This window comes from Maylandia zebra, linkage group LG23 (assembly GCF_041146795.1).
Source record: "Maylandia zebra isolate NMK-2024a linkage group LG23, Mzebra_GT3a, whole genome shotgun sequence".
Taxonomy (NCBI): Eukaryota; Metazoa; Chordata; class Actinopteri; order Cichliformes; family Cichlidae; genus Maylandia; species Maylandia zebra.
Genome location: NC_135188.1, coordinates 4,675,258 through 4,744,993, shown reverse-complemented (window position 1 = coordinate 4,744,993; position 69,736 = coordinate 4,675,258). Strand labels below are relative to the sequence as shown.

The following is a 69,736-nucleotide window of genomic DNA, read 5'->3' as shown; positions in this document are numbered from 1 at the left end:
ATGCAGACAGCTGGAGCTCATCAGCAGACTCCCAAACAGCTGGAATATGCTGCTCCGAAAACATGACAAGTAATGACATCAGCTGGACCGACTTTAAAGGTATCCAATATCGGTCCAGTTTAAGGTGAACTGAATGCTTTGTTTATATAAAGAAAAGTCAACCTATTAACCTATGAACACAAAGATATTTGTGACATTTGCTGCATCAGTTGTTTTGAATTGAACGAGTGAGACAGGTTCATTAGTGTTGTGAGACTTTGAAAGACAAACTGTGACTGGTTTAACAGGATTTGTAGCTGCTGAAAAATGTCTTTAATAACCTTAGCTTTGACACCTCGCTCATATCAGTCAGATATCACAAATGGCAAAAGGCTCACAACTTATTTAAGGTGGTCACATGATTGCAAAGTTGGCCACACATGAACACACATGTAGTAATTTGTCCTACAGAAGTAAATTACATAACTGAACACTGCCCATAGTTTGTGCAAGGCAAGGGCTGCAAAAGACTGTGTCGAAAAAATTACTTCCTAAAGCTCGATTTTGCTCCCTATAGCATTTTGTGAGAAGTTAGCCACATGTGTCGTGTTCCAAAACAGATTTTCAGTAATGACCTTAAAAGCCTACCCTGTGATAACTCATTTTTTCCCCTGTTGTGGCAGTAAAAGTTGTCTTTGATTGCAGATCTTATATAGAGAGAGCCACCAAACCACCTTAAACACAATTCTGACTACAGAAGACAAACGCAGGATCACACTTCATGAAGAAACACACATACAGGACGGAGAAAGTCTTATTACACTATTCAACATGCACTGCTCTGCACACCATTTGCAAAAAAACAACAACAACAACCTGTCCACTATGCTATGGCTGATAAAAAAAGACTACAAGTGCCACTTTAGGGTAAGTTACACCCAAAATGTAGCCAAGAAAACTGCAAGCCATGTCTTTATTTTTGAGGATTTAATGAATGAATGCTGTGCTGAATCAGGAACAAGTCGAAACCAAACCCTCCCAGCAGTCCTGCCTTTATATAACACTGTAAACAATTCAGTTCACCAACTATTCAACTTTCAACTACTAAATCAAAATGCTGACAAAGGATTTTATTAAACGAAATGTTTAAACAGTTAAAGCTTCAACAAAAGTGAAGATTAGTAGTTTATGTTTAGACAGTTATGTAACTATTAGGCTCTGGAGCTCTGACATGTTCTGTTCATTGTTTAGCCGTGAATGACTCATAAACCAATCAACCGCTGTATCAATATGTTTATTACTGACACATGAGCATTTTATGAGAGTAGAGCACACTGTAAGTGCTGGTTTTGTTGTCACATTTCAGGCTGTCAGTTAATCATATCACCTGCGGGTAATACACCTGTTTGAAGCTCTCGGGTCTGTATTTACAGTGGTTTTCACAGCCTCGTGTCTGTAAACTTTTACCTTAGGCCGGATCGTAAAGTTGGTTACACTACGAACCTTTAACACACTAGTAAAATTAAAGTGAAACTGATGAGCTACACCACTTTAGCCCACATATGCGTCTAAATATGGACGGATGGGATATGAAATGCATATTTTCGAATGTATTTCAGTCATATTTCTCTTCATATAAGCTCTATGTGTAACCTTACCCAGGCCTATCAGTTACCACTCGTCGGTATCAATATCAGGTTGAATAATTAGCTAGGCGCTAAGCTAACGGGCTACATGCCACTGCCGTTTCCAACCGTCTTGTTATGTTTTACCTCCTCGCTGGGAGAGCCCGGACACTTCTTTTTCAGGCGACTTCGGTTGACCAGATTCCCGGTGTGGAGCCTGAAGGTCTTCGCGTGACTCAGCAGCATCTTCGCCTCAGTGTTGGTGTTGGTAGTGTTTTGAGAATCCATGTGCTCTCGGACGCTAGGCTAACAAGCTGCTAAACTGTTTAGTTGGCTGCGGTGAAATGTGACATCAGTAGTGTTGTCACTCCGTCACTGACTGCTGGACAAGCACACTGCAACACAGACCCCCACCGGCACTGTCAAAATGATGTGGTCAGGATGACTTGCACTCCGCGCTGACTAGCTGGTTTGGTTGTTACTCGTAAGCCGGTGTGTCACGCCCACATAGCGGCGGCGGTGGAATGAGAGAGCTGGTCCGGATAACAACATGGAGTGACATCCAGCACTGGATTCATGGAGCGGATTCTTGCACCGAACAAGTCCCACCACTGGATGGCGGTGTCTAAACATTACTAACAAGGCATTTACTCATTTGCCTTCAGTGCCCGGCTTAATTCTTTGTGGCGTGAATTCAGCAAGGTCCTGAAAATAGTTCTAAGACATTCTGGTGCATATTCACATGATAACATCACACAGTTGCTGCAGATTTGTTGGCTGAACATCCACAGTGAAAATCTCCTGTTCCACCAAATCCCAAACGTGCTCTATTGGATTGAGATGTAATGACTGTGGAGTTCATGTGAGTCATTGCCATGTTAAAGAAACCAGTTTGAGGTGACCTAAACTTTGTAACATGGACTGTTATCATTCTGGAGGCAGCCATCAGATGATGGGTTCACTGCAGTCATGAAGGGATGGACATTCTCAGCAACAACACTCAGGTAGGCTGTGGTGTATAAACAATGCACCAACAAAAGAGTGCCAATATGCACAGGTGAGCCTGTGCAAACTGTAGCCTCAGTTTCTTGTTCTTAGGTGACAGTGGTGGAACCTGTTGTGATCTTCTGCTCATGTTGCCTATCTGCTTCCAGGTTTGACATGCCGTGCATTCAGAGATGCTCTTCTGCATACCTTCGTTTTAATGAGTGGTTATCTGAGTTGCTTTCCCATCAGCCCAAAGCGGTCTAGTCATTCTCCTTTGACCTCTTGCATCAAGAAAGCATCTTCCCCCAGAGAACTTTACTTGATATTTTCTATTTTGGGGATCATTCTCTGTAAAACCCTAGAGATGGTTGTGTGGAAAAATCCCATTAGTTTAATAAATACTCATAAAACAACGATGCCAAAGTCACTTAAATCATCTTGGTTCCCAATTCTCATGCTCAGTTTAGCAGGTCATCTCATCAACATTCTTAAATGTACTGGTTTGCTGTCATCTGATTGACTGATTATATATGTGCATTAAAGAGATGTACCTAATTAACTGACACTACTGTGTATAATGTCGCTAATGCTTTATTTAAACTTGCATGCATTTTCAAATTTTCAAATTCAAATTTAATTCCAATTTATTTTCTAATACTTTTGACTTTTTATAGGTAACAGCTTTAGTTAATAGTTTCTATGATTTTGTATTTTCTAATTAGTTTTTAATTAAGTTTAGTTTAGATTTGTTGTTTTCACTTGTTTTTTGTTTTATTTATCCTTTATTTAACCAGGAAACTATGATTCTTTAAAGATTTAAAAGTCTCTTTCTCAAGAACGCCCTGACCAAGAAAGACAGAAGTACAGCCAACAGAGTTGCACAACCTAGAACATACAGACCCACACACACACAGGCAACAAAAAAATATGCAAAGTAACAACACTAAAATACAGCCGATAAGCAAATACAACACAAAAACAACCAAAGTTTGTGAACCTCAGTGGCTATGAACTCTGAAACATCAATAAACATCATCGCATTGGGCCAAAGAAATAAGTGAATCACGTTCAGACAAAACCTCTACAGTCAAATCATTCACAATCACCTTGAATTCATTTAGTGAGATCAGTCCCTTAAGTGTTTTGTTAACTTTGGAGCTGTTTCCAGAGGGAAACAGTTGCGATTGCATTCGAATTCTCCTAATGTTTTTTCTAAATTCATTGTGAATCTTTGGAACAGACAGAAGGTATAGGTCTGGGGACCTAAGACAATAACTTCCCACATTTTTCTGTAATTAGGATGCGATCTAGCAAGAATAGCTTTATAAATAAGAACACAGCAGTGGTTGAGAGAGTCTATGAAATGACAAAGCAAACCATCGACCTAAGCATACAACATACAGTGGTGCGTCAGAGTTTTAAGGTTTGTAATAAATCTCCGTGCTCCATGATAGACAGAATGTAAACATTCTGAAGATGCATGCAAATACATGTAAATAACATGACCATAATCCAGGACTGACACAACGGTGGAAGCAACGGTCTGGTTCTTGCCTCAAAAGACTGTTCGTGCATCAACTATAGTGATGGACGAACAGTTCAGCGGCTCGGTTTTGTCAGCATTTGAAGCAAATATTAAATCACCCAGGCTTTGTTTCCAGCTAGCAGTTTTCTCATTTTGTGTTTATTTTTCTTTAGCTTAACTGTCAGTCTGTTTAGCATGTTTTAATATAAAGGGTTTTTGTCAGGGAAGAGTTCTCAAGAGTGCAGAAATAGGTGTTACACAACACTTTGTGAAAACAGTCAACTTACTGTCATGTAGACAGTTCAAGCCTCAGTAAACATTTGCCTCAACAAGCAGTTTGTGCTGTCACTTTTAACCGAACTGCCAAAGACTGTTTTCATTTTGGTAGCTTTGAAAGTACACTTTATCTCTTCAGTTATTTTTTTTCACAAGTCTTTTTTCCCCCAGTTAACGAAAGTAACAACTATAATAACATTGTTCCCAATTGGCTGTATCATTTCTTGTACTTCTTGGCACGGGAGAGCATTATTACACAAGAAGGTTGTCCTGTCTTTATCATACATGAAGATTGGCACTATATGAGTCTGAACTGCTTTTGCTTTGCGTGTTAAGATTTAAGTTAGAAACCGTATAAACAAAATGTAAAAACAAATTAGCTCCACTTTATTCGCTGCTGAATAACGTCCATGCATTTGTTCCATCTAGTCCAGACTCTTGTCATCGATTATCAGGTTGTTCTAAAAGCTTAGCTTAGTTATGCTGCTTTAGGTTCGGGCTGCTGGAGGGAATTCCCATGATGCACTGAGCATTTCTTCTCCTCTCAACTCTTTTCACCTGTGATACGTTTGTGCCAAATCTGCACATCGTTGCTTTCTGTATGCTTTCTCCTGTAGTTTGCATTATCCAATCCTCGATGAGGTTCTGCTGGACACCTCTTCCTGCTGAAATGCAGTTCTTCTTCCCCACACTTGAAAAGTGTGCTACATTTGCTACATTTGGCACATTTGGTAGGTTTCCTGTTAATACTTTTTTTACTTCGGTCTTTTACTATGACAGCCAGCGATAAAATCCTAAGAATGGGAAATGCAATACTGTGAGACATGGTATAAATATGCAACAGTTAGAATAAAACTTAATTAAATAAGAATCTGCACCATAGTCCTACACTGTCAAACTCCTAAAATCCCAGCAATGAGAAGGGCCACTGTGCAGTTTGTGCTTTTAGTTATGATATTCTGTCACATTGCAGATCATTTATCTGCACTTTACTCAAGAAGTACTTTGAATGCAGCACCCAGAGTAAAAAAACGAAGTTCTGTAAATCCTCGCTTCTGCCCCCGTGTTTTCACTCCGAGGCTGTTTTTCGTGGCATGGTTTGTTCTGGTAAGCCTTTTCTTCGTTACAGACATGCCGACATGTCACAGAAGGAAAAGCCTAAGGCTAAAAAATAACATTGAGTTCCACTTTGGCCCTTGAGATTCGTAGTCCTTGAAAAGAACACAGCAATTTTTAGAAATGTGAGTGTTGGCCTCTCGAGTAAAGTACAAGCATTTACTTTACTGTGATATACAGGAAATTAGAAAGTGTGTGTTTGCTTATTTTTAAGAAGTCAAGAGAAAGCCCTGTTTCCTGTTGGAAATGACACAGCCCTCAAGCACAAAGCGAGGTCAATGAAGCTAAATCCTTTTTCCAGTTTTGGTGTAGAAGTCTGGCCAGAGTGTAGACACTAATATCATCTAACTCTGACTGCGAGCCAAGCGTTTTCAGACCTTTTTAACCTGGTATCCACGCCTGACCTCATAAATGTTCTTGATGAAAGCCAGGAAATTCCCATGAGCAGGGTTCCAGGGCCCACGAAACGCGAGGGCTTTTATAGCTGCATATTTGGAGGTGACTGATTCACAATCAGATATTTGCTGAATACAGATATATGGTATCTAAGAAAGCAGCCCCCGGGTTTCTCCCACTGTCCAAAGGCATGTTTGTTAGGTTTAGGTTAGGTGTGAATAACTGTCTGGCTCTCTGGACTGAGGACCTGTCCAGGCTTCAGCGCCCCTGCAATCCTGACTTGGATATGCAGCTAAGAAAGTGGATAGACTCAGAAGTAAAATTTATAAAGTAGCCACATGTTGCAGCCACAGACCTGCAGGACGTTCGCCATCTGATAGATGCATATTGAGAATCTTGTTTGTATCAGCGTGTTTCAGAGGATGCAAGAGGGACTCATTCTTCAACAGTGTGTACTAAAAAATGGACAGTGTGTTCGTATCTTCTTTGTTTGTGCTGGGAACTCCCATGTTTTAGCCACTCGGTGGTATTTACATGATTGCTTCTTGGCTCCAACACCAAGAGCACAAATATTTACCACTAGAATATTATCCCTGGCAGTGTGATCTAGGCCTTCCTGGAAAGTAATATAAAGATTGACAAAAAGCAGAAAAGTTCAATGTATCAAAGGGAACCTGCCATGCTCTTCGTCTTTTGTTTTGTTTTTGCATGTATATACTAGTTTAGTAGCGGATGCTTATGTTATACTTGGCCAAAGTTTCATATAATCAAGTCAACTTGTGTACAAGTAATCACTGTGAGCCTGGAGCTCCAGTTAGAAGGGTTTTCTGATCTTGGCTCTCTGTGTTGTTGTTTAGAATAGATTTCTGTAGTATGGTCATGTATGAAACAGTGAGAGCACAGGAGCCCCAACACCTGCTGTTCAAATCGTCTGTTTGCAAGGAGCAGCCAATCAGAAGTACGGTGGCTTAAAGGGACACAGGTGGTAAAATGGCTTTAGACAGAAAAGCCCAGCATGAGATAAAGGATCTGGACTGGATGGGTAAAATTTATGACAACTTCTCATGTAGCACCAAAAAGAATCTCTTCTCAGGAGTGGTATAAACAGTAAATGGTTGCAGCTGGTATTAGAAAACACACAGTAAACCAACTTTGGCCGCTGTCATACATCTGGAAAGCTTTAGTGCTGTGAGACTGGATCAGTGTTTGTGTGAAGAACTGTAAATCCCAAAGCCAAACCTCTCTCCTTGGTCTTGTTCTCTAAACATATAATTTTGAAGGCGATCATTTTCATGCAAGACCCCCTGCATGACTCCGTCCTAAACATGCGGTGCAGCCAGTGTGAGACTGAAATAGATAAACTCCAATTTTATCTTCATTTTTGTCAGGCACACCTTGTCTGCGAGGAAGTTTGGCGATTCGCGAGATGCATTATCATGAAAGGCATTGTTGTACATGGGGTGTGAGTCAGTTGCTTAACACCAACTGTCATTGGGTGGTACTGACATGTGTGTTGACGAGCGTGAGATTCCCTTTGCCCACTCCAAAACAAGTGGCATTCAGGGATGAAGTTGGAGCGCTGACAATTCTGAGTGGGTGTGGCACAAGATAATTTGGGGGAGGGCACAGCATGATGTGCAATATAAGAGTGCTGCTCTTATATGGACCAACATTTTTCCTTCTAGGACATCTTTTGAAAGACTGGATGTGATCAGGTACGTTTCTCTGAAGGCTGATAAAACAAGCAGCTTGTGCTGATCTTTCACAATCTGGATTTTATAGAAATGTTTTTATGTGTTCCACATGTATTGAGGTTAAGCCAGTCTGAGCGATAACAAAAGAGTAGGGGTTCTAGCTGTAACTCCCGCTTTTTTGCAAAACATCACTCAGAGTGCTTGAAGAGGAACAGCTGTCAGCAGCTGGAAGCCTGACAGGGGTCAAAGACACGACTGTATTCTTTCACAAGAGCTTGAGGGGAGGGATATGCTTTGGAAAACAACTGAATGTTTGCCCAACATTTTCAAAGCAGTGGGAGTGATAGAGTCTAGCTCCAACTTTCAGTTTGACTTTGCTCTTTGTCTCCTTGTGTTTGTGCAGTGAACAACACATCAAGAACAGCAGCAACAGCAGGAAGAACAACGGCAGCCATGAAGTTTCACGCTCTTGTCTTGATTTTGCTCTTCGCCTGCATGTACCTGAGTCTCGCACAAGGTAAGTGCAACAAAAATGGTCTGGTTTCACGTCACAAACTGCAACATTTTCGTTTAAATTTGGAATGTTTACAGAATGCACCGAAACGCAACCATGCAGATTTTTACAGTAGCTGATAAGCACTATCTGTGATAAGTGGATCAGTAAAAATATGCACCCATAGTTGGTTTGAAGTGAGCATTACTATGTGCTGTCTTGTTTTAATCATTTCCCCATGCCACATTCCTTTAAAACGTTTTAGTGAACGAGATAAATGCTTCCACTCCGAGCCCTTTATCACAACGCTTTAAGCGCAATCTGTCATCTTGACTTCATGTGGCGACTTTGCTTCAGATTTAAGCAGCAACAGAATAAGTAAAGTTAAAGATAAAACAAATTCATAAAATAATGGATGTTTATGTCTAAGAAACTGTCGTTTTTGGACGCAGCTGTAACATTAGAGGAATACAGACATTAAATAATCAATACTTTTGATCCACTTATATGTGTAGATCTTTTTAGTAGTTGTGTACTGTAAGAATCTAAAAGGATCCTAATACTTTTTTAGCCAAAATATAAAAGCAGTCATTGAATTTCCAGTATTTTTAGACTTTAGCGCAGCTCTGTTTTTCATGTAAGACCACCGCTGTCAGGTTTTAGGGCATTTGCAGTCTTTTCTCAACCAATTTTCAATGCTGTGTTTTTTCTGAAATCACTGAATGCCCGTTTTTCCCCCTTGATGGGTTCTTGGACCCCAATGTGCCACTGCATTTAACAAATCCTGGAAGGACTCCTCGTCTTAACAAAAGCTGGCTTTTTCTTTCTTTTTTTTCTTAGTGCATGCTGTGAAATCAGTTGCAGCCTCTGCCAAATATGACAGTTCGTTTTACATCAAAAAAGTAGCTTTACTGAAATGTAATAAAAATTAAATATATAAATTACAGTATAAGCATTTTGGCTTGGCGTTTACACAAGGCTGCTTCATCCAGCGGAAAATACATTCAGCGATGGTAAAGATAAGGTGATAAGACCGTGAAAGGCAGTTAGATGGCATGCACTCGCTGATGCCAAAAACTCTGTTTCTGTTCCCGAAATAGATCTGTGCTACTTTTATTGGGCAACATGGAAATTCTCCCGGACACTGCTGGCCGAGGTCCAGATCTGTTAAAATCCTCAAAAGGCCCAGTTATATAAATTCTTTATCGTGGATGTATGGATTCTTAGACATTATATTTTCCTTTTTTGTTCTAGTAAATAGTCCAAAAAAATAACACAGGACTAAATCGGAACTAAAAAGAGAAAGTTACGTTTGTTTTCATAGGCTTTGGGCAACGAAAGCTACACACACACACACACACACACACACACACACACACACACACACACACACACACACACACACACACAGTGATTGCTCAACTTCCCCAAGAGCGACATTTTCAAGTGCGATAGTTTATAAATCTCTAACTTACTTTACAGGCTCGTACGGGAACTGCTGCCTCGGCTACGTCAAAGAAATTAGAAAGAAGGCAAACATCATCAGTTACACCAAGCAGGAATCAGATGGTGATTGCAACATCAAAGCAATTTTGTGAGTATCAATTTTTAAGTGCTTAACCTTTGACGCTTGCTGACCATTTGCTGTTCGCACATCGTTAAATTCCACCATAATAAATTAGCAAAAGTCCTGTTTACTGAGGAAGTGACTGATCCACATGTGTGTCCACGACTTGACATCTCTAAATAATGACGTCCATGTGTATGTTTAGGTTTACGATGAAGAGAAGGCCAAAACCTGTGTGCGCCAACCCAAATGACGAATGGGTCAAGAAGGAGATGGGGAGGCTAAATCCGCAATAGGTAAAAAGATACAAAACATACTCTCACAATGACATACACTCTCAGTGACAATGCACATTAATCATCATAAACCCTGTGTCTTTGTAGGCCACCAAAAGGAACAAAAACAGAAGGAGAGAGAGAACAGCGGTCTCTTCAGGCCTCTGTCAGGCATCGTATATCATCTTTAACGAGATGGATTGTGTTTCAGTAGATTAGGCATTTCCTGTTGCTGATGGTGAATCATGTACACGGTTCTCTGATACAGAAACAAACTGTATTCTTAAAGTTATATCCAGTATAACGAAAAGTCTTTTATATGAACAGTCTATGATAGTGTTCCCTTCTCTGTGATGTGTAGCGCCTGCTAGGAATGAGCCACTCTTTGGCAGCTTTGAAATGTGAATAAATGTATTCTGTATGTGAGAAAAGAACGTGTGCAAAAAAACACTTTAAGACTAAGCTGAGTTTGTTTTGTTTTTATATATACGTATATATCTACGACAGAGTTCCTAATTTTTGTATCAGCACTCTAATTGTACTCTGTGTTTTTCTATTGCAAATAAAGTCCAAATGCAAACAAAAACTCTGGTTTCCATAAAAGTGAATAATTAATTAGAAATGCATCCAGCTGCTTTAAATCATTTTGCTTTGTTCTAGTGTTTTCCGGAAGATTCCAGTAAAAGGAGGCCAACTCGCCTTTGGTCCAGTAATCTCGAACATATTTTTTTACCCTCAGCTTCAGCTGATAATTGACTACATGAGCCATCTGTCAAAGCTATAAAAGAAGCTATTTGTTCTACTGTACACTAAATCCAGTATTCACTAGCTTGATGAGAACATCATTAAGATAAAAGTGAATGCGTTATCTCAACCGTTCAATCCAGATGGGATTAAAGCACAAACTTAACATACTTCACGTCTGTCTTAAAACAGCAGTACATGCTGCCAATGAAAAGCTCGAGTGTGTTTCCATTCTTAGTGAGATGTCCGTATTACTCACAGTCATCCCATGAGGATGTATTTAATTACCAGTCACAACTCAAGGAAACCTGCTGAAATTCACTTGGGAAAAATAGCGATAGTTTTTGGTTTTAACTACAAGTCCTTAAGTGAAAAACTCAAAACTAGACTTGATTAAAAGCGATTTAGTAAATACAAAACTATAAAAATCAAATGAAGCATAGCTTTTATATATGTATTAAACGTCAAATGTAATAGAAATAAAAGTATCAGAAAATGCAGAAAAGTGCATTATTATATATGATAGCAGGTCACCTTATTAGGTACAGCTCCTAATGCATATAATAATCATGTATTTAGAATCAGAATCAGAATCAGAATGGGTTTATTGCCAGATGTTGAGGTTTACAACATTAGGAATTTGCTGCGGTGCTTCAGTGCAAACAATAAGAATTAAAGTGCTATGTAGAAAGAAAGATATGTGCATGAGATATACATTAGATATATACATGAGAATAAGAATAAGAATTAAGAGTGCTACGTAGAAGGATATATACATGAGTGCAGGTGGTGATCAGTGCCAGACATGAAATGATGCAGTGACACAGCGTAGGGTCATGTGTGAGTGGCGGGGACAGTCATGTGGTTATTGTTCATGTGTCCAACAGCAGAGGGGAAGAAACTGTTCTTGTGGCGAGAGGTTCTGGTGCGAATGGACCGGAGCCTCCTGCCTGAGGGGAGCAGGTCAAACAGACTGTGTCCAGGGTGGGAAGGGTCAGCTGAGATCCGGGCTGCACGCCGCAGTGTCCTGGAGGTGTACAGGTCCTGCAGAGATGGGAGTCTGCAGCCAATCACCTTCTCAGCAGAGCGCACAACACGCTGCAGTCTCTGTTTGTCCCTGACAGTGGCTCCAGCGTACCACACGGTGATGGAGGAGGTGAGGATGGACTCGATGATTGCGGTGTAGAATTGCATCATCGTCCGTGTTGGCAGGTTGAATTTCTTCAGCTGCCTCAGGAAGTACATCCTCTGCTGGGCTTTCTTGATGACGGAGGTGATGGTGGGCTCCCACTTCAGGTCCTGGGTGATGGTGGTACCCAGGAAGCGGAATGAGTCCACAGAGGTGATGGGGGTGTCAGTCAGGATGATGGGGGGGAGTGGGGCTGTGTGCTTCCTGAAGTCCACAATAATCTCCACTGTCTTCTGGGCATTCAGCACCAGGTTGTTGTGGCTGCACCAGGACACCAGACGTTCAACCTCTCTCCTGTAGGCAGACTCGTCCCCGTCCGAGATGAGTCCAATAACGGTGGTGTCATCTGCAAACTTGATTAGCTTGACAGACTGGTGGGTGGAGGTGCAGCAGTTGGTGTACAGGGAGAAGAGCAGAGGAGAAAGAACACAGCCCTGAGGGGAGCCGGTGCTGATGGTCCGGGAGTCCGAGACATTCTTCCCCAGCCTCACGTGCTGCTTCCTGTCCGACAGGAAGTCAGTGATCCACCGGCAGATGGGATCAGGCACATTCATCTGGGAAAGCTTGTCTCGGAGATGGTCTGGAAGGATGGTGTTGAAGGCAGAGCTGAAGTCCACAAACAGGATCCTGGCGTAGGTTCCTGGGGAGTCCAGATGCTGCAGGATGAAGTGTAGGGCCATGTTGATGGCGTCGTCTACAGACCTGTTGGCTCTATATGCAAACTGCAGGGGGTCCAGGAGGGGGGCCGTGAGGGTCTTGAGATGGGAGAGAACTAGGCGCTCAAATGACTTCATGACCACAGATGTCAGAGCCACGGGTCTGTAGTCATTTAGTCCAGTGATCCTAGGTTTCTTGGGGACAGGGATTATGGCATATAAATGTGGTCAGATGACCCAAAATTCAAACTGAGCATCAGAATGAGGAAGACTTAAGTGATTTTGAGTGTGGCATTGTTGTTGGTGCTGCTCATGCTGGTTTGAGTATTTCAGAAATTGCTAATGTGCTGGGATTTTCCCACACAACTGTGCGTGTGGTTTACGGAAAATGATCTGAACAAGCGAAAAATATCCAGCATGCAGCAGTTCTCCTGGGAAAAATGTCTTGCTGATACCAGAGGTCAGAGGAGAATGGTTAGACTGCTTCAAATGGAGAGAAAGGTAACAGCAACTTTTTCTTTTTCTTTTTTTTGCCTGTCCCGTTTGGCTCTTTTGCCATCAGAATTATTGTCTAAAGGCGAAGAAAGAAGCCCAACGGATTTACTTTACCAAATGGACCATCCCAGCCTTGCGGTATTGGTCTATTTGATTCACCTTTTATTACTTATTTTATTTTCACTTGCTAAATACGGGACAGACTTGACTGGGGAAAAGAAAGGGGAGAAAGAAAGAGGGAATGAAAAACAGGGACGGGGATAAAGGGCAAAAAACAAAAAACAAACAAAATAAGCAGACAGAAAATACATATATCAATCACCTGGATCACCTGTGGAGAAAGGAAAAAGAGAAAACAAGCAGAAGAAAAAAAAAGAGCAACATAATAAACAACATCACGATGATCTATGGGAATATAACTGTAAATACTAAAAATTATTGTGCAGCACGTAAGATCGACAGCGCACAGTGTGCTTTGAGGTAGGAGCCAAAAAGGGTGTAGTTTGTGTGTGTGATCACCCGTGTGTACACCTGTGAGCATGAGCACGCTTGTATTTAAAAGGTTCCTTCATGTAATGATCTGTTAGAGGGTGTGTGTGTGTGTGTGGGGGGGGGTACAGCCCCGTCCTCCGGGGCATGAAGCAGGTATGGAGGAGATCAAAACTCCAGACATCCAGAGGCCCCCAGAACACAAGAGACTAAGGAAGACCAACAGAGGGGCAGCTGCACCACTGTCCCAGAAAGAGCTGAGGAGAGCCCCAGATGAGGGGTCACTCAGCAGCCGCGGAGCAGAAGCCAGGGGGGGTTGCAGTGACGCGCCCGTGAGCTCCGCCGGCAGCCAGCTGTGCCTGAGTGACCGAGCCCCAGGCCGAGAGGCTGAGGGCACCCCACCCCTGAAGTGGCCCGAGCGAGCCCCAGGCTCCAGGCTCCTACAAGCAGCCACCAAGGAGTGAGCCGGTGTGTACCTGGACCCCCATCCCCGGACGCAAAGAACCACCAATGCACCGATGTCTGAGGGAGTCCGCCACTGGCAGGGGAAGTGGTGGTAGGGGGAGATAGGCCTCCATACCTTGGAGGGCCTGAGATGTCCCCAGAGAGGTGGCGTCTGATACCCAACCTGACATATAGACACAGAAATACAGGCACACACAGATACAAACATCCATTCCCACCCTCATGCTCTCATATGCACTTACTCCACACTCAACCAACGTGGAGACATACATAAAGAGACGCTGTACACCCGATCACACTCCCCAAGCGTACTCTACAAACCGGGTCTAGGTACCCTTGCCCCTGGAGCAGGAAACTGCACCCAGACCCAGGTGGTGTTACCCTTTTCCCTGCGGTGGGGAGAAGCAGACCGCCCCGACTCGGCAGCAGCAGGGAGGCCCCACATTCCAGACCCCAGTCGGACGGCAAACTCCTCCTCCTAGCCCCCCACTCCAGCAGGCCACAGAGAACGGGGGTGAGAGAAGACTCCAAACCTCCCTCCGTCCGCTCATATGTAGTGTTGATGCATGTGTGTTCTAAGGTGCATTTAAAACCTAGGAGGGCATGGAGCTACCTGCCAGAGAGCAGCATGTAAGCGCATAGCCCCTCCTGATAGCCCTCAGTGTCTACGTGTATTTAAAATTGAGAGGTGGGCAACGACGCCAGGGGTGAGGTGTACACCCTGATGGTAATTTGGATTCCGTGTAGCGTGCCCACCCCCAAGATCCTATATGTATGTGTAATGAGAGTGTGAGTAATGTGAATGTCTAAATTGTGGGATAAAATTGAGGCACAGGCAGCCAGAAGGGGACAGAGGGGGGGGATGCCTCCCCTGCACCCTGGTGACACACCTTTACCCGAAGGCCCTGCATGTGTGGGTGATTGTGGTGGAGCGGGAAGGGGGAGGCAGCTGGAGATGGAAGGAAGGGAGGGGCAAGTGACCCCTCCCTGAGGCCAGCTCCCACACTGACCCCAGTAGGCACCCCCATACTCTGCAACCCGCCAGGGAAAGGGGTCCCAGGCCCATCCTGACCGGGGCCCAGTTCAGCAGCGCCGCCTGGCCCCGCAGAGCCCAGGACAGCCTACACGACCCCACCTCAGAGAAAACTGCACCCACCCCTTCATCCACTCATCTTCCAGACTACACAAGACAATAGACACCCAGGCTGAGATCTTCCTCCACCTCTCCTATATCTCCTCCTGCAGAGTGAGTTCCTGAAGAGAGGAGAGCTCCTGCAAGATATAACAGCCTCCCCCACCAGTTGAAGAGCCCCCCAGGTGGCTCAATGCACTGGCAGCACCCCGCGCCAGGGCTGGGCCCCCATACACCCAGCCGCCCACAACCCGGCAACACACCAAACAGGACCCAAGCCCCAAGGCCCAGCCAGGGCCCCAGCCCAGAGATGGAGCACCCCCAGAACCCCACGCCCGTCCCGGACCCACCCAGGGGCAGCCAGGCTACCAGGTCAGTAACACACATCCGTCAGCACAGACCCTCCCCCAGCCCCGCTGCACACAGCCACGAGGAAACAGTCACCTAAGAGCCAACAGAGCCCTTAATAGGCCATGACAGCAACCCCGGGTTGAGCCCTCCAAGGAAGGTGACAGCAACTTATTAAATAACCCCTTGTTACTGCCAAGGTGTGCAGAAGAGCAGTTCTGAATGCACAGCATGTCTAACCTTGAAGCCAATAGACTAATCCTGCTGGTGGTGCTACTGTAATGGTAGGGGGGATGTTTTCTTTCTATCGGCCGTGTAGTACCAGTGCTGTGGTGTTGGTACCATTGGGCTTACCTGAGTTTTGTTGTAGACCATGTCCATCCTTTTATGACCACAGTGTACCCATCTTCTGATCGCAGCTTCGAGTAGGATAAACCTCCATGTCACAAATCTCAAATCGTGTCAAACGGGTTTCTTTAACATGACAATGAGTCTGTTGTACTCAAAGGAACACCACAGACACCACACCTCAGTCCAATAAAGCTTCTTTAGGATGTTTTGAAATGGAAGATTTGCGTCATTGAGGTTAAGCCGATAAATCTGAAGCAACTCTGCGATGCTATCATGTCAATATGGGCTAAAATCTCTGAGGCATGCTTCCACCACTTTGTTGAATCTGTGCAGTATAGAAAGGAGGCCTAACCTGGTACTAACAAGGTGTACTTAATAAAGTGACAAGTGAGTTTAGCATGTTAGGAAAGAATATATTCAAGACCTCCTTAAAAGGAGAAACTATTATATCACCAAAACTGGCCTCATTGTGCATTTTATCACCTCATTTTGTTTTACAGCAGCCTTTTAATTTATTTAGGACAAGCTTTCCTTTTTGGAGGAATGTTGCTTTAAGGTTTATAGATAAAACACCCACACAGAAGTCTACAGATTGAAACTTCTTTACATTTTTACGCACCATGTGTGAACAATAAAGTTTACACAAAATGTATTTGAATAAAATTCTGGCACAGGTCTCTTCAGCATCAAAGGATCACAACATGTGTTAATGGAAGCCCCAGTCGACAGCGAATCTGATTAATTAATCTTGCAGTACAACCAAAAAGCAGAAAGTGGTCTTTTGAGGGTCCAGGAGGTCTGGGGCCAACTGTTTTCCAACAGTTTATGATCCAGCCTTGCAGCTCCTGCAACATCTGGCAGCCGGGGACAACGTTCATCCCTCACACATCGAGACGTCAGTCATTTCGAAGAACGTGATGGATGTATTGGGAAATGTCTCCAGACGTCAGCACCAATTTCAGGGTATCATGGTCTATCTAAACCACATGTCCCTGAGTGAAAACACAGCCAAGTATCTTTTTAATCAGGTCCTTAATCCTCCCACACCCGCACCCCAAATCCTCAACTCACATTTTTTTCCCTTTCCTTTTATTCAACTGTTTACTTTCAAGCTTGTGCAATAGTGTGTGTAGACATGTTCGACATGAGGACATGACATTAGCCTCCATAAAACAGGAAGACTGATCAATAAACTACACGAGCAGGCAGAAACATTTTTCTTCAAAAACGTAATACTCACTCGTTTGTTTGTTCTCTAAGTATTTCTGGGGCTGATTCGCAGAGTCAACAGTTTAGTTAGTTAGTTTAATTTCTTCAAGCTGGAACAAAATCCTTCCTCTTCTTTGTTCACTCAAATGTAGGACACAAAAAATGGAAAACTTTGTCTTTAATTTTCCCAGCATGGAAGGATAGTCGGCTTCATCAGTGAGTTGCTCAACAAATTTTGTCATAATTTAGAGCTTAACTTGACCTCTTAATACCAGTGCTTGGTGAAGAGAAGCAGAGGTCTCTATATTTGGCACTGTGTTGATAAGACCACTGAGAAATGAAGATATCTGAAGCTGGAAAATTCTCTTTGAATATGAGTATATGCTCTGCTAACACTCACAGGGTGACTGGTTTTAACTGCTGATCCCAGTAGATCAGAAATTATTATGTCTTTAACGCTGAAATCCTTTCAATGAGATAATAATTTAGCTCTCACATGAATCACCAAGTTCAGATAAGGATGCATACTTTAGTGTTGGTGTAATCAACAACGGTTGAGTACAGGAAACAGACAAACTTCATTACTCGTCCTCATAAAGCTGCCAGAGTTTCACAATCGATTGTCTTCTCGGTTCAAATCATATTTCTGTGAGAAAAGTAAACTAGTTAATGTTCAAAGAGCCGCAGCTAAACTCTGAAGGTGAATGTTGCTCATCCTCCTCAGTTTTTACGTGACAGACTTTAAACAGCTGTCTGTGCTGCAGGTAACAAAAGTGCTGAACATTTGTTGTAGTTTTAAGAAATTAAACCCTGAGACGTGTTACGTCTTGCTCCTATTTGACAGACACTTAACTTTCTCTTCTTTCCTTGGAAGAGCGCTCACATTCAATGGCTTCAAACAAACAAGCAGCTGCATACTGAAACCAATCAGTGCAGATAAAAGCAGCTGGCTATGCAATAATAAATATAAATTAAGGGTCTTTGTTCATGCTGATATCAAACTAAAACTAAACCATTTATCATGTCTTAAAGTGAGGTGGTTTAAAAGGTAACGACTTTGGGGAACTTTTATTTCTCTGGTGGAGAGATTAGGAAAGAGAATAAGCAGGGAGGTGCACATACATATGTTTAACATGCAGTCCACTATAATTGCAGTTTTCTTTGTTTTCTTTTGCAAAAAACCTCATAGTTAGTACAAATTGCCCATATTAGGAATGTACTGTTTACTATTTCACAACCATCTCTTCTCTGATTTGTCATTCATTCGGAGCTCAGGGGTTCTCTTTTACTGCCAAGTACCATTTCCAACAAATGCAAACTTGCTAACGAAGACAAAAACTTGGCTCTTTGTGATAATCCCAGAGGATGAGTAAAGGTAAAAGCAGAACATTAATAATGTGAAAGGAACAAGTGTAAGAGAAGAGGGAGAAAAGCAAAAAGAAAAAAAGACTAAGACTTTGATTATTATGTGATCATATGAGCAAATTCATAGATTTGTCCTTCTGGTCTCCGGCTTTACATCGCACAGAAAAATCTTCTGCTTTTGTTTGGTGAAGCTGAGTGATATGTCTTTGAATGTAAACTCTGGTGGAAAACAAGCAGCTTACTTTGCAGCCATGCCCGTGTAACCTTTTGAACCCCTTTTTTCTCAATGTTAAGTTCACAAAGAAAATTAGCGATTAGATCTGTGAGCAGTTTAATGAATGACTCTGCTGAGACTTGATGATAAGAGCTTTCTCAGGTGGAAATGATAACAGACACTTATTGCCCACTGGTACTGAACAAGAGCAGAGTCATAAATAAACAGCGAGTCAGGACTAATTCTTGGCACTTGTTCGGATCTTTGTGATCTCTCTATATGTCTGCGCTTGCCCGCGCAGTGTGTTCACATTCTTGTGCGAACAGGCTGCGGGTTGAGGGCTAAATATTTTATTGCAAAATATAAAGCTTATGATAGTGCCAAATACCCATCAGAAACAGAGCAGGTGTGTGCAGTCATTGACAGGACTGACGTCAAGTTGTAATGTTACTGGTCCCAGAGCTATACCTGGTTTAGAGAGACTGCTGTACCCTCAGGGAGAAGTGCAAGTGATGGGAAAATGAACCATCATTAACTGGAGAGAGAGCCAATTCGTTTTTATATGCACTTGGGGTGAAATGACACGTTATGTTCGCAGTGCACACTTTCATTTTTCATAAACTCCTTTTACCGAAAGGGCTTGAATTGACTCCAAAGTCAGTTCCTGAGAACTGGCTCGAGAGTCGAGGATTTATCGAATTTCAAGGCTTACAAATAAAGAAGATCTCATTTTGCATCCCAGTAGAAATTGCAGTTTTTAACAATATAAATCTGGAGTCTTGCATGCAGCAGAACGAGACGATCACATTGTCCTGTGATAACATGCCTCCTGCTGGAAGGAAAGAATCGGGGGAGGATGTCCAGATGAGGAGATTAGAGGGGAAACAGTTTTAAATTACTGTTTGAAAATAACTTTATTCTGTTTAATGAATCTGGCCTTAATCTTTGCTAGAATTACTGATACAGCGTGGCTTGAAGCTCAGGGCAGCATCCCTGGAGGATTTATGAAAACATTGCTTTAAAATGTGAGCAAACATGAGAATAATTTACAAAGATATGAAAAAGATAGATATAATAACACCAAGGTAAACTCTCAACATTCATTGTGCGCTTGACTCTCCTCCTTAGTGAACAACGTGAACTGCATTTATAATCACTTTTACGTCACATGCATACCCAATGAAGGCATTTGAGGCATTTGCTGTAATGCAAATGCGGTAGGCTAATTTTACAATTTATTTTTTGTTTTCTCTCTTTTTCTTATATTTCCTCCTGATACACATTTTCTTTTTTACTTTCTGTTGGGCCAAGCATGTTCCCTTGTGGCTGTCTCATTAGGCTTACCTGGATTAGGTCAGATTTATGTCCTGACTAAGAAGGATTGGAAGATGCTGATAGCCATTTAGTGATTGATAGGTGTTTTGCGTCAGTAATCTTGCCGTTGGTGATGTAATCACAGGCATGTCCTGGTCTATGAGCTGTAATTGATTTACAATGTGGAAAACAACTGTCCACTCTGACGTCCACATCCACTGCCACTTCAGTCTGTGTGTAACATAATACCTGGACTGCATGAGAGCGCACACATGTGATAAAGTCGCTTTGGTGCCACAAATGAAGGAGTCCGGTGCAGCTCTTTGTCGTTATAGTATTGCACATACAGTGGAAGGATTGTGTTTGTCAACTGATGCTGCAGACCACTTGCTCGGACTCTCGTACTCATCTGGTTGGAGCACAGAGTAACCCACAGCCTCGACCAACCTCCTCTTCTGGACTCGATGGAGGAGGATCCGATAGGCCCCTGTCAGTGGATTCCTGCAGTCCAAGCAGGGGTTATTCTGGAAATGAAGCGCCACGACCCCGAGATCCGACAGCAAACTCTTTACCTCTTGCTCTTCCACGCACAGAGTCTGATTTGTCTGTGCAAAGTGAGCAGGAGACAGTGGCAACGGCGTATAGGGACGAGGGAACTCAATCCCCTTCAGCCAAGCACTGTCTGAAATCTGCGTTAAAGAGGAGCGATCAGCAGGCACAATCCGCAGCATGCCTTTGATGACCAGCTGGCACGGATCTGGCACATAAGAGGGGATACGGTAAGCCCCCTGGAGGATGCAGCGCTTCAGCCTGCCCAGATTTTCCCCATAAAAGGGTAAAGTTGCTGTTGTCATGAAGTACAAGAGAATACCTAAAGCCCAAATGTCTGAGTAACGTCCGGAGTATCCCTTTTCCTTAAAAAGTTCAGGAGCAGCGTAGGGCGGAGAGCCACAGAAGGTGGTGAGAAGCTCAGCAGGGCTGCTCTCTGTGCTGAAGCCAAAATCCCCAACTTTGATGCAAAAGCTGGTGGTGTAGAAGATGTTCTCCGGTTTCAGGTCTCGGTGGATGATGTTGCAGTCGTGCTGAAATGTGACACACACATGGACAATTTTAGAAAGAGTTCTCCTTTAATGCTCACAGAGAACGCCAGCGCACTGGTTTATTTCTGCACTGTGGGGCAAAACACTGATATAGCAACATTTCTTTGCTTCATCTTATGATAAGTTATTAATGCATTTGTGTTGGATATCTACATTTTGATTTAAAGAGGATTGATTTTTCACTCTGCTCATTTTGATTTTTGGACCCTATCAGAATAGCTTTGCAGTCAGTGTCAGAAGTCAGTTTGTGTCCGATTGACTGAGGCCACTCTGACATTTAATATGAGCAGCTGCTAGCACTTAGCTGATCCCATTATTTGAAACTTTGCCCACTATAACAGCTTAACTAACCTATTGTGAAGAAAATGAGACGCTCAGAGGGGATAAAGACGGACAGGGAACTAATTAACTATTATTATTATTATAACACCCACATGCACTGATGAAGCATTGTTTGGCCTGGCCATTCCAGGATACATTTTCCTTCTGCTACACAGATGTGGCTCATGTATCGAAATCTCCCGAATCAATAATTTTTACAAAGAAAAACGTTATTGGGAGCAGATATTGTGAGTTACTCATGACTCAGACACCTAAATTACATGCTTATCATCTGTCTACACTGCAACTATCTATAATACACTTTAACTAATATTTATTTATAATGCATCTTCTGGTTTTAGTTTATTTTAACTGAATTAGTGACTCTTAAACTGTTCTCTTTGTTTACTCATCGAGTGGTCAGTGGCGCGGTCTCTGTGCTCTACCCTGCATGTCAAAGTATCCTTTAACACGATACTCAGATTTGACCCAGTTTCACATTCTCATCTCTACTTATTGTTAGAGGCCTTAAGGTTTCAATCTGATCACGTAAGTCTGGCACATTTTGAGTCAAGCTGGGATTTTTTAATTCATTCCATGCTTTCTCTCCACATTTCAATCAGCGAACATATCACAGACTCATGCTGTGACCAAGGGTGAAACCGAAGCTCACCATGTGCTTAACAGCAGAGATGATTTGTGCGAAGACCAGCTTGGCTTCCAGGTCGTTAAGCTTCCCCCTCGTGGTGATTCGAGAGAACAAGTCTCCACCGCTGCCGTACTCCATGACCAGATACAGCTTCCGGCTCGTCTCCATCACCTCATAAAGGCGCACTATGTTGGGGTGGCACAGCTTCTCCATGCAGCTGATCTCTGAGGAAGTCAGAGGCTGTTTCTTCTTATCCAGATGCAGCTTGTCCATGATTTTAACAGCTACTCTCTCTGAGACAGGAGAAGGGGAGGGAGAAGGCTTAGCTGTCAGTGACAGATTTAAAGAAGGTCTGATGAGGTTAAGGACTGAAATAAGGACGGATGTACATTTAGGAGATTTAAAACAAGAACAGACGAGACGCATCTGATCAAAAGGAGGGGAATTAGCTTTTAATAGGATGATTGTTGCAGCGTTTTTTAAAGTCTGCACTGATTTATGGTGCTCTTGAACACTTATTCAGAACACTGGAATGTGAGTGAAGCAGGAATGAGTTTGAAACACATAAAAAAGATGACTAACGGTGACTGAATAACTGGGACGAACATCCTAAATAACTGACGGTTCTTTACCTTTCGTCAAGGCATGGATGCCCAGCCTAACTGTAGAGAAGTTGCCTTGCCCGATTTCTCCACGCAGCTCGTAAAAGCCGATCCTTCGACCGAGCACGAGGTCATTGACGATCTTCTCGTTGTGGGTCATGTCATAGACGATCCTCTCAAACGGAGACTGCGCTCTCCTCTCTGCGTCAGTCAGCTGCGGGGTGGCACACGTGGCAGCAGAAGCCAGGGGCTTGGCTGGTTTTTGCGTCTTCGGAGAGTCATCTTTGGATTTTTTGCTCGTTTTCTCTTTCGGCCATAGACGCATTTTGACGGCTTGGAAGTAAAAGCAAAAAAAGTGTGAAAACGTTGCAGCAGTGCTGCGTGAAATAGCAGAAATATTAGGATTTCCTTTAGATTTGGACCGAGACGACATCGCTTCTTAGACAAACACCTTTGTGTGTGCAAGTAGAGCTGTATGGGACATGGATAATAAGGTTGACCTCCATGCTAACTTACCTGGTATGTAACTGTACATCCCACATAAGTCAAAACATCAGGTCTGTATTCTGCCTAAATTTAACCCGAGTTTCTATCTGCACTTTTAAGCTGTCAGTGGATATTATTGAAAATGATGCTATGATAGACAAGAATGTGGCAAACTGGGTTTTAATTTATTTTGCTATCACTCATCTGCTTATGTTATATTCTTTTGCTTTAGGAGAACAAAAACAAAGTATAATCTGAAATGAATAAAACTGAATCTCTTCTCCTGGTTAGAGCTTCCACTCACACCGTTTCTGAAAATACTAACATTGCACCTCTGCGGTGTTAGTGTTGTGACCACTATGCAGGAAACAAGATTTTTGGATCACGGTAAATGGATTTCAATATGTGTGTTTTCATTTTTAATGGACAAAAGCAGGATGTTGACCGTTTTTTCTGCTCTGGGAATTGAAGTTTTCTTTTTTTTGGACACAGTTCTTAAGAATCAGCACGTTAATTACAATTTTTTTTTTTGATAGTGTACAAATTTCTCTCAAACAGAACAATGCTTTGGCTCGAACGATTGCCTCGTACGGCGTTTCTTTTGTTTTTACAGGAAATTGTGCAGTACAGTCTGAGCATTGCATAGAGTCTCAAATCTGACCCAACAGTCAGGTCAGGTGCCAGACCGGCTACTTGAATCCTGTGTGGGCGTCTTGGAGAGCACGCATAACCTCTCAAAAACGACTGTGAGCAAAATGAACCAGCCAGTCAAGTATTACCAATAATAATAAACAAATATTAAACATTACAGTGTGATTATGTTCTTCCTCCTCTTGGACTTTGTCGATCAAATATAGCCGAGGATTACTTGGGTTTTTTAGATGGAGAATTAGTGCCATTTAGCTTGCAGACAGCTATTTATAGGATGCTAATGAAGACTAGACTGGCAAAACAAGAATGAACAGAGTTGCCAAATTAGGATTACACTTCCACGCTGCGTATGAAACTGAGCAGGCAGATGATTATTATCAGCATTTGGATCCATGTGAAACTGCTTTTCTATTATTCTTGTTAAATCTACCTGTAAATGTAACAGCTTGTATGACTGGAGCGATGTAGTCACTGTGAAAAATAATAGCAATGAATGAGATTTAATGAGTAGCTTTGAATCATCTTTTGTGGAAAATTCACATATAAGAGTGGAGATATATTCAGTTGCCAATCTGGCGCTTCTGAAATAAAATACAATTTTAAATCATCCAAATATGGGTTTTCTAAATCTAATCACCAAGGCTACAGTTGATAAGAGATTTTATACAGATGATTTAAAGTACTTTTTTTAAAAAGTACATCTAATTTTAAAAACAACATGAAAAAGAAACGAATCACATTAGCTGATCAATAACAGTAATAAAACTAAAATATTTTACCTGTGAGCTGCGAGTCCTTCATATCTCTTCCTCAGAGTGTAACACCTGACTGTGGCTGAACATGTGAATGGAGCTTCAGTGGACTAAAGCAGTCCTCACAATCCTATTAACAGAGTGTATTAGTGGAGTGCTGACATGACCTGACACAATGGAAATGATGCAAAGATACTTTCAATGAATAAAAATAAGCATGCCTGCTTTCATAATGATGATAATGCTCATGTAACTTACACATGAAAGCAAGTTCGTGGGCGTCAAGCTCTGACAAAAAATATATAAAAATATTATAAATAAATAAAAACTAAAAAGTGTTTTAATAACTTTCTGGAATAAAATAAAGTGCTAATGAAAACAGCTTCATACATTAAAATATTCAGGTAAGAAGAGTTTAATGTGCTATTTAGATACTCTATTGCAGGTGGACTGGAGCCTATCCCAGCTACTATAGGGTGAGAGGCAGGGTACACCCTGGACAGGTTGCCAATCTGACACAAGGCTAACACAGAGAGACGAAAAACTATTCACATTCATCCCTGTGGGCAATTTTGAATCACAAATTAATCTTTGGACTGTGATAGAGCCAGACTACCTGAAGAAAACCCACGCAAACACGTAGAGAACATAAAAGAACTAGCAGATTACTAAAAGCCCAGCTTTAAGCTTTAATAGCTCTTTAAGCTCTTTAACACTTTAAAGCCTGAACCATATTAAGCATATTAATATAGTGATTTTCTCAAATAACTGCCAGAAAATTATTTTGTTTTGCAAATATAGCGTTTAGGGAACCTTCTGATGAAATAAGAATAAATAAATTAATATTAATTAATTTAATATTAATATCTTATTTGCTACATCTGGCTTTTTTGCCATTTATTCCTTAAAAATGCATATAAGGGAAGATGTTTTTATTTATATAGGCAGAAGAAGAAGGTTTGTGGGTCTAACACTGTACTCATCGGCGAAAGTGACAAGTTACCAGAGAGTCATAAGCATTGCAGATTTTGGTGATTATGAGGGAAACTATCACAAGGAAAATAAAGCGGCAGTATATTCTGAAATAGAGGTTTTGTAGACTTTTGATTTTTTTTTTCAGTTTTACACAGGAGAAAATATGATGTGAAGAGACACAGACATATATGTCTGTCATAATTGGCTAAAAAATGCTAATATTGTCAGATATGGATGAAAAGAAGGTTTGAGAATCTATGAATTCATTCAATTGAAACTCAAACACTGCTGTCAGATAAAACAGCAGCTGAAATAACAGAGAATTAGTTAATAGAGACTATCACATGAGACCATAAGAGCAAACTTCAGCTTCCCATTAATCATGCTGTATTCACATAACAAGAGAGAGCTTAAAAAGATTGCAGGTGTTGTGATATTAGATGGTAAAGTGTTCAGCCATAGCCATACACCACATCCACACTTGGATGACCTCTGTGTCAGCTGATGAAGGAACCCACACAGTGCGTTGAATCTAACAGCAACAATAATCATTAAAAATAGAGCTAATACTGGACACCAGAGACAAACAAAACTTCAAATGAATACAATTTTACTGACTTGTCATTAAAGTCTTTATAAGCCATTTATATTTCACAATAGAGTTCACAATAAGTTCACAATAGCGTATACTGATGCACATTACTATGCAGTTGTTTTTAATAGTTTGTTCCCACTGCCCCCTAGTGGAAATATTGAGGAGTACAGTTGAGTTTTCCCACTTTTTGGTAAATGTCACAAAAAAAATAACATTTAGCGCATACACAAAATAATGTAAAATTACAAAGTTATAAAAACGATATATTTTAACCATACAATAGCAAAGTGTTATTTGTGGCCAACTTCACCTGCGACTTCGTGTCTACACTCGGACCCCTTGGTTAGTAGGGCTCCGGCTACACCCCGCTATCTAGGCGGCAATGTGCGGTGAATGACGTTTAACTTTAGCCAATAGTGAGGCCTGGATTCACAATCTGTCCAATCACCGAAGAGGATTAGTTGGCGGGGCCTGCACTCACTGACGAATCAGCGCAGGCCTTATCACGAAAGCCCGGAACCACATGCTGGCGCGCGCCCGCTGCTGTTGTTGATGTTATTATCTGTGACATGTAGCTATTAAACTATAGTCGTTTCTACGTGTGTGTTTATTTCTTAAGTCATATAATTAGCGCAAAATATCAGAAAATGGCAGCAACAGTGACGACGAGTCTTGTGACCGCAACGGAGCACGACCCTGACCGGTGTGAGAGTGAGGAGGAGACCCGCGGGGCCGAGGCGGAGGACAGCGGCCAGCAGCAGCAGACGGGCCCAGTCACGGTGAGCCACAGCCGGCTGTCCAAACTCCCGCTGTCCCGCATCAAGGCTCTGATGAAGACCGACCCAGACGTGGCCCTCGCCAGCCAGGAGTCTGTGTTCATCATCGCTAAAGCCACGGTGAGACCACTGATATCCTAACCGGTCCTGGTAACACGAGTGCTGACTCTATATGACGCTAACAAACTTAAGTGCAGATAGTAAATAATCTATTTTCTATATGTTTCTAATTCATTTTAGTTTATTTATCAAATTACTGAAATTACTGAAGTATATTTAAACTTTAGTGTAGGTTAACCTTTGGAATAAACGCAGAGTTTACTCATGTTAATGTCTAACTAAAATGTTAGAGTCAAACTGAACAATCATCATGCTAGATAGGGAATGAAAGCTAGTAGAAGCAAGATGGGATACATGTGTGAATGAGAGGGAGACAGGTGTAACAGTAAAGCTGCAAGGAGCAGAGGTAGTGAAGGTAGATGAGTTTAAATACCTGGGACAAACCGTGTTCAAGAGAGGTCAAGAAGAGAGTGCAGGCAGGGTGGAAGTGAGTGTTGGGAGACTGTGTGACAGAAGGATAGCAGGGAAAGGGAAGGTTTACAAGGCCTGGTGTCAGTGAGATGTACGGTTTGGAGATGGTGGCGGCAGGAACAGAGCTGGAGGTGCTCAGGTTTTCGTTGGGAGAGACCAAGAGGGACAGGATTAGAAATAGAGTGTTTTAGAAGGACAGCTCAGGTTGAGTGCTTTGGGGTTAAAGACAGACTTCAGAGACAATGGTTTGGACATGTTCAGAGAAGAGATGGTGGATATACTGGATGCTGACTGTGGAGCTGCCAGGCAAGAAGAAAAGAGGAAAGATCTTAGTGGAGGTTCATTGATGCGGTGAAGGAGGACATGCAGAAGAGCATGCTAGCAATAGGGTGGCATGGAGGCAGATGATCTGCTGTGGTGACTGTTTAGGGAGCAGCCAGTTGTGCAAAAACAGTTGCATTTCAGCACAAATATATTTTATCAGTGGCTTATGTTAATAAAAAAAAATCTATTTCTGATCGTTTCTCTGGTTCATTTTGAATGATTTCTTTTTGGTTTCTTTTTGTACAGGAATTGTTTGTTGAGATGATCGCCAAAGATGCTCTAGTGTATGCACAGCAAGGGAAGAGGAAAACTTTGCAAAGAAAAGACTTGGGTAAGTGGATTAAACATGTGCTTAATTCCATTTAAAGTCTACTTGCATAAATAGAAAATGGGCTGGTGCTTGTATAGCATTTTCCTGTTCTATCAAAGAACATCAAAGCACTTGTGCCTGTGTGCTTCTAACCTAACCGGGGCACAGTCATCCTCCAGCGGTGATCAGTGTCTTACCCAAAGATAATTATACAACCTGCTTCATAAGCCTGAATTTGACAGTTGTACATATTTCTCAGAATAACAACTACATCACGCTGAGATTTGACTTGAAGAAACAGGACGTGCTTTAATTTTAGGCCCCTGTTCCTTTTCTGTGACTGTCATTGCAATACTCAGCATTTTGCAAAATGTTGCAAATTCACAATTATATGACACCATGAGTAAAATATTGTGATAATATGGTATCATTTGTTTTCTTTTCCGCAGACAATGCAATAGAAGCCATAGATGAGTTTGCATTTCTTGAAGGTAAGCCATACAAAGACAAAAGTAGAAAACAACTTTTAAAGTTGTCTGGATTACGATGCTGATTGAATTCGTCACATGCACAAAATTCAGTATTCCACTTAATATTGAATTTATTGGCTCTGTTTTGAACCAGAATATGTTTTACTGACTTTATTTTTTCTGCAGGCACACTGGATTAAAGACTGCTTCAGGAGACTGGTCAAAACTGTTTGCAACCATCCAAGTTTTTATTACAGGGTCATAATTCACTGTTGGAAACTTTCTGCTACTTTTCTAAGTCAAAATCTGAAATTCAACATTTATTAATGCTTTTATACGATGGTTCCTCAAGATTTTTCATGCTTAACTTTGAAGACTTGTGATGGAAATGTGTACATTTTTTGTATATACTTGTGAAATACTATTCACTGTACAAGAAATAAAAGTATGTAAACAACAGAATGAAGTCTGTGCAGGTGTGTGTCACACTCAGCATTACTGGTAAAGCTGTAAGAGTAATAATATCAGGCTTCAGTGGAGTTTTCCAATTTAAAATCTGCAGAGTGACATTAAAAGCAAAAAGATTCGTGCACTGCAAACTTGACCCCAATTTTAACTAGTTTTTCAGATCTCCCAGAGGTAAACAAGAGATTAAGCATCTTCTGAATAAGGTTCAACATAAGAAAAATGAATGACAAGCACTGTGAGCAACACTCACAGCTGAGAAACTGAAGTGCATACTTTAAATTCCTTTTTTACTCCTGCACAGTTCAGGGGGATGTATTTTTGTTTGTTTGTTTTTAAAGCAGCCTGCTCTAAAGTAAATGTGCTCATCCAGTGATGTCAGAGCTATCCAGGGTCCTGCCCTTGCTAACACATTTGTAGAATTTCCTCCTTGTATTTAAATAATAGAATAACATCTTGAAGTTTTTGGAGACAAATCAGATCACCAATTTTTTTTTGTCTGTATAAATGTCTTGAGCCGTCTCTTGTCTCTTTATGTTTCACTTCTAAGAAATCAGACTTGTAATAATTTTAGTGGTTTTGAGAGCAGTTCTGCAGGCTTTCCTTTCATATTGACTGCTTTTTCACTCATTTTCAATCCAGTCCTTGGACGTGAGCTTTTTCAGAAGAATGTTTTTTTTATTAAGCCAGTTAACACTGAGCTATGAATCATTCAAACATAACAAAGGCGCCCAACTCAAGCAACAAACTGGTGTTGTGTATAAATATAAAAGAACACTTGGCAAAGAACCACTTTTAAATAGTATGTTTTTGCACTTTGTTACACAATCTGTTCCCTTTTCTCATGTTCAATCTATGAAAAATACCACAGTTTCACCAGCATAAAATAGTATTTATAAAACTTATGTCAGGATGGTTTGCTGTGTGTCCTTAAAACATTTCAGGAAATTGGTTCTGTGAAATTCAAAAGAAATTGCAGGCTTAAAAACTATCCGATCAACAGCACTTGAAATTCATGTCCTTAAGTAAATGTGGCCCATCAGCTGCTCCATCTACTGTTCACTGAAGCAGGCAGAAAAGGCTGAGGTATGCCAAATTACATAAGAACTGGGCTGAAAAGTGATGAATCCCAATTTGACATTTTATCAGTGTGTTTGGAGATTTTAAGGAGAGAGGTACACTACTGTCGTCAGCCATCTGTAAAACAATGGTGTCTCTTTCATGGTTTGGGGCTCCATTTCTGCCAGTGGTGCTGGAAATCTGGTCAAACTGATGGAATTATGAACACAGAAAAGTACTACACCATACAATACCATCTGGAAAGTGTCTGATTGGCTTCATTTTTCAGCACGACCGTGATCCCAAACACACTGCCTATGCAGTAAAAGCATCAGTCATAAATCTGCCTCCCCAGAGCCTGTTAACTGTTTTTAAAGGACTTTAAGGGATTTCTAAATGTCTTTGTTGTTTACCCTTCCCTTGAATCCTTGTCTGTTATCTCCCAGTGGGGACATAACTGCAGTAAACTAATTTGTAGTAAAGAACGTACTGAATTAATTTTGTTTGATATTTTAAATTTGTGGTGGAAAAAAGGCTACTCTCAGCAGAACGGCCTTTACTGATGTTTACTGATGCCCCGGGGTATTTTGGCTCTACAGCAGCCTCAAGGTCAGCCTAGTTTTTAGAGTTTTCGACTGCATCTCCTGAACAATTATTTCTGCAAACTTGTTCTTGTCATACTTTTCATAACAAATAAAACTGCAGGTGACACATGAAAGATGCTCTGCATTTAAGACGATGGCGTATTATGTGAGATGTTTATTTTTTCAAATATTACTAAGATAATTCTCTTGGAATAAATATTATGTCATTACCATTGCTGGAACATTGAGTTTTGGACTCTTACAGAGCGCACCGCAGCCAGTGGTGAAATGTTGAAGGTCAGATTTCTTGTGCAACACAGCGACCCTCGAGTTTGCATTAGGAATGTGTCTGGATCTCTGTGGACATAAGATGTGTGCTTTTCTTCTTGGCAGCAATTTTTAAACATATCCAGAGTGTCCAGTTTCTCACTCCAGGCTCAATCAAGACCTTTTGAGTTTTGGTAGTGCGGATTTTCAAAATAAATGCTCGAGTGTGTTTAAGCAGATTTTCTAGGTTTAGTGTTTCGGGTGTGGGGAGGGGGGGTAATGAAACAGAGCTGTGTGAAGCACAGATATTTGGGTCCCGTCAACTCCCTGCAGAGGAATGCCTGACTGGCACAGGGGAGCATGCGGTGCTCTATTCTAATAAAATATAATCGCATGTTGAAGCATAATTTTATTTCCACAGTCGATTAAGACATTCCATGAAGGAAATCTCATGTGAAGATAAAATGCAGAGCTTTCCCGTGTCCAAAGCAGAACATGAAATATGAATCCAGGGCCGGTTGGCCTAATGATTCGCTTTTATAATAATGGGGGGAAATGGCATGCTGGGATAAGCTTTAACCCCTTGGCTTTTTAAAGCTTAGTTATTTATAACAAACTAGTAAAATTAAAGTGGCATTTAATACAGCCAAGACCTCTTTTCAATTTTAAGAATTTTAATTGCACTTATTTGCATTCTTTTTATTTAGATATGCAATGATTACCATAAAATGGACACAATAGCTCTATCACAAGGTTAAGCATAGGATTTTGCAATGCTCTCCACATGCTGGCATTGACAACATGATTTTTAGCTGCTGCGGGGGAAATAAGTATTTCTCTCCCTTTTTAAGTCATAATTTTAAACACTTATGAAAAAATGAAGGAAAGAAGTATCCCCTTGGAAAATATGATTTATTACTTGGATTAATTCTTGTTGGCAAGCGGAGCTGTCAAATGTTTCTTGTAGTTGGTCACCGGGTTCGTGTGCACTCAGTGGGGATTTTTGGCCACTGCTCTTCATAGATCTTTCACAAATCCTTAAGTTTTCTAGATTATCACTTAGCTACACAAAGCTTCAGCTCTCTCTATAGGTTTCATACCACTCACATTACTGATGTCACCAAAACAGTCCATTTGTCAATATCCTGCCCCAGTCTTCCCTCACTTATGAAGGACACCTTGAGATTCTTGAAGTTCTCCATTGGGGGCAGTAACTTGTCTCTGGATTGGAGTGAACACTCCACCCTTTTCCAACTGAGAACCATGGCCTCAGATTTGGAGGTTAAGCTGCAGGTGCTGCACAATCCTGTACCCTTTGCAGATTTACATCCCCAATGCACAATGCTGCCACCGCCTGTTTGGTAGGGATGATGTTCTTTGGGCCATAGTCAACAGTCATTTCTTTCTAAATGTTCAGAGCCCAATTTTGGTCTCATCTAACAACCTTGAAACGTTTCTCCGAATGGGCCTTCTTGAGCAAGTTTTCAAACCACAACCTGGCAACTTGTCACCATTGGTTTTCTTGGTGAGCGGGGTCCTGCTTTGCATTCCTAGGGTTATCCCTTGTTGTTCCCATGATCACTGATGATGCACATCTTGGGGTACCAGCCTGAGGGCGATTGACAGTTACTCTGTCTTTCCTTCATTTATTAATATGCACTCTGCAATCATGTCTCCTATGTCCTTAGACAGCTCTTTGGTCTCTCCTATGGTGGTGAGGTTTAAAAAGGAATTGCAGGTTATAACTTGTCCTTGAATTTTGTGCACTCATTTCATTGGAACTTTTTGCTCAGTATTTTAAGCACAAAAAACAATGAAAAAAATGTGCTGTGCTTAATTCAGTTTTCAAAATTGCATTCCACGCCGCTTGTTGTCTGTTTTGTACACCTCCCAGTTTGCTGCCTTGCAAAGATTATATCAAGCATTTGCCCCCCTGCATCTTATCCCTTACAAATCCCTTTTTGGGAGCACAGTCCGATCTGTTAAGACCGTGTGTCCAGTTCAGTGGGTTGAGCCCTCCATCATCTTTTGGAGGTCAAACTATGCCTCTGTACAACTCCAGCTCTTAACATTACTCTGGTCACCCCGATCGCTCACTGCTGTTATTTTTATTTTTGATTTCCCTCGTGTTTCTGGGTCGCCACACCTTGACAGGAGATATTTAATCACTGCAGAGATATCCGTAAAGTGTAGGGCTAACAGGCAGACCTGTAGTCATGTGGAAGGTATGTTTTTACAGCTGAGATTCCAACCTGATTTCTTGGGTCAAATTCTTGAATCCCCCTCTCTTTTACATGCGCACGCACACACACACACGTACACAGCTTTACCCCAAACACACCCCTCAGTCAACAGTCTGCATATTTTCATATCCAGGGTTCCATAGGAGACATTTTGTTGCCATGTTGTCTGAATATTTCTTGGTATGTTGCAGTAGCCAAAGGATAATTTGTTCCTTCTTAAGATCTGTTGAGCCACAGGAACTTAGACAGCCCCACATCAATAAAATCCAACAAAATGTGTCCATTATATGTGCTACATTAGTGTCTAAAGCAATATTTCTCTACATGAAATGCAACTCATTGTTCCAGCACTGCCCTGCCAGCATATTGAAAGTTTGTCTAATGCATTCTTTTCTAAAGTACAGTAAATCCAGAGTATTTATAGTAATGAAGTTTGATGGGTTTGAATTTGCAAGCTTAATTTGTGTGACAAGAAGGGAAAATATCACCTTTACCCCCTTAAAATATCCATATAATTATTTAACGGCTCTTTTCTACCAAATTCACCCAAACAGTTTTTTAAGCCTTGTCAGCGCAGAATGAGAACAATGTACATTACATTCCTGTGTCAGCTTTGTTTGATGATACTTCATGTTTCTCCCTGCAGATACATGGCCAAACCTAAATAGCAAGGCACCATGTCAACTGAAGTCCTTTCATCTTCCCAAACCATCAACTATGAATGTCAGGCATTGGTGTCAATCCAACACGAATAACTTGCCACAGCGGATCAGAGTAAAGCACAGTCATGAGACCCCGCTACGTTTCTCTTTGACATACGCGCTCCATGTTAGTTGTCAGCCTGGGTATGACGTGATAGCTTTTGAACAAACAGGTGATATTTCCTTAACGGTGTAACAGAGTAACTCCACACACACCTAGAAATGATCACTACAATTTATTTTCACATAAATTTTCACACAGCGGATGATGCCAACTATGAATTTCAATTTCTAGGCTTGCACGAGTCCAAAAACATTCTTTAAATATGATAGCTGTGATATATTGTCTGTGTATTATCACTTATTGTGTACCACACCTATAAGAGCTATAATTCTTCTTAATAAGTTATTAGTTTTCCAGACACGTTAAGTGCCTTCAGCCCTATGATGTGGGAATATTTGTGCATCTGTCACACTTAATCCAGCCTTTGATTGATCACTTTATACAATGTTGCTGGCAGCCTAATCAGACTTTGACAAAGTGTGTTTGTCATTTTTCTCGATCATAGGGCCAGTTCAAAGGAATACCTTCCTGAGACAGATGCAGGCCTACATCAGTTTCTCTAGTTCCTGTCTGTATAATTAGATCCTGATGTTGTTTTCTGTTGAAGTCTCCCTGTAATGGATGTGAGTGTGCTAACATAGTGCCTCCAGCGTATTCGTGTGGTGTTTGGTTAATGAAACAAAATAAATGAAACAATGTTTTATAATGATTTATGGTTAGAAAAGGAGAGACTACAAAAACATTTAGGACATATTTTCAAACATCTGAGTTACTTTATTAGGTAAATTTATAACATTTACTTGGTGACAAGTTTGCATCAGCATGAGCCAAGGCATGCAAACGAAATTATAGTAAGAAAACCAGACTAGAATTAAAAGGCCTCAGATTGGTTTCACATTGTTGCCAGATTTTCTACGAAGGTCTGGACTTTGACTGAGCCACTGCAACGTTCTTTTGTTTTTCAGTTGTAAATTTGCTGCTGTGCTCGGGATCATTGTCCTGCTTGCGTGACCCGACTTTGGGCCAAGCTTTAGCTGTTGAACAGATGGCCTTACATGTAACTCTGGGTTGCTTTGGTATACAGAGGAGTTCGGAGTCAACTCAATGACCGTAAGGTGTTCAGGTCCTGTGGCTGCAAAACAAGCTGAAAGTATGAGGTGTTCATGCTGACAGCCTGTGTTTGGTTTGGGCTAAATATGGCACTATGGCCAAAACCGTGTCCTCATCTGTGGAAAGAACACTGTTTCAGAAGTCTTGTGGTTTGTTTAGATGTAATTTCACAAAAATTAAGCTGTGCTGCTATGTTCGTTTTGAATGGAGGAGACTGTTTCCTAGCAACCCTTAGAAACAAGCTATGGTTGTTTAGTGTTTTTCTAATTGTACTACCATAAAGTTTAACATCTAACATGCTTAATGAGGTCTGTAGAGTCTGAGATGTAGCTCTTGGGATTTTTGCACATCTGACTCCAAACAGAACCTCTAAAGCTTCAGCTTTTATAAAGGTGCTCACACTTTCTGATAATCAGTTAGCAAGTGCATTTGACAAGCAGCATGGCTGCCACTTACCATCTGTATTCCACCAACAAAGGTGCTAGCCCTTTGTTTACTTTTTGAATGACTGCTTACAGCGGTGCATCATTAGCATAGAAACGTAACGTTAACATGAAAATTAACAGTGTAAGAGGCCAAGGAGCTCAAAATGAGCAGATAAAGGGATATTAAGCATGTTAAATGAGAAAACTTTTTTCTTTTATGTAGCAGTTTAAGCCTTTAAAGCCTGAACCATGAAATATCATAATGTTTTGTGTTTAATGAACCTTCTGATGGCAAAAAAGTAATAAGATATTTGTATCAGATTTGCTACATCAGACATTTTTTTGTATTTCAGTTTTTGAAGGAAAAAAATCACACTGATGATATCTGAATAACTCACAAAAACTTGGCTTTAAAGAGTTAAAGGAGCATAAAATGTATCTAAAAAAAATAGATTTCATGAATCTGTCTCAGACTTTTTGATCTATTGTAAAATGTTACATGAATAACATTTATTGCCATTTAAAATGACAACTGAAAGAGACATTTTTAAAGCAATCACTCATATTAACATCAGGATAAAGATATACTAAAGGAGGCAGACAGAAAACTCTGTGGTAAGAATGATCCAGATAAAGTTCAGATACTACCGCTTCCCCTACAGCCCGTACAGCTGCAAACCATTTTACATTCATTTTGTTATTTGGAAATGAAAAAAAGCCAAATAACTGGATTTATCATGGGAATTAACATAAATGCTGCATGTTGAATACTTCTTGATAACTCGCCTTTTATCTATTTTGGTTCTCAATGAGAAAAATGCAGGAAAGCAAAGGAAAAAAGAATGAAGGAGTAATTTAACACCCTAAATGAAATAAATCAGGCCTGGCATCTTGAGTGAGGAGACTGAAAGGGAGAAATGAGGGAGAGGTGAGATGAATGTGAAAGAAAAAGAAGGAGGGAGTTAGTTGAGCATAAGAATGAAAATGGATAAACAGACGGTGGGAGGGAAAGACAGTAAGACAAAAAAGAGAGGTGGTAAAAGTGAGTGAGAGATGGGCAGGGAGGTATAAAGAGAGGGAGGGAGTAGTATAAGAGAGGCAGCCATAGAGGGAGAGGTGACAGAGTAGATTATCCTCCTCTCCTCTCCTCCTCTGCCAGCCTCATCATGTTCATGCTGCAGATGTTGACTGTTATCTCTCTGACTGTTATCCTCTTGGCATCTGTAGAAGGTAGGACATAACCATACTTTCTATGTGTGTGTGTGTTGCATGGCTTGCATGCACCCTGCAGGTGGACACTCTAGCATAGACGGTGATGGCGAAGACAGAAAAGGAAAGAAGAGGGAAAGAGGAATAGCAGCAGCAGGAGCAGCAGGGAGGGAGGCATGGATGTAAACAGAGGAGCAGAAATCACATCACACACACACACACACACATGGAGAAAAGACAGCAACTGTGTCAGGGCTCAGTTCGCGTGATCGTGTAGTCTTGTCTGTTTTCTGAAATGTAGTCAAAGCGCTGGAAGTGCACTGATGTGGCTGAGGATGGCTTCAAAATCATTTGTGGCATTACAAAGCAGCACTGTCCTATTTTGCTCCTGCTGCCTCACATCACACTTTCAGTTGTTTACAGATTTGGATGAAGGGACATCATGGCATTCCTTACACACAAACACCTCGCTTTTTCTACCACTTTCTCCCGTTTCACTGGCATGCTCGTATGTTTCTCAGCACAACGGGATGCCATTATAATTCCTCTGGCATTCTAGTGTGTGTCCATATGTGACTCTGCGTATATGTGGGGCATGTGCAAAATACTCTGCTTCGGTCTTTGCTAATATCAGAACAGGGACTTGACAGTGCTGAAAAACTATAAATATGAACGCTCAGATTTAGGGTCTGATAATCTGCAATAATTTCTATTATTTGAAACTTTTCTGCCTGGCGTGATGCTGCATTAGCATCCCGTTTTCACAAAAAAGTAATTGAATGTGAAATCTATTCAATGATGTGAAACACCTGAAAGTTCAGCATCATTCTGGCAGTCTGCTTTCGTTTCAGTGACTCATTTGTCTTCCTTTGTCCGTGTTATTTCCTAGCCATAGGTGTGCAGATGAAGAACGATGTCCAGTGCTGCATGCTATACTCCCACGGCAAGGTGCGTACCAAAGATGTGTTGCGGTTTGAGGTGCAGACCGAGGGGCCCGACTGCAGTATACAAGCCATCATGCAAGTATTTCAACTATCCACTCCTGGAGCTAAAGAGCACACAGCAATCTGCAGGAATGGAAAATATGCCTCTCGTTAGAGGAGGGCAGAGCTTGGGCTGAGAGGCATTGTCATCTTTCCAGGTCATGTTGTTATGGCAGGGCTTAGAGCTGTAATTGCCAGGGAAGTGAAAAAGGAAATATGTGGGAATAACAAGCCATCTGAAAATACCTTCTGAGCCAGCTGAGCCCTGCTGCAGCCAGTCAGTCAGTCAGAACAGCAGGGTTTATTTAAGTAAACTACATTGTGATACCTATTGTTTCCAGCAGGTCAGGGAAATCTGATGAAGCTGGGGAATGAAGAGCTTGCTTATTCATGTGGCCCAGTTAACAAAAGCACTGAATTCTCATCCGTTGGATACGAGGCATTATTTTCGTTACCTGTTTTAGTTTGATCGCAATTTGTTCTTCGTTATACTAGAGGGGGAAATACAAAATTCCCTCTTTATCATCTTATAGTATATAAATATTCATTTTAATTTGGGCTATAGCTGGCAAATACCTTTGTAGATCTCAGCATGATCTTCTCCTTCTTACTGCAGCACATTCAAATCGGTGTGTTTCCATCCTTTGTCTCGAGTCTTCAGCACATCCTTGTACTGTCATCCTGCAACTTCTGCACATAATTTGCATTTGTCTTTCAAAGACTGTACACGAAGAAGGCGGTGAAGTGTGCAGACCCCAGAGACCGAAAGGTAAAGAGGTTGCTAAGAAAGCTCATCCAGAGACAGAGAGACAAGGCCCGCCAAACCAAATGGTTCCTTTCTGACAACCTTCCTGTCATGTCAGAGGTGAGACGCAGTCTGTTACACGGCTACTTTACTGTATTCTACACCTGAGATGTAATAAAGGCAGCTTGATGAAGTGAAACTGAGGAGTGTTGCAAAGTCATAATTTCCATGTCTTCAGGTCAAGAAGGACCACTTGGTGGTTCTCAGTGTGGAGTGATGGAGCGATGGAGGAAATATGGAGGAAAAGTTGTAGTCATAAGTAAGGCTCTTTTCCGTATGTTATTACTCATATAAACTTGGTATGTAGGCTATATGTAAAGTAAATCTCTAAAAGTCTCATCTGGGATTTTGAGCTGTCTTCCTGTGTTTCTGCAGGCCAAGTAAACTTTCAGCAGCTTGTCATCTTTACATGTCAAAGCTCGCTGACTCTCCAATCATCGTGTCTCTCTCTCTATCTACACTATCCGTCTCCCTGGGACTGGACCTGGGCAGCAATACATATTTAGATATTTAAGAATGAACTCTGCTTGAAATATTCCCAGTATGTGGCTGGAACATTCTCAACAAAGGGGGTGTTATTTGTAAGATATGTTGCAAAGATTTTTTTTAAAATGGCTTATACTGTTATTTGCCAGAGACTGCCTGAAAGTGTCTCCCTCTATAAAAAAGCATAACCACTCCTGGCTGATGTGAAATCAGTGAAACAGATGTAATGAAATGAGCAGTGATATGAATATTGTATATCACCAAGATACTCTTATGGTTATTTGTGACTTGTATACCTTAAATGTGTAATGACACTTCATACAGTAAAGTAGATGGGGTTTGGTTACGGTACACTGAGCGTGCAGAATATTGAGATAACATGTCTCCAGTGGTATGGTTTACAACTCCTTTTTCAGGCTATATTTGACTGTTTATAAAAAAAAAATCACAGTTGACTCAGAGTGAATGTTTCACCTGGATGCAACCTTCACTATAGCTCAAGAGCAAATGTTCCTAATATTTTGTCCATTTTGTATATTGCGTGTTTGTAAAGTCCTGTATGAAATGTGACTCTAACACTAGGCCCTCAGGCATCAGCGACAGATTTAAGTATCTATTTGGAGTTTACATTTCTACGTTTAAACAATAGTTTGTCACTAAACTATGCCAAAGTGTTCATGATTCAGTTCACCACATGGCCAGGCTGTTAAAACTTAGAGGGCTCGACTGTGTGCGAAACACACAAGCATTGCATCGTAGGAGAATGCACTATATGTTAAAACACAGCATCTCGAGTGAACAATTTTATAAATAAATCTGAAATAATAACTAGAAGGGCTGCAGCGTCTTTTTTCAATCTTGAGATGTTTGCGTATCGCTTTCTACAGCGTGCTACTGATGTAGCTCAAAGTCAAACAAAAAAGAGTAAAATCTCTCACAACTGCACAGACATTCACTTTTATTTATATAACATCAAGTGTTTTAAAGGTAAAGACCCTACAGTAATACAGAGAAAACAATCAAATGACTCCCTATGAGCAGTGTTGGGAAGGTTACTTTTAAAATGTATTCCATTACAGATTACAGAATACATGCCCCAAAATGTATTCTGTAACGTATTCCGTTACGTTACTCGATGAGAGTAACGTATTCTTAATACGCTGGATTACTTAATATATTATCATGCTGTTTACAACTACGTGAATGTACTATTGCTGTGATTTATTACTGTTACTGAAGGCTCCGCGGCTCCGAACCGTAGTAAAGGACCTCTGGCTAATACAGTGGGTTCCGTGTCGGGCTCGTAGCCGAAAAATAGCTTTACTTTGTTGTCTGGGTCAACTTTGCTTGCGAGAGACAGAGAGAGGCGTTGAAAGGCTGCTCCAACGGAACTTATTGTTTCGGAGGAAAACACCAACACAGCGTACAGTCGAGTCTCAAGAGCGTACTTACACCTGGGCTCGTCAGGCACTCTTCTTGGCTGCAGTGGTTATTATTTTATTTACATGCTTCCAGCTCCCGTTTTTGCTTGATGACAACTCCTACTTTTCCTTTTTCTCCCTCCCTCGCTCACAGACACATAACGGGTACGGCAGTCCATTCTCCCTGCAGCACGGACTACACTGCCCATGATGCTACATCCTATAGCATTCTGCCTATTAGCTTAGCACAACAACAACAAAAAGGCGCTCTCTCACCCAGGAAACACAGAGAGAGCGTCGCCCTGTAACCATGGCAACCGTAACGCTGCCGCCTGGAACAACAGAACATAGCTGTCAAACAAAACCCAAACAGTCCTGACCCGCCACAATATGAAACAGGGAAGTACCGCCGTGTAATCCATTTATTTCAACAAAGTTACTGTATTCTGAATACCACCTTTTTAAACGCTACCTGTAACGGAATACAGTTACTCATATTTTGTATTTTAAATACGTAACCGCGGTACATGTATTCCGTTACTCCCCAACACTGCCTATGAGTAACAGAAGTAATTATCATAAACAGCTACAACATTAAAGCTACAGCAAGTCGTTTTTGAGGTTTTATTTAATTGGAAAAAGGAGATTATGATTGAAAAATGATAGAAAGATAAGTATGTGTAATTACATCTCCCAACAAATTGCATTTTCATAAACTTAGAATTAATCCGTTAAATATAGAAGTTGGCAACAGTTTTAATTTGCGCCTGTACAAGTGTTAATTTTGCAGACCAATAACTTTTGTCATAGTTTTTGCCCACAATCTCTTTTTTCAGACAAAAACAAGATAAAAACTAAGGCATGAGGACAAAACTATGATAAAATGTACTGACACCAATAAAACGAATGACAATGACATGAAAATATTCGGGAGATCCAATCAGAGGTAATCTCCTTATAAGATTAGATCCACACATTTGAGCTGCCATCAAGAAACAGTACCACTACCTCATGAAAACGCAACAAAAAGGAAAACAGGAAAAGGAAATATAAGAGCCTTTGTAAAACATGTGAAGCAACTCTCACCAGATTTAGTCTAACAACACTAAAACTAACAGAACCGGCAAGAGTTAAGAATATCCTCAAAATCTCTCCTTGGTATTGTTGCCATTGGTCAGAAGTGAGTTTACCTGACTCACTGACTCATATTGGACTCCTCCAAAGTTTTACAGCCTCCTCAAGAGTGAAATAACATGGACGCATATTGACAGCTGCGGTAAACAATGGACTGAAACCCTACAGTCACTACATATAAACAGGAGCCACCGTAGGTAGGATTGTACACTTGGGAGCGCTAAGAAAACAGAATACATTTGACTGCAATCTGCAATCTACTGACATCTAGTGGTGAGATTTTACACAATGTAACTTTAAAATAAGATAATAATGAATTGCTGTTTCATTATGTTTATGACTCTGAAAAGTCATTATACATAATGAGAATATTTATTTTAGGTACTTTAGATATACTTTAGATATATATATACTTATGTATATACTTTTATACAACTTGTCCTATATTAAACTATGTAAATAGTGCTGTTATTATTTGTACTAAAGAAAAAGCAGTAAATTGTGTGTTGTGTTTTGTAAACAGTTTTCTAAACTAATTTTATTTCTGATTAAATATTCTGGTTTCCCTATCACATCCAGCAGTGACATATCTGTAGTGCTTACAGCAGCACAGCCTGGGTTAACTTAACTATTAGCTTTTATATAAAAGGATTTCAAACTTAGATGAAATGTTCGTAATAAAAAAGAAGAATTCACCTCATCCATATGTGAAATTTGTTTTTCATATAACATTTGACCCACTGTTTTCTCTAAGAGAGCAGCTGAGAGTGTCTGGAGGGGAGAATATCTTCCACAAGGGGTAGCCACAATCACAATAATGAGAATCACAGTTCATTTCAGTTCCTGAGACATTTATTTATCATGTTTTTTCACACGCTGTCCATCAACATGTTGAGCTGCTCCTTCATCAGAAATAACAATTCTACTGAAATAACTTAAAGCAACAAAACTCTAACCTGCAAACAAAAACTCGAGACCTCTTAATGGGCATGAACTGGTACAAAATCAGACATGTGTATTCACACCATCACTTTTATAATTATGCACAACACTGAAACAACTGTGTAGGTTCTCAAAAGCATTCACCAAGTTTCTTCACTGCACTTTTTCACAAAACCATCAACTGTAAAGTAACCAGCAACACTTCAATCAAAATATACCAAAAATCCAATTACATGTTGAGTAGATAATAACATATAATGCAGAAAACACAGACCGATTGGTGTAATAGTGTACTAATGTTTAAAAACACTGTTGCTATCAACAGGAGGAAAAAAGAAACCGAGAATATGAACACCTTCAGTATTGCAGCTATTTCTGTTTAATTACTCCTTTAGCATTGCAGTACTGTGCCCATATAGCACCAAATAAATACAAGAAATACACACCAATATCCATAAGAAAGCACTGGGGGTGGGGAACAGTCTATAAAGTCATTTAAAATATATCAACTAAATAAAACAAAGGAGTAAAAGTTTTCTTTTTCACTTGTATCCAGTGTTTAACAGTCACAGTTTTACGATTAAATCGTGTAAGCACACTTAAAAGAGGAAGGAAACAATACTGCTGCTCGTGTATTTACATCCAGCTTTATTTTTGTGTAGTGCTGTGGAAATCCCACATCTAAGTCCTATTAGAGGTAGTCATTATTAGAATGACAAAAATGGGTGTTTGCAGTGGACAATGTTTAGTCATGCAGAAGAACTGGGCGAAGTCTAAAGAATAAATTCACAAGACTGAAAAAATAAGCTGGTTTACATTATGAATGGTGTTGTTTCTCTAATAATGCTGTGTTTTCAAGCTTGAAAGTGAGATTATTTGATGGCTTTGAACTGCATTTCAAAAAAAATAAAATAAAAAAAAAATCACAGGATGCTCCTAAACAACACGTGAACATTAGTTTCTGTCATCAAGCTGTCCCAGGACAGGCGTCACTGTGTCGTATTTCCCAGATAAGCTTTTGTATTTGAGGGAAAGATGTGAACCTCAAGCATTGGCTATCATGTTCTCCATCACTGCATCATGCTAATGCTTCTGTATGTTCATGCCGTTTCATGTGATTCCCTCGCCTTCACATTGTGGTCTCGCTGTTGAGATGATTGACTATGTCATTGTCCTGGCAAATGAGCTGATAGGGTTTCTCGTTCTCCTCGATTACAGAGTTGCGCACCTCGGCGTCCTGATTCTGCAGCTCTTTGCGGGAAAGGTGCTCCACAATGCCGGCCCCGAGGGAGTCGCCGAGAACATTCGTGGTAGTACGCAAACGGTCCCTGGAGTCACGAGAGAGAGAGAATAAGTGAGAAAGACTAAAAAATGACTGCATATATAAGTGGAAGAAAATGGATGGATGGATGCTATGAAAACAGTTGCAGGCTCTCTTATCCATCACTCTGCATTATGCATCGATAACCTTTGTAGTTGTGGGACCTCTGGGCTCTCTGAAGCTTTACAATGACATTTAAGCTGGCACAATCCCAGACCAATCCCCATCAAGCTGACATTTAGTGGGAACTCACAGGAACCAATCCACAGCGATGATCAGCGTTATGTCCTCCGTGGGCAGTCCCACCGATGTCAATACAATCACCATGGTAACCAGGCCAGCCTGAGGAATGCCTGCTGCTCCGATGCTGGCAGCCGTTGCTGTGATACTGAGTGGGCGGTGGGAGGGATGGAGAGGCGAGTGAATGCATTTAATAAAAGGAAACAAACAAACAGCACATGTGCACTGCTGGTGGGTGTAGTAGAGTGTGATAAAAGCACACGAGGAATACTGTCTCTACCATATGTTCTTTAAAATGTATTTTTGTTTAATAATAGTAATAGCAGAAACACACTTTTAATATATGTTTACATGTTTATTAACCTCTCATTTCCCTATCTAGTAATAAAAAGTGTGATCAGAAAGAGGAGTAAGCTGGAGCAAATCCCTATCTCACGCGTTTACCTTGTTCTGTATTTGTGTATGTGTTGTATATAGGGGACAGCATGGAAGTGCCAGAAACTGCAGTTCCTTAAATGGACACTAGAGGTTTGATGCAAAATATTTCCATAGGCTACTATGTTAAAATGACCAACTTAGCAGCAGAATTAAGCATGTTTACACACATAGTCTATAGATTAGCACCTCCTTCGTAAACACCGTATGGATATTCTTGCATACCAGTTATAATTTTTAAAATTGTATTGAAGCTAAAATCTCAGCAATTTCAAGTGACTGAACTCGATCTAAAGACTTTATTTTCTCATTTTGCTGAGTGAACTTTGAGTATTTTATTTGTAATAGTGTGGCAGTTTACACACCGGAGCCCTGATTTGATCCCAGGGCAGACACAAAGCCCTTGGTGGGTTGCAGTAGGAAGGCCATCCTCAGTAAATATTTGCTAGTTTAAATATACAGAGCTGCCCGTTATGGCAACCTCTCGTGAAAAATGGAACAGCCAAAAGCAGTAGGAGGTATTTAAACCTACTGGCCACTTTATTAGATACACTTGTTCAATGGCTTTTAAAGCAAGTATCTAATCGGCCAGTCACATGGCAGCAACCCTGTGTGTTTAGGAATGTAGAAATGGTCTACAGCAGCAACACACCACACACACCTATGCCACCTCTGACAGCTAGGAGCAGGAAACTGTGGCTACAAGTTGTAGCACCAATGTTGGACAATAGAAGATTGGAAAAATGTTGCCTGGTCTGATCAGTCTTAGTTTCTGCTGTGACAGTCAGAGAGTAGAGAGAGCGATCATCTCTTTATGACCACAGGTTGCCCATCTTCTGGGAGGAAAGCGAGGGCTCAGCTGAGTACTAGCAAACCAAAGTACTGTTACCTGATGGTGAGAATCTGACCAAAGTTTAGCTCCATGCCATTGACTTGAGCAATAAAGATAGCTGCCACTGCCTCGTAGAGGGCGGTGCCATCCATGTTAATGGTGGCTCCAACGGGAAGGACAAAACGCGTCACTCGTTTATCCACCTGGTTGTTTTCTTCGAGGCAGCGGAAGGTGATGGGCAGGGTAGCAGAGCTTGAAGCAGACAGGATGAGACATGTTAGCATTACCATAAACACGAGCAGAGACTGGCCTTTAATGCTGCTAAACACAAAGGAAGTAATGCAGTGCTTCTTATGATGAGATTCAGAATGAATGAATAACAATGTTTGAATTATGCAGAAGCTAACCTGGAGGAGGTTCCCAGAGCAGTGATCAGTGCCTGCAGCAGGCCGCCAATGAAGCTGTAAGGATTCTTCCTGGTTACCAGGAAATAAAGCATTGGCAGGACAAAGAGGCCGTGGATGAGAAGACCCACGATGACCGACACAGTGTACATCCCAAGCTGACTGCCCACTTCTGCCAGATCCTTCATCTCCACAATCTTCCCAGCAATCAGAAACAGGATACCTACTGGAGCATACCTGCAAGTTTGGAAACATTGTTTTACTATAATGGTAATTTTATTGGGTTAGTTGCTTTTATAGACTAAAGGAAGAGTTTTCTTCAGTTAAGTCTACTCAGAATCTTCATATGGTGTGGATGCTGGGTTTTTACTAACCAGATGATGATGGCCACCAGCCTCATGATGGCTTCATTCAGGCAGTCAAAGAACTCTCTAAGAGCCTGGCCCTGCTGTTTCATGTTGCCAATGACCAGACCGAAGCACATGGAAAACACCACCAGACCCAGAGCGTTTACTCCGCTCGAGGAGCCAGACACAGGGACGACCTCCTCCACAGTCTCCTGTGGTTGAAAACGTTTTACACACAAATCAATACGCACTGTAGTTTTCTTTTTCATAGTGATTAAAGTATTGCACTTATACCTGAAGATGCTTGTAGACACCCACCTGTATGGTGTGCAGCACCGTGCTGAGGTTCATGCTCAAGGCAGAATCGGTCACATTGAGCGAGTCGGTGAGGTTCAGGGTTACGGTCACATTTCTGGTGTAAACAGTCTTCTTGTACACTGTTTTATACTGCAACAGACATGAAATGTTTTTAAGGTAGTTACATAGCAATACATGCAATGTAATAGAGATTAGGAAAATAAAACTATATGTTTATCAAATTTTTGTTGATCAAGATTTAGAGATAAAGGAGATTTTCTTTCTTTAAATGAAATGAAGTGTTCCATAATGAAGAAGATATGAACCATGGCTGGGATGAAAACAAAGGCTTACCTGCTTGAAACAGGCTTCTACCAGATTAGGAGGAAACATGTTCCTAGAATAGAAAAAAGCAAAGATCAAATGAGCCACATATACATAAATAAATATGCCTAAAACCTAAATTATTTTAATAACCAGCAGGGGGCGACTCCTGGGGTAGTCTATGGGAAAACAGCACTCAGTTGCTTCACTCTGACCTCAGTAAACACGTTCCTGCTAACTTTATGGGCTCAGTCCAAGTTTCAGGTCTCACTGAAAATAAGATTGAGTCATTTTTGTAAATCACTGTCATTCTATAAGTCAGAAAGATGCTTGTGATGTGCTGTGGTTTCTCAGTTTCAAACAAACTTCACTAACTGATCGGTGACATCATGGTGGCTGTGCCCATCTTTTACACTGTCTGTGGCTAAGTATAGCTCTGCAGCCATTTAGCATCGTTCAGAACAAATAAGGGAAGCAATGGAAAGAGCCTGACTCCATCCAATTGTTATGTCTGCCATCCAAACATGTTAGGTTACAGCTTGTACCTTATAAAGACAGAGGTGTGAACACCATTGGGTGTTTTGGAAGTTATCCTGAGCTAAGTAATTTGATTACTGGCAGTAGCTTCATATAAAAAATAGTGGTATCAATCTATTAATCCATCTCTTAACATTCTTGTTAGACTGCTCTCGTAATATGAACTGCGACTGTCTGTGGAAACACTGTGTAACCTAACACATGAGTCAAGTTTCTGAGTCGTTACCTGATGAGATCCAGAAAAGCATCAGTAGCCTGAACAGGTTCGATATTCCCACCGTTGGCCACGGGGCTGTCCCTGTTCCCTTTCCCCGGCTGGATGATGACGACGATGACAATGCCGATAAACACAGCAATCAGCGTGGTCACCATGTAGTAGACCACTGCGTGCAAACCCATCTTACCAGATGCTTTACTGTCCAAGGAGGAAATGCCTGAGGCAGAGAACATTATTTTCTCAGTGGACTGATGAAAGTTTGAATTTGATGTTAAATTAATCATAGAAACAGCTTGCTGGTAAATACTGAAGACTACGATAGGATATCTGCTCTCTTTCCGGATCTAGACAGTACTGTGCTGAAGCAGTGTGGGAAAATAAAACATATTTGCTTTTAAGTGCTCATTAGAAGCTAACCTGTGATCAGACTGGAGACAATTAGAGGTAGCACCAGCATCTTCAGCATTCTCATTAGGAGCTCCCCAGGAAAGGAAAAGTACTTGATTTCCCTCAGGGACAGATTGTAGGGGCGTAGAGCAAAGCCCAGGATTATACCTGGCAAATAAATAAATTAACTAATAAATAAGCATCGAAATGCACAAATATAAAAGCACAAGCGGAAAAAAAACCTCCATTTGTTGTTCCTTTCCACTCACCCAGAGCCACGGCAGCGATGGTGAACAAAACGAACAAGTTCCTCTTCAGGAAACCCTTCACACTGGCCTTGCTGACGGAGCTCATCCTCTCCTTCATGCTGCTTGCTCTCCTCTCCATGGCCCTGCGTAAGCGCCTCCTCAGGTCTACTCTGTCTGGTAAGGGTGGTTTTTCTGTGTCCTCGTTTAGGAAAAGGCTGGCACTGGTGGGGGGCTTCTCGTTCATAATAAGCTCCAGCACCTGGTCCAGGAGGCAGGTCTCGTGTGAAACTAAGAAAAAAATAATAAAAATTATTTGGTAAGTGTGAAGTTTTTGTCACGTGTAGTTTCTGGAGGGACGGCACGCTTTAAGACATTCACAGAATATCCACACACATCGCATGTTGCTCAATTGCTCGGGGTGAAAAAAAAAAAAAAATAGAAAACAGGATGAAACAGCTGCTGCTGTGTGAAACACTGAAGCACCTGTTTAGGATTACAAATCAAAACCTGACCTAGCTGTGGCACAGTAACTAAAAAGCCTGAACCATGTAACCTACCAGTGCCAACTGAGATGGAGAAGATTACCAAGCTGAAATAGTTTTATGAATACACAGTTTTCTTTTTTAGTGTTCAGAGAATAAACATCCCCTTTTTGTGTATAATTTGGTTCAGTTTAGTGGTAAAACAGTTGGTGGACAAAACATTAATTGGCCACAGTTTGGATTAATCTGTTCTTCAGCATCTCACCTGCCACTTTGTTAGGTACACCTTCAACTTTAACTGTTCATTAATGCAAATAAACCAGTCGTATGGCAGCACCTCAAAGCATTTAGGCATGTGGAAATGGTCAAAGGGGCGTGATGAAATTCAAACTGAGCATCAGAATGGGGAAGAAATGGGAATCATGTGACTTCTGATGTGGCATTGTTGTTGGTGTCAGATAGGCAGAAACTGAGGTCTGCTGGGATTTTCCATCGCTAGAGTTTACAGAGAATGGTTTGAAAAAGAGAAAAAAAAAAAGTTCTCTGGGTGAAAATACCATGTAGAGGTCAGAGGTCACAGGAGAATGTCCAGACTCGAGCCGATAGGATAGCAGAAATGACTCAAATAAGGACTCGTTATGCTCACATCGTTTTATTTTACTGTGCTCAACAATCACCAGATCTCAGTCAAACACAGCACCTTTGAAATATCGTGGAGCAGCAGAGTCGCATCACAGGTGTGCAGGGGCAAAATCTGCAGCAGCCGTGTGATGCTATCATGACAATATGAACCAAAATCTGCGAGAAATGTTTACAGCATCTTGTTAAATCTAAGGCACGAACAACTAACTAGCAAGGCATTCCTAACAAAAATATGTATGAGCACTTCAATATGACCTCATAGTGTACAATAGCTTGTTTACCTAATTTGTCAAAAAAACAATAAAGACACATTCAAGAGCATGAACTCTAAAATACACACTGCCACTATGACAAAAAGCAGACTGCAAGCATAGTTCTGGTTTTGCAGTTACAAGCAAAGCTGGACTATGTGCTGGTTTAGTCTTGAACCGAGTAAGCAAACATGAGCCGTGTCTTTTTCAAGCCTTGCTTTGCAGTTTTTTCTATGCTTAAAGCTATAAAGTAGACTTCTTGATGCGTGTTCAATCATTCAGGTAATAAATCTCCAAAAGTTGATTCTGTTCATCTGGACGTAGCGCTTTGTGGGAGAAACGTTTCGTCACTCATCCAACTGACTGCAGGTTTCCCCAATCTTACAAACAGTACATTTGCATAATGACTGAAACCAGCCCAGTGAAGGAACGCTACGTCTAGATGAACAGAATCAACTTTTAGAGATATAAAATAGACTAAAACCTAACATGAATAACGAGCTTTTTCAGTCTTACCGTGTTTCCCTTCTCTCTCTCGGTGTGTGTGTAACACATGGACGCTGCTCGCACTTCCTCCTATCTAAGTAGGCTACATTGTTTCCTCTTAGCCAACCACTGCAAACAAACTTGAAGTCCCACAGAGCGGGTAATAAACAGGCAGTGTCCTCATCTGCTTATTCTTCACATCTACTATAATCACTGACCTCACACAAAAATCATTTTTTCATTCTTCCCCAGAGATAAACACTTTATTTTGAAAACCAAAAACCGAATCTACTCAAATCATTTTATAAGGTTTGCATCAATCTATACATAATCTACATGTAGTAAAAAAGAAAAAGTTAACCACGCAAAGAGATGGACGTCTTCTTAGTTCTCTCACAGCACGATTCAGACCTGCTGTCTATAAATGTCTGAACGAATGTGTAGCGCGGTCACAATGTTCTACTATCTGGAGGACTGGAGTGGACTGATAACCAGAGGTGGGACCAAGTCATTGTTTTGCAAGTCTCAAGTAAGTCTCAAGTCTTTATCCTCAAGTCTCAAGTCAAGTCTCAAGTAATGTCAGGCAAGTCAGAGTCGAGTCTCAAGTCACTGGTGTAAAAGTCCAAGTAAAGTCACAAGTCTGAAACTTTGAATTTCAAGTCCTTTCGAGTCTTTAAAAAAAAAAAAAAAAAAAAAAAAAGCATGTTGCAGTTATGCTAAATGTAAATATTAGACCATGTAATTTTTAAATCTGTGTTTTTCTCAACACATACAAAATAGTGAACTTAGAAAATATACACAAATTGTGAAATTGCACCTCTTTAAAATGCAGCTCAATTAAACTTAGCTCCAAGAATAATTTTCACCGACAGTTCTGAGATACGCTGCATGTTATTCTTGGATGCGGTTGTAGGACCGGCTTTAAAATCGCATGACAAAAATATCATACACATTAAAAAAACTGTATCACCAACGTAGCCTGGACAACATTTGCTAGTTAGATGAAGTCAGCTATCTCATCGTAGCATATTTATATGCATATTTATAATTATACGCTTCTTGGAGTGAGTGCACACACTCATGAAGTTTAGTAACTTCAGGTCACTGCAACAAGCCCAGGTACAGTTTACCGCCGGATGGGTGCAGGACCTTGAAATGCACAGTGTAGAAAGTAAAGACCATCGTAAGTATCATAAGTTTACCAGTCTCACAAATCGTCGTCATAAATACACATTCGTTAACCGTTTATTAATAGGACCTTTGAGCTCAATGGTAATTAATTAGCAGTGGAAATTGAAGGAAACTGTTTCCAGGGCCTACTCCGTGGATCGGCTTCCTCCGAGGCGTGGACGTCTATCAGCAGAGAATGTCCCTTAGTCTGTAACACAGTCAAATATATTCTCAAGTAATATTCAAGCATGCCATTCAGCGTGTTAGTACGAGCAGCTCGGGAGCAGCTTGGGAGAACAAGAAAACAGAGACTGCTTTAGATTGTCTTCCCAAAGTGACTCAACTTTATTCACAAGTACAACAGTTTATATAGAGGGTAAAATTCATGAGACAGCAGATTTATCAGTTTAAACCAGTACAGACCAAGATAAGGCAGCGTCTTCCTGCCCTTGGGTGAAGAAGCATCCTTTGTGTAGTGTATCAGTTCAGCTACAATTGTGATTATCTCAGCGACATATTTTCAAGGCACAAAACGAAGAGTTCTTTCATTAGTGAAATCTGAAACAAACCATTTGGCCTTCAACAGGCGTCTAAAAGATTAAGAAACTAATGTAGCTGAGGGAGTGATCTCTGTGGTATTTCAACCTTGTACCAGCCTGTGATTCTCACACATCAATTCTTGGGTCAAAGAGAAAAACACTGAAACAAAGGGGCCTTATTGAATGACAGAGTTTTCCTGCATAATGTCACTATAAAACAATATCCAGTAAATGCTCCCATGGTACTAAAATACCTAACAGAAATAATTTCTGGTAGCATCACAGAAATGCAGCAGTGACAATAATACTGTATGCTGTAATCGCACTGGACAATTAGTGATACAAAACAACTGTTTTATCCTGTGAATAAAAGTATATGTTTTTGTCAGTGTACCATAATAACAGAAGCGAAACGCAATATTGTGTCAGGACAATTCACTATTTATGCACAATAAATAAAGGAGCATAGCGCGACAATTTCTGTTCAGCGCCAGACTTGCTTGTAACCTATATCACCAATTATGTTATGAAAATGACGTATTAACTACTAAAAAACACTGACCTTCGTGTAAATGCTTGGAGCAGACTAACCTGTGAGCTGGAGTGTTCTGGGACGTTATAATTGGTCTTTGAATGGCTGCAATCCAGGCCATCCGTCGCCTCTTTGTTACTTCGGAAACATGGCTCGAACAATTTCTCTTCAACGACGTAATCCGATAACAACCGATCTCTTTACCCGTCGGCTTCCCGTGGCTGTCATGCGACCGGCTATTGCAGTTAATAATACAACGGCTTCTTGACATTTTTGTGTTTCTTTTTATCGCTGTATAACTGATTTTAATTGAAAGCCTGCGTGCGCTAGTACCGCTTGACCGCTTGCCACGAGTTCCCAGAATCCTTTGCGGTTCTACCCGTGAATGACGTCACATTTTCAATCTCTATATAATATGCATGTTAAATTTTATATTTGGGGTAAAATATCAAGTCTTTTCAAGTCCAATTCAAGTCCCAAGTCATTGGTGTAAAAGTCCAAGTCAAGTCACAAGTCTTAGAACATTTTTTCAAGTCAAGTCTAAAGTCATAAAATTAATGACTCGAGTCTGACTCGAGTCCAAGTCATGTGACTCGAGTCCACACCTCTGCTGATAACCCCATTCTAGTGTGTAATGGATAAGAGTGGATGAAGCTGCCAGTTTCTACAGCGTCACACTAGAGTAGGAATGAAAACAAAATGTTCAGTCGTGAAGCTCAGTAAAGGCAAGACTAATGAAAAAGGAAGTCTCAAGGAAGGAAAGGCACTACAGCGAAGGGCTGAACATTAAGGCAGTTCACAGGTTATAATATAACAGCATTACTACATAAATCTTGTGATGAACACAATTAAATGATCAAAATGTTCCTTTCTGCCTCAATACAAGTCAAGCAGTGAGAGAGCGGTTTGATCGTAAGCTGCACCGCATGAGCTAATTTTGTCAGGCTGGAGCTGACCAGAAACTTTCAGCTGTGAGTCAGCTTAATGTTTCTTTTTTTAAAAACTTCTCTGTGCTTCATTAGTATTCACATGCAAAAACCTAATTCCCAAAATATCCAGATGCTGATCAGGCTGCAAATGAACAGAAAGACTGCAGAGTTTCTGTTTTAAATCCCTGTTTCATTCACAGTTTCAGTAAAAAAGCTGCAGTTCCAGCTGCCTTAATTTTTTTTTGACAAATAAACACTGAAACCTTAACTCAACGACCAGGAAATATACCATAATAAAAGGGGCATTGACCCCAGATAATCATCAGGCGTTTATTATAATGAAGAGATAATATTAAACTCTGAAATCCAAGTGAATACTGACTAACAATAAATCTGTCAAAACATGTGAACTCATGGTGGATATATGGCTGGCAAAAGTCAAGCAGCTTGTAATGCAGGACATAATTCATGAATACTAAACAGGAAACCCCCAGCATGTAAAAAAAAAATTTAAAATTAGTCCGTGTTCCAATGCTTTATTATTATTATCACTTATTATACAACACAGTCTCAATCTGTGGTAGTTTTTGAAATGCTCAAAACCTTTAATGCACTGATTGTCACCAAGTACAAAAGACGACGTTTTGGGTTAAAAATGCAGATTTTTCCACCTTTTTTAACGCTTTCTTGGTTGCCATGGTGAGGTCTCCCCACACTTTCTGCTTCTGACATGAAATACAATGCTTCCTAATTAAATATATTACTTACAACGTTACTCTCACTCACACAAAAAAGGTGGAAATTCATGTCCATGAGCGCAAAACACAGTTTGCCTGGTTATATTACAGTTGTCATATTTTGTAAACTACATTGATACTATTCAAAACACTGATTAATTTATGCCGATGAAACACGACAGCTTTCTTTAAAATCAGACCAGGTGCAGGTCTTATTCTGTCGTGGTTACAATCCCAGCAATTTCTCTGTGAAATTGAGAAATAAAGGCAGGTATTTTTCTCGTGATCGCACAAAGTAGCGATTGGAAAAAGCCTTTAAGCTGTCTGACTACTCACCACTCATGTTTTAGACTTTGAGTCAAGCAGTCCAGTTAAAATCAGGTAACCGTCAGAGCTTCACCGCTGTGGACGAGAGGGTCAGGATGTCGCGTGTGTGAACCTCCGGAGGTGAGTGGAGAGTTTGTCTCAGCTCAGCTTTCATAACAAGACAGACATGAAAGACCTCTCATATGGCCTGACCTTCTCATACACACACACACACACAGCCAATATTTTGTGGCGTGTGACAAATCAAAGTCAGACAAATATGCCTACATTCCTATTTCTAATCGTCAACACTCCACACAATAACCTTTCCATGTCAAACAGCATTCAGTAGAAAATGACACAGTGATGTACATGATAAATGTCCAGATCACAGCGATTCAAAGGGGACTATTGATTTTTCCCATGAAGGTTGAATTATTTCAAACTCTTCACAGCCCGAGACAATAAACTGTCAGTGTAGAACAACGTGTAGACAGGAAAGACAACAATAAAGAAGTTGAATCTTCTCTTTGACAGTAGCTGGATCCCCTTCCGGACTGCTTTAATCCTTCGTGGCAGAGATTAAAGAAGATGCTGGAAGCATTTCTCTGAGATCTCCATATTGACATGATAGCATCACACAGCCGATGCCACCACATCCCAAAAGTGGTCTGTTGGACTGACTATGGAGGCCATTTGAGTACAGTGAAGTTCCCTTCTTATCTGTCGAGAGTCCCACCCAGTGTGGTCTTCAGCGGCTGTATTCCATCTGCTTCAGGGTTTAACGTGCTGCACATTCAAAGATGCTCATATGCACACCAACAACAAGCACCCCAGTTTTTTTCTCTGTAAACTTCATGGTTGTGAAGGAAAATCCCAGCAGATTATCAGTTTCTGAAATACTCAGACCAGCCTGTCAGGCACCAGCAACCATGACACTTTCAGAGTCACCTTTCTTTCCCATTGTGATGCTCAGTTTGAACATCAGCAGGTCGTCTTGACCATGTCTACATGCCCAAATGCACTGAGTTGCTGCCATGTGATCGGATGATTAGATATTTGCATTAATGAGCAGCTGAACAGGTGAACCTAATAAAGTGAGCAGCTAAGATAACAAACAAACAAACCCATCTGCACTGCATACGTCTTTGTTTACAGTTTTTCTCAGTCGCTTTGGTGCGTTTCTCAGAACACCATTAACATTTGCACAGCAGTTAGTGCATTTCCCAAAACAATTAGTGCAAACTGCAAAACCTAGTGGATAGCCTGCAAAAGCACGTCACATGCACAGAATTGATTATCCATACCTCAAAAGCAAGTATCCATGTCAATGAAACTGTCAGTGCCATCAAAATGAAAAGTCTTGACACCATCTTTATGAACAAGATAGTCAAATGGCATTGTCATGTTTCCACTATGACAGTTTATAATTTCAGTGTTTCCCATTGCAAAAACAATTGGTGACACCTGAAAATGCTGACGACAGCACTATGGCCTACCTGTACAGCCATCTGAAATGTGCAGTAAAGTCACTGTAGATGTTATGGGAGTCTTGGGAGTAACTGAGACACTGAATACGTACGTTTCACATTTCCATTGTGTAGAAGTGTTTGTAATCCTACAGAATTGTGCAAAAGAAAAATATGCTACAGTCACTTGTTCACTGTAGAATACATGTAAACATAAAATCACCAATTTGGTAGAGCCTCCTCATGAGTGACAGCTGTAATTCACCTGAGATCAATTGTTCAATTTCGGAGACATTTCCAGGAACAATGATACAGAAAGGTATAGGATTTGCTTGACAGATGGCCAATATTTGGCATGTGATAACTAGTTCAACAATTTTGTGTGTGATGACTTAAGCAATGGATGTATGACTATTAGTTTTATTGGGAATGACTATTCAGCATCCATAGGTATGATTACTTTTGACTGACATGACATAAGCAAATGGAAATGTCAGAAAGCAGCAGGGAAATGTATGGAAGCAACTGATTCATGTCCAAAATCATTTGCAGTTTGTTCAGAGAGAGGAGAAATTGCTACTATGATGTGCACAAATGACTGAGTGTTGTGGAGGTTGAACTAATAGTTATGAGAATTTCAATTCTGATCTGAGAAACGCACCAAAGCGACTGAGAAAAACTGTAATACAATCTGCTTTCTCTATTACAGCAAACAAATTATGTTACCAGTCGAGAAAATACAACTTTAGTGCAAAAGTCTTTTGGATGCAAAGAAGCCAAAAGGTGGCAAACATGTACCAACCCTTCAGGAAACAGAAATATAGAGCTTCGTTTCCACTCCACTACATCTTTGTTTCCAAATTATTTGTTAAAAATAGAGAAAGGTGAGAATTAGTATAGCAGTATAGCAACAGGAGAAAATTCAATCCAATCAGACACACACATACATTCAGGCAAGAAATGTGTGAACAGTGGTCTATGTGTCCATAGATAGATAGATAGATAGATAGATAGATAGATAGATAGATAGATAGATAGATAGATAGATAGATAGATAGATAGATAGATAGATAGATAGATAGATAGATAGATAGATAGATATTTACCCTGTTTCTGTTTCTAGATGTGCTGAGCTGTCATAGATCCTTCCTGCTTTCAGTTGTCCTCCTTCAAGTCGCTGCAAGACACAAATTAAAACTTGACACAATCTTGCTACAACTTTGAATCTGACGGTTTTATCTATGATGCCTCCTGTAATTACAGATTAACTTGCTCCAAAAACGATTGGAAATAAACTCTCACACACCTCTTTCTGTCCAAGACGTTCCTCACACAGTCATGTAGATGCTTTCCTCTCCACTAAGCAGTCGATAATGAACAAGTGTCGCCCACCCACTGTACCCCCCCCCCCCCCCCCCCTTCATCTTTACTGTTAACTCCTGTTTTACTGTGTGTCGGTTTCTGTTTGTGCGTGAAGCCTCCAGCCAAGCTGAGCACCTGGGAGGTCTGCGTGGGAGGAGGAGGTTAAGGACTCTTCGGGAGAGAAAAATAACGATGAAGATAAGCCGCCTGCTGCCCATTCACGAGCACCAAAACTGTGCGAAATGCTTCATCGCAAATCAGCTATCTCGGTGGGTTTCATGATCACGTCACATGCCCTGGTGGATAACCGGTTTATGTGTGTAAAACAGCACAACAGATCCACAATAAATCTCACGTGTAACTACACGGCACTTATTGCTATGACAACATGCATGTGCTAGTTAGACTCTGGGGGGCTCGTGTATGCGTAACCCCGATGCCATCCAGCTGACCGGCTTTTTACTCGCACTCCCACGCATCATATCCACGTTCACAAACGATGGATTAATATGCATGAACACATACAGTGGGGAGAAAAGTAGCTTTAACATGCAGTCATATAATATACACAACTGTGTGGCACGAACAAAGAAACAACAAGCCAACAAACTGCGCAGGATTTGGAGACGAGTTGAAACATTTTCTATTTGTTTCTTTACTCGTTTTATTGTTATAAAATAACAATAAAACGCCTCTTTCTTGGTCAAGTCACTGTCGAAAAGGAGACTTTAATCTCAACGAGATAAATAGAGGATAATTAAAAATACATAAGTAGATAAATAAAAGCCATTGAAAAAAGCCATTAAACATAACAGTGGATGAACTTTTATTTTTCAGAGTGAAACTATTCAACAAACAGAATCAAGATGTTGTAGAGGTATTTTAATTTTATTTTATTGGGCACCACCAAATGTGACTGCTGAGACTGGAGACTTTGGAAGCTGTTCTGGAGCTTTTAATTGACAGTTTGGTTAAGTTTGATGTTCAGAGACAAGAAGACTAGAAATTTAAAACTTATTAAAACTTTTGCTATGTTGAGTTTTTGTCAACTGTTCCAGAAAGATTTAAGAAAGATTAGAGATAAAGAACAGTCTCAATCTTCACACCACGGACAAAAGGCAGCTCTAGAACCAACTTCTTCTCCTTCTTCTTCTTCAATTTTGATTCCTTTATGATTTTTGCTTATTATGTTTTATTGTAAAATGCATGTTATTGTAATCTAGCATTGTCAGAAGCTAAATAGAACAGCTAAATAGACAGGACTGTACATAGGACAGGACATTCCTGTGAAAAAACTAAACATACCCTGACTGCTTACATGGGAATTAAAAGGGTAAATACTTCTAATCAAATGCATGCAGTGAACTTTACCATCCTTCATGAATACTGAAGTTTGGGGGTTTTATTGTGTCTGTGTTAATGCCACAATCTTCCCAGGAGTAGAAATCACAGCAAGTTCACCCCAAAATCAGACCACGCAGTGCTAAAATAAATGGAAAAAAAACAAAAGTTACCATACTAAATGTTAATCTTCATGACAGTACAGTTAAAGAAAGACTGAACAAAATCAGTCTTTAGAAAGCTTGTCAGGTGAAAGCCTCCTCTCTCTAAAAAGAACATGGCAGCATAGCTTAGCTCTGCAAAGTTATATCTGAAAGAACCACAAGGCTCCTGGAACTGTGACCTTTCCACAGATTAAACTGAAGCAGACATGTTTGGCTATAATTCACAGTCTGACAAAAGCAAAACACAACATATCAGCACAAACACCTTTTACCAGCTGTTAAGCACTTTTGGTGGATGGATTTTGTGAAAAACAAAAGATTCAACATGCTGCAACGGCCCAGTCAAAGTCCAGACCTTAACTAAGTGCTGTGAACTGCAACATTATAAAGAAGAATAAAAAAGAATGGGTCAAAACTCCTTACAGTGTTGGTTTCACAAGCTGTTGAATCATGGATGTATTTAGATTGTCACAGGACTGCACAGAGTCCTTTGGAAACTTTCTTTTTTACATGACTGTATATAGAATTCAGCTTTAAATATATATTTAAATATTTTAATTTTAAATTTAGGAGCATCATTCCTAAACTGATGAACTGTCACAGAATGGTAAGCTCTGTAACATTTCATTTTTGAGAGACTCTTTAGGATTCTCCTTTATTGTCAATGTCTCCAACATTCAGCTTTCAATTCAGCCTTATTTATGTTGCGCAACATTTCAGACTGAAAGGTAAATCTTTACAATGTTCTAAAGAGAAACCCAACAATATCCTCGGATCACCAAACCCCCCTCCCTTTTAACAGGAAGACATCTCTGGCAGATCCAGGCTCAGGGAGGTTGACCATCTGCTTTGATCAGTTGGGGTGAGTGGAAAGCGAAGACAAAAGAGAGATGATAAACAATTTAGTTTTTAATGGCGGTAGCAGCAGATCAGTAACGTGCAGCACTTGAGCTAGAAAAAAAATGCAGAAAGAGTGAAAACACAGAAGGTTACAGAAATAGTGCAACATACTAATAAATGCATGGTGGATGAGAGAGGAAAGCAGAGAAGATGCACAATATAGCATCTACCCCAGCATTTTGAGCCTATATCACTGAACAACAGATCCAACCTTAAATATAAGATTTATAAAAAGGACTTTAGGCCTAATTTTTTAAGTAGACGTGGTGTCTGAGTCCAAACCGGGAGCTGATTCTACAGAACAGGGTCCTGAAAGTTGAAGGCTCTACCTCCTACTATACTTTTTAGAACTCCAAGAACCACGGGGATATTATGAGTCCCACAGGCAGCCAGTGATAAGTGGCTAACAATTAGATATAAATATGGTTTTGTCAGGTAGTAGAGCTATTAAACAGCCTCGCAATAAGGAATTACAACAGTCCAGCCTAGGATCGGGATACCTCTGTAGGCTTCCTTCAAGTTCCAATCTGGCGTATGACCACAGTGATAGGAGCAGTCCGCATTACCATGGCAACCCAATTATCCTGCCATAACGTGGGAGGCATGGATCATGTATGATCCATGTTTAGATAGTGTAATTATTCACCCGCTTGCAGGAAGAAACATTTGTCTTAGTGTTATCTTTCAGCAGCAAGAAGCTGCATTCTTACTCATGTCATTATAGGTGGTTCGTTTAACTACTGCTGACTGGTAAATGCTGATTAAATAATCACACTGGAATCAAATTAGGGGCTCGCTGTTACCCACTTAATAGCTGTCCATTAGTTACCTAGCAACACACAAGGTATTAATGTTGCGGTATTAGGGAAAGCCAACCTAGATAGCGAGTCTGAGCTTTAGCTGGTGTTTGCACAATCGCATTCTTGTCTCACAACATGGTGCAATAGTATTATGAAGCCCAGGTAAGTGGAATGGAGCATGCTTCCTCTGTCCTGATAAACATAACAAGCGCACACACACGGCTCGCTCATAAATTATTTCTCAAAGGGGGGATTTTAGCTAAGCGGTGCCCTAAATCGACCCTCTCCCATTATGTGTCCAGATGTTATTTTAAGACTTTAAACATTACACAGCACATTCAGTTCAGGTGTTTGGTCCTCAGAGCACAAATAATTCACTGGCAGTGCATTACACAACACCAAAAACAGCTTTTCCAAAACAATTTAAAATCACAGTAGCCCTGATCTATTCGAAATTAATAAAATACAAATAAAAACAACATTTCCTTTTTTTAAATTTTCCCCTTAAATAGCTTTAATATTTCACCTTAAAATCTAGAAGTACTGGTGCGAATGTTTACTTTTTATTGCCCTGGAACATAAGTGTACCCCAAAAAAGGGTTTACAATTATGTAGCTTGCAGGCAGAGAAATGCACTTCCAGTGTTATTTTGAACACACTTGTCACTGCGCAAAGTGGAAAATGAAATATTAGAGGCATATGCAGTTATAGCAACACAATGGAAAGGTTCCTTTCTATGAATTATCTGAGACCTCTGTTCAAAGGTATGCTTTGAATAGCTGATAGCGGACACATTTAAGAGATAAAAGAAGAGGTCACTATCAAAAAGCCTTGCTAAACACGGAAAGGTCAGGGAATAGATTCTTTGCTTTGAAATGTCAGCTGATTACTCTTTAACTGGCATGACGAAGCTATCTGAAGGTCCTGCAACATAAAAAAGAGGGGTAAAGTAATCAGTTACTGTATGTCTGTTATTCGCAGATTTTAGCACGTTTCACACATGCGGTCCTTTCTATTAACATGACATTATCTGAATCTGTTGGTTTCGTGTTCGAGCACCCTGACAACGTTTGGATCAGACCCAATGACATTAACATATCAAGATAGTACAACTCTAAACAGCGTTCAGTCGGCCATTGTTGAAAAAGCAGAACTCCTTTTATATCTGACAAACATTCCCTTTTCAAATGTTCTACAATGAAACAAACAACAAAAATACCAAAACAAACTTTGTAAACTGCCAGATGAGCACAAAGTCTTTAGCAAAATGTTTGAAACATAAAATTTTGCAGGCTAAACTTTTATAAAAATACCGCTATACTGACATTTTCTGAAGCAGTGGTTTCCAACAGAGCAGTTCGTCAAAAACTCTTAGAGAATCTAAGATGACATGAATTTAAAATACTGAGAGGCCCACATGTGCCTGTAAATCGACTCTACAGTACAGTATGAAACAATAAATGACCAGCAGCATGTTTGTTTGGTTTTTTTTTACAGTTATACAGGTATTTTATTTGAGCAAACCATTTATTTTACAAACTTGATTATTGCTTGTATAATATTGTAAAAAGTTTAATATTTTATAAGCAACTTACATATGGAAAAAAAAAAAAAAAGTAAGTTCACCCAAAAGTAAAAGAAATGTAGCAGAATATCGGTTTCAGTACGAAAAGGTTTCATAGCAAACATACTTATTAGAAGTAAACCAGTCATCTCCAGTGTCATTTATTACATGTTGCAGGAAAGATGCACTAATGAGATCATACCACACTGGTAAATTGGAAATGAATTATTAAAACTTAGTGTTAATACATTTAAGGCTCCTGTGCACATTTTCAAGTTAACAAACAACATTCACTCCTCCTTGGCTGATTTACAGTTTCAAACTGGACTTTTGTTCAGTGACAAGAAACAAAACTATTTAAACCTCGAAACAGTCTCAGTGGAGCTAACTGCTGAATATCATCTCCTCCAGGAAAAACAAACAAACAAACAAAAAAGCATCGTTCTCTTTCTGAAGCCGATAAAAGGTAACTGGAAGCAAATATGCCGAAAATGAGAAAGCTGATTTGACAAGTGTGCATCCAGAAACATCCAACATGTGAAGTAATGTTCATATGAAACACCTTTACTGTAATTCTGGCTGTGTAGTTACTTTAACAGATGAGAGGATGTTACACTGAATGCAACTTGAAAAATGTGATGCATCAGTAGAATTATCATTAGGGAAAAAAAAACACATTGGAAATTGGCTCTATTGACATTTTTTGCATAGATTTTATACAATACACTGTACCATTATTTAAAGAAAAAGAAAACTGGAAATACTAAATTACAAAAACTTTGATTTTACTTTGGCATTTGTTGCTGTGTTAGTGGCAGAAAAATATTGGTTCTTTAACTGAGATGAATAAACAACAGTGAATTTTTCTGGGTGTATCCAGTGTGTCCAGTTTAACTTTGGTCAGCTGCTGGAAAACAAATTAAACTCGGATTGTTCCCAAATAACCTTGTGGACAAATTACAAATTACTTAACAAATAAATTCTAAATGTGTGAATGACTTAACACTCCTTCCAGAAGAACCGGTCTATAAAATGTTCTCCAAATGCTAATTTAAATTGCTTTAAGTACAAATGAAGACAATCGCTACAAATATCTCAAATGCTGTTATTCAAGCAGCGTCATTTCACATAATTTACTGAGATCAGTTATAATTGGATATGCCACAAATGAGAGAAAAAAACAAAACAGATAACAGTCTCATTTTCTACAGACTGATCTGAATGAACAAACTGATTTGTCTCAGTTTGTTTACTTATCTATTTTTGCATTACTGGAGTATAAAGGCCACGGTGCAACTATTTGGGGTAGTATGTGTTCTCCAAGTGAGTCTTCATTCCTTGGCTATGGCATTAGTCTGTGTAAAAGTAGAGCCACCACACTAGTGTTTGGGATAAGAGCACTTAGAGTGTTTGACAGCCTCCTCAAGCGACTTCCTGGTTACTAGCAGTCGTACCACATCCTCTCTCTTCTTTGTTAGTTTTTTACGAGCCTGATCATGAGTCACCATGGTCATGTCCCAACCGTTCACCTGGAAAGAAGGAAGGAACTTAGTTTGAAATAAAAAGAATCAAATACCAAAAGTAAAAGACATCACAGCACTGCTCCTGAGGTACACAGTGCCATCTTGTGGATCAACTATTCCAAAAGAAAAACTTCATTTCACTAAATACCTGCATTATTTTGTCTCCCATCTTCAAGCCGGCCAAGTCTGCTGGGCCTTTAGGTGATATCCTGGTCACATAAATGCCCTGTGAAAACAAAGAACTCATCATTTCATTTTTTTGCCACAATTGGAGAGCAGGTCTGGTTTAAAATGGGTAGTCCAAAATAATACAGAATATCCCTGAAGGCCTTTGCCTTCAATACTGCCAGTCTGGCAGTACAGGAGGAGGATCCCAGGGGGAAAGCATCAAGTGCTTAAAGTGTAAAGGATACACTAGCATAAGAAGTTATTTTTGTCCCATTAAAGTAAAATTAGGATTAAAATAAAGAGAAAAATGGACAGAGGCCTGATCTGTTGTTAATTTAAGGGCACAGAGGACATCTCTCACAACAAAGTTCCTGTAATGCTCAAAAATATGTTAATAAAGGAAACAGTAAAAGTGTAGAAGCCAGTATCTAAGTCTTATTCCTCTCTAACAAATCAGCTGGTACATTTCTGTGCAGTCAGCATGACTTAATGTAAACCTGAAGTCTTCCTCTCTGTAGCTCTGCTGAGTTTGTTTAGTCACCACCCGAGGCCATGAGTAACGTGTTCAGGCCTTTAGTTAACCAAAACGATAAGTACTTTGTGGATACTTGTACCACTAGGCTTTAGCGCAATTGCAACTTGTGGGTGGATATTCAGCGTCTTGCCAAATTAAGAATAAAATCCACATAACCAAAACGAGTGACCCGAAGACAGAGCACCTCATCATCTTAAACTTTGATCACATTTATACTAAAATCCACCGCTGTATATGTATAACCATGACAGAAAACATGGAAAATATATAATTTCACTTTTGATAGGGTCATTTGTGGGTTTATTCCTTTCGGCTACATCACTATTGTCTACAAATATTCTATTAAGAACAAAGGGAGAGAATCAAGATGAAAAAACTGCACGTAAAGAGATGATAGCTGCAGATAAACTCACTTTGTCAGACTTGTCCTCAGAGAAGGGATTCTGCCCGGGGTCCTGGTCTATCCCTCCTCCGATGCTGAAGCCAAGGATGAGATTCTCTCCTTGCCGCAGCTTCTGAATCTCAACTCGTTCCTGTTTAACAAAAGAAAACAAATTTAAAAACATTAAATACTGTTGAGGAAAATATTGGGTAGGCTTATCACCAAGCTTTCTCGCGTGCTGCTCAGTCACGTTTGCTGAAATGTTCTTGTTTCCATCACTGCTAATGTTAATACGATAAACTCCAGTTAAATTAGGTTGACAGGACCACGGAAAGAACGCAATTGCTTCCCTTCACATTTCACTACGATCGGATTAAAAACTCTTCACTATGAAGGTAGAAAAACGAAACACTTCCATACCCATAAATAATCAGTGTTGGGCAAGTTATTTTGAAAAATTAATTATAGTTACTTGTTACTTCTTCAAAAAAAATTAACCGAGTTAATAACTGAGTTACAAGATTCTAAAAGTAATTAATTACTTGAAAAGTAACTATTGCGTTACTTGTTGTTTAACCCTCTGGGGTCCAGGCTATAATTGGCCATTTTGACTACTTTTGATGTTTCCTGGTTTGGCTTTCGTCCGTCAGATACACAACAAAGCACTATTTTTGGTAGAGCATGCTAGCGGGCCGTCGTTATTACCGTGTTGTTTGGAAAATACGGCACACTTAAAATCAATCCTTTGATTTTTCTGAAAATCGACAGTGCCCCTTATAATCCCGTGTGTCTTACTGTATGAACTCTGGTTGTGTTTACTGACCTCGAAATGATTTTATGTACACGGCGCTCGAAAATCTGTCAAATGTTTTAGTACGACTTTGCTAAGCTACGAACCCGCACCGCTTGATGGATTGTCGGAGCATTACGGCTATTGTTGGCAGGCGCCTCGCGGAGTGATACGTACTGTGCTTCAACATAATATTACCGTATTGTGTGTGTATAACCTCTTTTTAAGTTTTGTGGATATTATACATGGTTATGCTGAGGATATGTCGGCCAGTTTCCACTGGAAACGCCTTTTGGTTAAACTGTCAGCAAGGAATTTGCATTGTTACATTTTTATATAACTTTAAGGCACATAAAAAAACAAAAAAAAAAAAACAGCTGCTTCTTTAAGTGAAAATACATTGATGGGTTTTTTTAAACTAATAAAGTTGTGGAGTTGTAAAGTATTTTGTCTAGTGTCAATTATATCGTCAGTTATATCGTTATCGCAAATTTTCAAATGTATATCGTGATAAATATTTTTGGTCATATCGCCCTGCTCTACTCCCAACTGACATACACATCGCAGTAATTACAGAAAGATGGACAACTTATCTTCCCGTCAGGTAGTGAAGCACCGACTAATCACCACAGACTCATTTTCTAGATTTCAGTGCAGGCAAACGATGGATCTCAGAGGCTGTTTTTTCTTAACTTGAGTCCAGACAGACGGGCCCTACCCTTGACACTGACAAGCAGCTGCAGTTTCACTACATCGCAGAGACAGATGACTCAGAGAGACTCTTCAAAACACAAAGACTGGCTCTGTGTGCGCGACAGTGAATAATCAGACAGCCTCTCAGTAGTGTGGCTGATCCAAAGTCTGACAATGACTTGAGCTGCTTTTCTCAATGTGCCGGATTCACACAGTCTGCGTAATCACAAGGACCCTACAGGCAGACTTAAAAGTCAGCATGTGTATGCGACAGTATTTTTGACGTGTTCATGCTGTTGGCAAACCGATATACTCAATCACAGTGAGAAGTCTTTCTTTATATGCTAACAATGGGCAATTTCAGCTTGTTGCTAGGTGGTTGCTAGGGATGTATAATTTTATAGACATGAATTGAAAATCACACAACATTTTTAATAGCTGTTATTTGTGCATTAAAAGGCGTACACCAGTCTATTATGACTCCTCATAACATCTGATATAGATTAGAGCTTTCAGGGGGCTGAGGTGTACCTGCACGCCAACACAGGTGATTTAGTTGTTCGAGACTTGATGAAAAAACAAACAAACAAACATCTAGTAAGTTTGTGTATTACAGTAAACCTGCTTCAAAGGTATTTTTGTGTAGACCTGTGACATAATACTTATATGTACTGTATAAATTTTATTTCAAATTATGTAACTCTAACAGCTAAAGCAAGAAAAATACATTCCCACCTTTCGAATCCACTGACTTTTTAATGCATAATAAATGTAATATATTTACTGAATTCATGCGAATGATGTTGTGCTGTAAAAACTTTTCAAGTTACAAATTCTCAAAGTTAAAAAAGTAGGTCAAAATTTTGCAATTTAAAATTTGCCACATTTCTTTCCGGCATTTTTGATTCCTCATAACTTTATAAGCGCAAGAAGGAGCCACAAGAAACTTCCAGGCAGAAACAAATTTGACATTACCTGTAAAAATTTATTCAAGTTACATATTTTAACATTTTCTTAGCTGAATTATCAGGGGGAAAAGCTCAAACATGGAGTGTCTGTTATGCTGCCGTTATGTTAAATTGGTCATGCAGTTTTACTATTGGTCCTATGATATATCAAAAACAAAAACATTATTCTGAAAATAAAACAAACTTTTGGATTTATGTCTTTAGGTTTTGGCCCCTGGAGAGGGTGTGTGTGTGTGTGTGTGTGTGTGTGTGGTACAATGTTATGCAACTACCTCCTGTATGAGAGAATTCATGACTCAAAAAATGTCTGAAAAGTTAACGGGAATTTAAACACACCCACACGTCCTTTGAGGGCATTGAACAAAAAACAATGATAGTAGAGTAGCGCAATTATTGCGTAAGTCAGGACTTCTATCTTATAGTATTTCATTATAGGAGGTGGCTTGATCTGAAGTGTGTGTCAACCAGCAGGGGCACAACTGAGTGATCATTAAAAAAATATTATATTAAAGAATTAAAAATGTATTTTAGAAGACATTACAGAAACTGATTCTTACACACAACTGACTAGACTATGATTGGGATAAACAACCTCCCTGCCCGTGCACACTCTCTGATGCTAGGGGACACAGGCAACAAGGTGGATGTATTGGGTGGGCATGGATCCACCCTCATCCAATCCCCACAAATCACTGACTGCTGTTTTATTTGATCAGGACAAATTAAACGCAATGCCTCTTTTACGTCAATATTTCAGTCTATTTATACAAAAGGGACTCTGGGGGGACAAATGTTGAGCTGCAAAGGTCAAATAAAAGCAAAATAAGATCGAACAACAGTGATTTATGAAAATATATAAAGTTAAACAAAGATTTGACTCTGAAAAACTTGACTTATCAGTTAGCTCAAATCACAGCAATTGCTCAGATTTCCTAGTATTGATAATTTAGTGCTTGTCACACACTCTGCTCTACAACACAGGCCTGCTAAAATCCCAGCTGTCCATCTCCAGCTAGATCTTCAGCTTTGGAGAAGACCAGGAAGCCTGATTTACAAAGGTGGCGACGCCCATTTTCATTAACAGCAGTTTTCTGACGATAAACTCAGTTGTCTTTTAATTAACGGTCAACTTCATGTCACCCTTTGTGTCCCGCGTTAGTGCCCACTTCTTTGCTGCAGTGATTTAATGAGTTATTCGGTTAAATTTAACATTACTGGGTACATAAAGTGCTCATATCTGTTCAGCTGCTCTCACTCAACTGCTTTTAGCTAAACAAAGAAAGTCGCTCTGCTGTTAGCAAAAACTCCAGTTAGCTGGTTAGCGCGTGTAGTTACCCAACATTAGTTAATTCAGAGTTTGCACCGAAACGGTTTGGTGCTAAAGTCGGGTGAGAAGCTGAACAATAGAGTGCGGTTAAATGTGGAGAGCCACAGCCCTCAAACTTACCACAACAGCAGTCACCGGCTGACCTGGGACGAAAGACATACTCTCGCTGAGATTTTTGGCTTATATAGAGAAGAAACTTTCCGCTTCTGCTGTTTTAAAAACTAAAGACACGTCGATTCAGATAGCGGGACTACTTCCTAGATCCTTACATGAAACAGCGCAGGAAGATCCCGAGCTGGAATCCAAAGGCTTTAGGGATGATGTCACGTCGCCCCCAGGCGTTCGGGTTCGCGTGTTTTGTCTCACCTTTGTAGCCAGGGAGGGCGGTGTTTAAATGCTGGCAGTCGTCCCGTTGTGACTCTAAACAGAAATGAAAACAAATCGAACTCATTAAGGGGTTTTTGCTCCTCCTTTGCTCAGGCGAACACCGACAGCTGTTTTCCTTATATCGAGTTGGCTAACAGCGACATCTCGGTCGATTCTGTTTTCTTGATCGCACTTAGTCGACAGGATATTCGAAAATTAATTATACTTTGATCATGGATTTTGTACGACTTTACTTTACTTTTCACTTTATTTTTGCGCTCAATCACATAGATGACAATTTCCTCTAGAAAACAATATAACAAAAAATATTTAGAAAAACCCTCCTTATCGAGGCAAAACCCCCCAACGATTTTTATAAATATTTATGAGTGTTATATAGATGTTGATATTTGAGATTTATTGCTTTTGTTAAGCTGATTTTTTTTCTCTTACACAAGCTCATAATAATCATATAATAGCTACAGCACTCATACAGTAGCTGGTGAGTATATACGTGTTTAAAATAGTCTCAGCTATTAGTAACTGTTTCCTTCTGATTTAAAGTAATAAAGTAAAACACGAAAATAGTAACCATTTAAAGCCAGACACCTTGACGCTGTTGTACTACTCATTGTGCAAGCATCCTGTGTCTTTTGCTGCCACTAGATGGTAGTCCGTAATGATACAAGACTTTTCTGTCAGTACAGTGTGGAGGGATGAATAAAGCATGAATCTCCCAAAGTTGATTCTGTTCATCTGGACGTAGCGTTTCGTCACTCATCCAAGTAACTTCTTCAGTCTCAGCTGACTGCAGGTTTCCCCAATCTTATAAACAGTACATTTGCATAATGACTGAAACCAGCCCACTGAAGGAACAATGAGCTGGGAGGTCAGTTTCCTAATCTTAATTATGCAAATTCTCATGACCATTGATCAACAACCACTGACCAAAACCCACTGATTGAGCATGCATCAAGAAATAAAGAATGAACATTAGAAGTGCTTTTTTCTAGCTCTGTATTCTTTTAGCTATCTAGCTATAATTTTATTTGCCATAAAATCAAAATAATGTTTTTAAGAGCGCACTGCTGTATGTTTCCACCTGTAAAAAATGTACCAGTTTGGGTGTTCTCTCTCTCTTTCATCATCTCTATCACACTTCTGATCAGAGATCTGCATGTGATGCAGCAGCATGCCACCTTTACTCAAAGCAGCTGTTATTTCTTATTTGCATATGCTACGCAAAAATTCCCCTGAGCATGTTTAGACTTTAATATCCTACCAAATAAGTGTATGAAAAACTTTAACCTCAATTTGAAAGCATGTATGCAAAGATGGCAGGAGATTGGCTTCAGGTAGACATCTATGTAACAAATT

The 69,736-nt window shown here is 40.4% G+C and overlaps 7 protein-coding genes across 12 annotated transcripts in view; 3 read left to right on the top strand and 4 right to left on the bottom strand.

Annotated features, from left to right (window-relative positions):
- gclm (glutamate-cysteine ligase, modifier subunit) overlaps positions 1–2,145 on the bottom strand; it is a 5,293-nt gene extending 3,148 nt beyond the window's left edge. The window contains exon 1 of the mRNA XM_012920108.5: positions 1,752–2,145. Coding sequence (XP_012775562.1) covers positions 1,752–1,892 — 141 coding nt within the window. The 5' untranslated portion in view covers positions 1,893–2,145. The remainder of the gene's footprint in view (positions 1–1,751) is intronic.
- Positions 2,146–7,519: 5,374 nt separating this feature from the next.
- On the top strand, positions 7,520–10,519 carry ccl25b (chemokine (C-C motif) ligand 25b). The gene is made up of 5 exons (XM_076880366.1): positions 7,520–7,619; positions 8,002–8,115; positions 9,574–9,685; positions 9,864–9,954; positions 10,042–10,519. Exons 2-4 carry the CDS (start codon positions 8,052–8,054, stop codon positions 9,952–9,954), a joined length of 267 nt encoding a protein of 88 aa, XP_076736481.1. The 5' UTR covers positions 7,520–7,619; positions 8,002–8,051; the 3' UTR covers positions 10,042–10,519.
- A 9,353-nt stretch (positions 10,520–19,872) lies between these two features.
- On the bottom strand, positions 19,873–26,382 carry LOC101474220 (serine/threonine-protein kinase NIM1). Of its 2 annotated transcripts, XM_004554937.4 has the most exons (5): positions 26,346–26,382; positions 24,493–24,595; positions 22,607–22,909; positions 21,999–22,267; positions 19,873–20,986 (listed from the first exon to the last, which is right to left on the bottom strand). In XM_004554937.4, the coding sequence occupies exons 2-5, from the start codon at positions 24,512–24,514 to the stop codon at positions 20,234–20,236; spliced, it is 1,347 nt and encodes a 448-aa protein (XP_004554994.1). In that variant the 5' UTR covers positions 24,515–24,595; positions 26,346–26,382; the 3' UTR covers positions 19,873–20,233. The 2 variants fall into 2 exon arrangements, with proteins under 2 accessions (XP_004554994.1, XP_076736559.1); XM_076880444.1 differs by lacking the exons at positions 24,493–24,595; positions 26,346–26,382 and having other exon boundaries at positions 22,607–23,444.
- A 151-nt stretch (positions 26,383–26,533) lies between these two features.
- On the top strand, positions 26,534–28,908 carry pole4 (polymerase (DNA-directed), epsilon 4, accessory subunit). Its single transcript, XM_004554938.4, has 4 exons — positions 26,534–26,931; positions 27,913–27,997; positions 28,426–28,467; positions 28,633–28,908. The coding sequence occupies exons 1-4, from the start codon at positions 26,683–26,685 to the stop codon at positions 28,644–28,646; spliced, it is 390 nt and encodes a 129-aa protein (XP_004554995.1). The 5' UTR covers positions 26,534–26,682; the 3' UTR covers positions 28,647–28,908.
- A 7,560-nt stretch (positions 28,909–36,468) lies between these two features.
- On the top strand, positions 36,469–39,669 carry ccl44 (chemokine (C-C motif) ligand 44). The gene is made up of 5 exons (XM_004554939.2): positions 36,469–36,594; positions 37,463–37,592; positions 38,277–38,421; positions 38,540–38,620; positions 38,737–39,669. Exons 1-4 carry the CDS (start codon positions 36,531–36,533, stop codon positions 38,576–38,578), a joined length of 378 nt encoding a protein of 125 aa, XP_004554996.1. The 5' UTR covers positions 36,469–36,530; the 3' UTR covers positions 38,579–38,620; positions 38,737–39,669.
- A 2,546-nt stretch (positions 39,670–42,215) lies between these two features.
- On the bottom strand, positions 42,216–56,856 carry slc1a6 (solute carrier family 1 member 6). 5 transcript variants are annotated; one of them, XM_004554942.5, is made up of 12 exons: positions 56,783–56,856; positions 56,583–56,653; positions 47,955–48,221; positions 47,716–47,853; positions 47,308–47,515; positions 46,575–46,617; positions 46,242–46,370; positions 45,951–46,135; positions 45,580–45,813; positions 45,230–45,424; positions 43,919–44,053; positions 42,216–43,672 (listed from the first exon to the last, which is right to left on the bottom strand). In XM_004554942.5, exons 3-12 carry the CDS (start codon positions 48,175–48,177, stop codon positions 43,474–43,476), a joined length of 1,689 nt encoding a protein of 562 aa, XP_004554999.3. In that variant the 5' UTR covers positions 48,178–48,221; positions 56,583–56,653; positions 56,783–56,856; the 3' UTR covers positions 42,216–43,473. The 5 variants fall into 5 exon arrangements, with proteins under 5 accessions (XP_004554999.3, XP_004554997.3, XP_076736424.1 ...); XM_004554940.4 differs by lacking the exons at positions 56,583–56,653; positions 56,783–56,856 and adding an exon at positions 54,038–54,197; XM_076880309.1 differs by lacking the exons at positions 56,583–56,653; positions 56,783–56,856 and adding an exon at positions 52,095–52,359.
- Positions 56,857–61,540: 4,684 nt separating this feature from the next.
- Positions 61,541–68,340, bottom strand: tax1bp3 (Tax1 (human T-cell leukemia virus type I) binding protein 3). Its single transcript, XM_004554944.6, has 4 exons — positions 68,114–68,340; positions 64,247–64,366; positions 63,279–63,356; positions 61,541–63,136 (listed from the first exon to the last, which is right to left on the bottom strand). Exons 1-4 carry the CDS (start codon positions 68,150–68,152, stop codon positions 62,987–62,989), a joined length of 387 nt encoding a protein of 128 aa, XP_004555001.1. The 5' UTR covers positions 68,153–68,340; the 3' UTR covers positions 61,541–62,986.
- Positions 68,341–69,736: the final 1,396 nt, after the last annotated feature.

Coding starts and splice junctions, on each gene's coding strand:
- ccl25b (XM_076880366.1), top strand. CDS start 8,052: ATGAAGTTTCACGCTCTTGTCTTGATTTTGCTCTTCGCCTGCATGTAC. Junction 8,116..9,573: donor GTACCTGAGTCTCGCACAAG/GTAAGTGCAACA, acceptor CTTACTTTACAG/GCTCGTACGGGAACTGCTGC. Junction 9,686..9,863: donor TGCAACATCAAAGCAATTTT/GTGAGTATCAAT, acceptor GTGTATGTTTAG/GTTTACGATGAAGAGAAGGC.
- LOC101474220 (XM_076880444.1), bottom strand. CDS start 23,009: ATGTCGTCTCGGTCCAAATCTAAAGGAAATCCTAATATTTCTGCTATT. Junction 22,268..22,606: donor CATCCATGCCTTGACGAAAG/GTAAAGAACCGT, acceptor CTCCTGTCTCAG/AGAGAGTAGCTGTTAAAATC. Junction 20,987..21,998: donor TCTCTGCTGTTAAGCACATG/GTGAGCTTCGGT, acceptor GTCACATTTCAG/CACGACTGCAACATCATCCA.
- pole4 (XM_004554938.4), top strand. CDS start 26,683: ATGGCAGCAACAGTGACGACGAGTCTTGTGACCGCAACGGAGCACGAC. Junction 26,932..27,912: donor TCATCATCGCTAAAGCCACG/GTGAGACCACTG, acceptor CTTTTTGTACAG/GAATTGTTTGTTGAGATGAT. Junction 27,998..28,425: donor TTTGCAAAGAAAAGACTTGG/GTAAGTGGATTA, acceptor TCTTTTCCGCAG/ACAATGCAATAGAAGCCATA.
- ccl44 (XM_004554939.2), top strand. CDS start 36,531: ATGTTCATGCTGCAGATGTTGACTGTTATCTCTCTGACTGTTATCCTC. Junction 37,593..38,276: donor TGCAGTATACAAGCCATCAT/GCAAGTATTTCA, acceptor TGTCTTTCAAAG/ACTGTACACGAAGAAGGCGG. Junction 38,422..38,539: donor ACCTTCCTGTCATGTCAGAG/GTGAGACGCAGT, acceptor CCATGTCTTCAG/GTCAAGAAGGACCACTTGGT.
- slc1a6 (XM_004554940.4), bottom strand. Junction 46,618..47,307: donor GCTTTTCTGGATCTCATCAG/GTAACGACTCAG, acceptor TTTCTATTCTAG/GAACATGTTTCCTCCTAATC. Junction 45,425..45,579: donor GCTCTGGGAACCTCCTCCAG/GTTAGCTTCTGC, acceptor GTCTGCTTCAAG/CTCTGCTACCCTGCCCATCA.
- tax1bp3 (XM_004554944.6), bottom strand. CDS start 68,152: ATGTCTTTCGTCCCAGGTCAGCCGGTGACTGCTGTTGTG. Junction 64,367..68,113: donor AGCCGGTGACTGCTGTTGTG/GTAAGTTTGAGG, acceptor TTTGTTAAACAG/GAACGAGTTGAGATTCAGAA. Junction 63,137..63,278: donor TGGGAGACAAAATAATGCAG/GTATTTAGTGAA, acceptor CCTTCTTTCCAG/GTGAACGGTTGGGACATGAC.